This window comes from Grus americana, chromosome 8 (genome assembly GCF_028858705.1).
Source record: "Grus americana isolate bGruAme1 chromosome 8, bGruAme1.mat, whole genome shotgun sequence".
NCBI classification, from domain to species: Eukaryota; Metazoa; Chordata; class Aves; order Gruiformes; family Gruidae; genus Grus; species Grus americana.
In genome coordinates, this window is record NC_072859.1 from 26,436,541 (window position 1) to 26,506,895 (window position 70,355).

General features: G+C 45.0%; 3 protein-coding genes across 5 annotated transcripts; 1 reads left to right on the forward strand and 2 right to left on the reverse strand.

Annotated features, from left to right (window-relative positions):
- Positions 1-3,719: 3,719 nt before the first annotated feature.
- TAL1 (TAL bHLH transcription factor 1, erythroid differentiation factor) lies at positions 3,720-13,879 on the reverse strand. Of its 3 annotated transcripts, XR_008578092.1 has the most exons (6): positions 13,703-13,874; positions 12,188-12,337; positions 10,419-10,847; positions 9,563-9,654; positions 4,573-5,187; positions 3,720-4,417 (listed from the first exon to the last, which is right to left on the reverse strand). XR_008578092.1 is itself a non-coding variant. In XM_054833951.1 (5 exons), coding segments are annotated over exons 2-5 (942 nt in total). In that variant the 5' UTR covers positions 12,190-12,337; positions 13,703-13,879; the 3' UTR covers positions 3,720-4,768. The 3 variants fall into 3 exon arrangements, 2 of the variants coding, with proteins under 2 accessions (XP_054689926.1, XP_054689927.1); XM_054833951.1 differs by having other exon boundaries at positions 3,720-5,187; positions 13,703-13,879; XM_054833952.1 differs by lacking the exon at positions 12,188-12,337 and having other exon boundaries at positions 3,720-5,187; positions 13,703-13,878.
- A 3,949-nt stretch (positions 13,880-17,828) lies between these two features.
- On the reverse strand, positions 17,829-38,524 carry STIL (STIL centriolar assembly protein). The gene is made up of 16 exons (XM_054834218.1): positions 38,253-38,524; positions 37,025-37,132; positions 35,289-35,404; positions 34,990-35,174; positions 33,610-33,857; positions 32,753-32,836; positions 32,544-32,630; positions 30,775-30,922; positions 29,478-29,587; positions 28,534-28,648; positions 26,678-27,733; positions 25,166-25,322; positions 24,169-24,394; positions 22,064-22,256; positions 21,190-21,443; positions 17,829-19,320 (listed from the first exon to the last, which is right to left on the reverse strand). The coding sequence occupies exons 1-16, from the start codon at positions 38,282-38,284 to the stop codon at positions 18,492-18,494; spliced, it is 3,948 nt and encodes a 1,315-aa protein (XP_054690193.1). The 5' UTR covers positions 38,285-38,524; the 3' UTR covers positions 17,829-18,491.
- A 317-nt stretch (positions 38,525-38,841) lies between these two features.
- Positions 38,842-53,685, forward strand: CMPK1 (cytidine/uridine monophosphate kinase 1). Its single transcript, XM_054833820.1, has 6 exons — positions 38,842-39,526; positions 47,937-48,083; positions 48,951-49,103; positions 50,583-50,659; positions 50,740-50,836; positions 51,316-53,685. The coding sequence occupies exons 1-6, from the start codon at positions 39,452-39,454 to the stop codon at positions 51,355-51,357; spliced, it is 591 nt and encodes a 196-aa protein (XP_054689795.1). The 5' UTR covers positions 38,842-39,451; the 3' UTR covers positions 51,358-53,685.
- Positions 53,686-70,355: the final 16,670 nt, after the last annotated feature.

Below are 70,355 nucleotides of genomic sequence, written 5' to 3' on the forward strand. Positions count from 1 at the left end.
ATTTTCTGCCACCAGGAGCCCAAATGTCACCAGGTTCCTGCGACACGCTAGAAATGTGGGCAACAAAAATCCCTCTAAATGCACCTGCTTCAAATTTGTGAAGAAACCACTATTTGCCAGAAAATTTCCCACAGTAGGCGACAGACAAAAAGAACACAGGTTGGGCTGGGGATTTTGCCCCCATACATATGAATTCACAGAGCAATGCTCATCACCACTTGCAGTATGACTGTAAAAAAAAAAAAAATTTGTGGGAAATTAATTAAATTTACCATCAGAAGGCAAGGGTGGGAAGGGCTTTAAAAATAGTTTTAAAAAGAAAAAAACGGCAGAAGATGCCTGCTGCCTTCTGTGACATTTGCATCTTGGTGGCCGAGCAGCATCAAGGCCCAGAGGATGCTGGAAGGGGGATGCTCCTTCCATCACCACCAACACGGGGCCACCAGCCACCCAGCTGGGGACACTTCCCTGGAGCCTGTCGCAGCACAGCAGCTCCCAGGGTCTCCTCACCACCAGGGACCATCAGGAGTGACAGCCATTGGTCATTCCACCACGAAGTGGGTGGCATTGGCACCCTCCCGGCCCTTTCTATAGACTGTAGAGCTATATATTAAATATATATGTACAAGGAGTGGTTTGAAACCTTCACCTTGAGGATGTTCTTCCCTTTGCTGGTGGCAAAGGCTGCGTGGCCATGGACATTTTAACTGCAGAAAGAAAAACATCAGAAGGGGGAGGTGGAAGGAGAATCGTTCTGGTGATGGAAGGAGGGAGAGGGAGAGCTGGGAGGTGGGAGGAAGAGATAAATGGTGAGTGAGCTATCAGGTCTCCCCGGGCAGGCAGCAGGACGGGGGACGGGGGTTAAAGCAGCTGCGCAGCCGTGATCGCCCGACCCCAGATAAACACCCCGCAGCCACACGCTGCCCCACGCCCGCCCAACGCCTTGTCCCAGCAACGGGAATAGAAACCAGCCCGGCCCCGGCTGCGGGGGTTTGCTCAGCCTGGCGGGGTGCCCCCCTGGGTCCCCAGTGTGCGGCTGTGCCTGGACAGGGCTCCCCACACCCCCGCCTTGGAGCCTGGGAGGGGCCCCCCTCTTCCATGCAGGGGGGAAATATCACCCAGAAACTTTAAAAGCAAACGTTGGCTGCCGGGCTGCTGGGGTGGGGGGGGAGGTTAGCAGCTAGGCTTTTGGGGGATGCTTTAAAAAAGTGAGGGATGCTCTAAAAGACCCTGTTTAAGTAGGTAGTGACTCTGGAAATCATAGAAATTAAAGGCAAGAAAATATCCGCGGTGCCGTTCCTGTTCTACTGCTCTGTGCTACGCGTATGGTGTTGGCCATGGTCAGCAGCATGATGCTAGAGTTATATATAGATACACACACGCACGTATATATAAAAATATATATATATATACACGTTCAATGGACCACTTAGTCTGTAAACATTGCCTAACTAATGTTACCAGTTCAATTGGTTTTTACAGTATCTGTGCATATGGCTGGCATAATAACTTCTTTTTTTTTTTTTTTTTTTTTTTAAAAAGAGGAATTACTGTCTTTGCCTATAAGATCATGGCCAAATACTTGCCAGGGTGTGAAAGGAAGCAGCATTGCCCCCAGCAGCCCCCTCCCCGCACCAGCCCCCTCACCAAAAGAGGGGAAAAGGCTGTCAGAGCCTTTGGGGGACCTGCAAATAATATGGTGGGGGTAACGTGGTGGCGGCTGGTAACGCTCGCCTGCGGCGGGGGGATTGCTTCACCGCCCGTCTTCCTTCCTGCCGGCCCCGCGTGCTCTTCCTCCCGCTTGCTCTCTCTGCAAAAGCCCAGCCCAGGCTGGACGGCGTGAGCCAAGCAAGAAAAAAAAAAAAAAAAAAAAAAAAGCAGATCCTTTTGCAAGGTTTTTGCTGCCTGTTTATGACTTCTGATGGCTGGGGATGGACCATCCTGGCATCCTGGCCCCAAAATGCGATACCAAAGTAGTGATGGATGGGAGCAATGAGGTGGGAGAGAGGCAGACAGCAAGTGGAGGCTGCTTTGTAAAACTTTATTTAGAAATATTCTTGATATATTCATTATATATATATATTTATATATACACACACATTACAACAAATGTGTTTTCCAAATAGCACATCCACAGTGGGTTGAGACTCAGGGTACCAGGTCTGGTTACTTCGTTTCTGCAGAAAAAATGCAGAAATCCAAGGGGAGGGTGGCAGAGAAAGGGACGAGGCTGAAAGACCCAAAAATCGTAAGGTGGGAATTCACTCACACGGTACGACATTGCCCCAAAGCGCTGTTTCCAACAGAAACGGGGGGCGATGGTCCACACAGCGAGAGATGAAGCAGGCAGGAGGAGGTGGGCAGAGGAAATGTACCATTCAAATCACAATTAAAGTACAACTGTACATACCCCGGGAAACCTGTGGCGCACTCTGCTATGGGCTACGAGCAGGTGTACGTGTGCGTGGGGGCGTTGGGGGTGTGCCGCCACGGTTGTACCATTTTCCCAACTGTTCAGCTACCAAAAAGACTAAAAAAAGAAAAAAAAATATATTGTGGGGAATGAGGAATTTCTGAGTGTCGGTGATTTTTTGTTACAATAGTTTAATAAAAAGAGTGTAAGACCCCACCCACACCATCCCCCAGATTATTTTGAACGCTGAAAACCAAGAACAGCTTTACCTGTGTGACAGCATCCCTCTCCCGTCATGGAGGGCCCCCACCTGCCAGCCCCCGCCGCTCGCCTCTCCTACCCCTGGTGCCAGGAGCAGCCCAAACCTCTTCCTCAGCATCACTCCATCACCCGCTGGCGCCTCTCCCCTGGCCCAGCCCTGCAGGAAGCCCCCTTGAATAAAAACCCCCATGCTTGGGCAATCCACACCCAGGAAGGAATTTTCCTCCTTTTCCCCAATTTTAGATGGGGGAGTTTAATGGTTTCAGAGGATTTGGGGTCTACGCTGGAAACCCCTGCTAGTGCTGGCACCCCTTCCCAGGCAACTAATTCCACCTAACGTGCCAACCCACGCGCCAGCCTCCCACCTATCATTTACAAAAAGGCGGTAAAACCAAGCAGGGATGGAAATGATGGGACTCTGAATTAAGCCTGGAGGGGCTTGCAGACACCCACCCAAATCCTCTGTGTTTCCTTGTACCTCAGCATCCTTGAAAAGGAACGAGTGCAGTGGAAGGTGTCCCCACTTGAAGGACTTTTTCCCTTCCAAAGGATGTTTGTGGGTGTTTTGGGTTTTTTTACTGTAGCACGGTGGAGATTTCTGTGCCTTGACATCTCTGCAGAGGAAGAGGGTGGGCTTGGGGCAATCTCTCCGTCAGGCATCAGGTGGTGGGTGAGAGATGGGCCCGACGCAGCGGTGATGGCATGATATGGTCCTCAGCTCCCAGCCACCACAGCAGCAGGCTCCTGCTGCCCAGTCTGCTCCCAAATGCCTTCCCGAAGGGGGCAGCAGGGATCAGAGGATCAGCTCAGTCGTAGCCATCAATTTTGCAGCAATCCGAGCACTTGGGAATAGAGGCTAATCCCACTGCTGCTTTTAGTGCTTCCCCCTAAGATTTGGAGAGGCTGTGGCCTCCTACCAGCCCCAGGCAGGTGAGGATCCTCCTAATGTCAGACTGAATCCAGCACCTGGAATCCAGCCTGCGGGCATTGGCACAGCTGAACCACCACCATTTTCACACAATAAAACCAAAAAAAATTCAAAGCATACCATTAAAATCCCTTTATAACCCTATGTACACACGCACTGTTGATGCATCATCGACTCCTTTTGCCTTTTTGTTGCTTTTTGAATTTAAAAATCCCCCAATTCAAGGGGATGCTTCACTAGCAATTTTTTTTTTTTTCTCTTACCAATTCTGAAATTTATCTTCCTTGAGAGAAGCTCTGGCCCTACAGAAACCGCTGGGAAAACTCTAGAAGAACACAACAGGCTTGGAGCTCACTCGCTGAGCATTACCAGCAGAAAAACCAGGGCCCGGGAGGGTGGCAGAAAACATCTATGTACCTTTTCGTTCAGTGGATACTGCATGACAGCGTTAAACAGAAGTAATCCCACGTCATAAATACAACAACCCCAAACAATCCAGTTAGGTAGAAGGGAAAGGAAGAAGGGGAAAGGAAAAGAAAAGAAAAAAAAAAGAGAGAAAAAGAAAAAGTCTTAATCCTTTTAATAGTTCTTTTGCTGAGGGCATTTTTTCACCTCTTTAAAAAGATACAGTCATAAGCTCTTGGCCATCAGGAACACGTGGCCCCGCTCCTGCTCAGACCAGCTGTATATGCCACAGGCTGGAGAAATGCTGTAGCGCCGGCAGGTTTCAGCAGTCTCCAGCGCCACATGGAGCTAGAAAGTGTTGGTGGCCTCTGCCAGCAGTGAAAGAGGAGTTTCACGTCTCAACCAGGGGACTGTTTAAAAAACAACTGTCATCAAATGGTCTGAAAACCCTCTAAAAGCTGGAGAGGTGCTGGCCGCGCCTCCTGCCCCTCCGCAGAGTCACACCATGAGCAGTATGTACAATGAAGATGACTTCAATGCTTTTCTTCTTTGTACGATCACGTACCTAAATGCCGAACATCCATCTGGTTTGGTCTTGTCCTCGGCCAACGCGCCAGCCGCTCCATCCCGGGCTGGGGAGGACGGGGAGCCCGAGCCACCGGGGAAAGGCAGAGTTACAAATCCCACGGGCACAAGTTCCAGCATCTGCACGCTCGGGTCTCGCCCCCCCCTCGGTGCTTCGGGAGCGATGCGGAAGGTCATCACCGCTGCGCGTTGCCTTCTACGGGGAGAATGGCGTGGTGCAGGCTCCGCGTGTGCTTCGAATCTAGCGTTTCGTGCTCTTCCGTGAAGCTGTCTGGGCTTGCCGCTCCGTCTAAAGAGCTTCCACAGCTAGAGTTAGGAGACAACATGTCCTGCAGGAGGTCTTCCTGGACTATGCCAGAGTCTTTGTTCACTTTGCCCCTTTGGTTTCCTTCTTCCTCCTGGTCGTTGAGCAGCTTGGCCAGGAAGTTGATGTATTTCATAGCCAGGCGCAAAATCTCATTCTTGCTCAGTTTTTTGTCGGGTGGGTGGGTGGGGATGAGCTTGCGGAGCTCTGCAAAGGCTCCATTGACGTTCTGCTGTCTCCACCTCTCCCGGCTATTGGTAAAAATGCGACGAACCACTTTTGTATGAGGACCTGCAATTGCAACCGTGCAGAGTTAGAAGCAAGGAGTCATATAGTACTTTGCTAAACAGGTCATCATTTCCCAGATTAACCGATTTATTTTAGTGACATCAGCAAGGCAGTGAAATGGGAGTTTCCAGCTAACTGGAAGCTAACCTGAGGAGCTGAGGTAGCTGTAATTTCTGTTCAATCCAGTAGAAGGGAAAAATGGAGTTGCATCTTTTTAGCTGTCTCCTGAGATACCTATACTTACCTCTCCAAGGAGGAAGGCTTAGGCCATGACACATGTGCAGAATGCTTCTATATTTTTAGGGTATCTCAGCAACAAAGGTCCTATTAAAAAGTTCTCTCACTAGATGGTTTTATTTTCTATCCCAAAAGTGTCTTGACGACATACCATTGGGACAGAAGGAAACTAGCCTGAGCAGAGGCTTTGACAACTCTAAGATCCAGAGATCTTCCCTGATGTAGGCAGGATGCAGAGCTGATGAAGACTGTAGGACTGCCACCAGCCCTCTGGGTGGTTTCTATGAAATGGGGTGGCAGGATTCACCCCGCGGCAATAAGGACAGGTAGCAATGTGACACACAAGCAGTGTCCTCACTGGAAGGGTGATCACGGGTGGAAGACGAAGCAATTTCACAGCTGACCTGAGGACCGCCTGTTCTCTCTGCACATCAGTGCTGCAGGGCAAGGATACTAATTGGAGAAGGGACTCTAAATTGTTAGAGGTGTCCATTTGGCCCAATTACATGTGAACTCCCTGTAATTTTACAGCCATATTCCTGGTGGGACATGTTACACAGGATGGACACACAAAACACATCAATTCTCCTTTCAGATCATCAGGGTTACTCCTGTAAACACAAGCAAGACATTATCTCCATGCCAGGAGAGACCCAAAAGCATGTCTACCCAAAAGTACTGTGCTACAGGAGTAGCAACGCTGTAAATCAGGACTGCAGGTCCTTGGGTCTGTGGAAACCACTCACGTAAGAAGACACTACCATAAGATGCTTTTATTATTATGCCCTTTCCATCCTCACCTCCAGCAGACACAAACAGCAGAAGGACACATCAATCTCATGAAACTCTGGGAGAATGACCGTGGCAGAAACCCCCATATGATGGGAAGCATCACATACAATGAAAATCGTCGCAAAGTATGAAGCAAAGACTTGCAGATAACACGAGTGGACAGGCTGTGGCTATTCCCATCCACACCATCTCTTCCCTGTGGCCCCCACTCTGAGACACTTGCCTAACTACTCCCTCCTGGTGGGAGCAAGACCCTAGCCATGGTAAGCAGTTTAAGCCATAGCTCTGCCATCACCCAGTGACACCAGAATCCCAGGGGCATTTAAACATCTTTATTCTTATATAGCATAACTCATGGCTGCTTTGACTATGGCAGAGCAGCCAAACAGATGTGATTTTTGAGGCATCCTAGTCAGGTTGCACCTTGACAGGTCCCACCTGGCACAACCGGAGAAGAGGAATCCCACATTCCAGCTGATTAAACACCATCACACTTTCCTCCCTTCAGGGGAAACTGAGCGCCTTTGGTCCAGCGCATCACACACAATACCCCCCACCGCAGGGTTTGCATGGGAGCACACTCCCAAGCAGCCAGACTAAAGCTACCAGCTTCTCCAGCGTGCGAGCAGCCATACAACTCACTTCTCTTCCTAGCGTGCTCAGGAGGAGAGAGACCCCCAAAATCGCAAAGAGCCTCTGGGACAAGCTGGGGGATGTGAGAATGAGAAACTCATCTCCAACCTCCGAGATCCTGGTCTGATAGTTTAATTAAGCCAACTTTCCACTTTCAAACAGCAGGCAAATAATTAATGTGCAAGAGCTCATGGAAAGGGAAGGTTTCTTGTCCCTGATGTGCACAGCCCACTGTGCTGTGGGGTCACGGGGAAGGTGGTAGGGACTAAGGGGACCTCAACAACACTGGGCTGCCCAGCACTGTTAATAAGGCAGTGGAGAACATGCTGCAACCTGCTACAATAATACATCAGCTTCAACACTTATATGCTCTTTCCAGAAAAGACAAAGCAACCAGCCTTGAATCTAGAAGGAGATGTAGCTTAAAACCTTTTTACTCCCATAAGGGTATGAGAAAAAAAACCTTGGAGACTGTTTATTTTTAAAAAACAAAACCAAAAAACCCCAAACACTCAAGAGACTTCCAGTCCAGGCTTCAGACATGCATCCCTGTTCACTGAAAGTTGCTGACTAAAAGGCATCTATTCATAAATAGGTCAGAAATCAGAAAAAAAGACCTGTTCGTTTTCATTCAGGGGCACCCAAACCAAGCTCCAGTATATAACATGAATTCTGACACCACTCAGATTTTTCATTCCTGCATCAACCGAATTAAACATATCTTTTAGAAAGAGATCAGGTTTTGGACAAAACGTGTCAAGCAATGGAGAAATTTAAAATGCCCCATAGCTGTGTTATAATAGAAGAGATTTATTTCTCATAAAGAAACTTGCCTCATAATTAATTCAAGCAGTTGGCTGAGAATTTTTGCTTGGATTTTGTTCCAATTGATTGACTGATGCTTTTTTAATTGTAATTAGAGATCTGAGGAAAACTAATAAAAAGATGATCTTCCAAAGCTCCAGAATATCCTTGCAGATAATTTTTTTTAACATTTTTATCTCCATTTATATCTATTTTTAAGAAGATATTCAATGCACCAAACTCTCCAGAATAGATATATTTGCAAAAAAACACCACTTGTTTCCTTAAAGAGGAAACCAGACACCAAGTGCCCGGCAAGACTCTCCTGCCCTTCTGCACCTCCCCAGGGCTGAGGACCCGCAGGAGTGATGCTCCGGTGTGCTGCAGATGTCACCCGGCAGGTGAGCATCAGAGCGACAAGCAAAGCCCGGCAAACAGCACAGACGCCTCAGCACAGGACACACATCCCTACAAACTGCTCCTGTTTACACTCATCACCTGGTACCTATTTTTCCCTCAAAACTTCTGAGCCCAGTCTTGCAAGTTCACATGAGCCAGAACCTGGAGGATTGGGCCCAATCTATATACCTGCATTACCTGGCAAGCAAAAACTTGGTTATAACCAAGTATCTCTGTAATCCTTAATATCTAATTTAATAGCAAATCTAAAGCTTCAGTCAGACACCGTGATTTGATGGACTTTCACTGTAGCCGCTAAGCCTCTGCATCGAAACCCAGACAAAAAGACCTTCGTGTGCCAGGGGCTGGGACAACCTCTGCCCCACGGGGTGCCGGCTGAACAACCAGGAGGGCAGAAGGTGGGGAGACAGGGACTGGTGGACGCAGATAACGCCCTGAGCCCATCATTTCATACCGTATTATTTTAGAGTGATGTGGATTATGATTTGATCTGATTTTAGATTAGTCGGGTAGAAGGAAAGGGACAGCTAGCTAGAAAGAAGGAAAATTAATTGTCCAGTGATTGAAATACAGCATTCACAATTGCTAAAGAGAAAACACATTTCAATGGACCTCATTTGTACAGGCTGTTAACTCTGCAGATAAACGTGTCAGCCTTCCACGTGCAAAATGTTCTTGCAAATACCCCTTTGCGTGGGCAGCGCTGCTGCCTGCACGCAGCCTCCCACAACCCACGCCAGATGCCTGGGAGCAGGCAGCGGGCTCCTGCTCTGCCTTTTCCCTGCCTTCCTTTCTTTGAAATCATCCTGCCAGCCTGACAGGGATGCCCGCACCTGGGATTTCTGCTCGGACACCACACTGTCACCCTCCACATCTGCCCCCAGGCTCTGCCACAAGACCAGACACGGGATATTTCTCCACGGCAGACTGCAGCAGGGTGTGGATATATACTGAATCAAGGAGCAGAAGAACTGGCAAAGGGACCTGCCACAATCCCGTTGCGACCCTGCAGACCTTAGCACAGGTTTAGCTCTTTGCTTTTAGGCAGTTTAAAGGCGGGTTGGATCTTTCTGCCTAAGGCTGTGGTCTGCATTACGGACGTCTCCTGGCTGAAAGGGTTTGCAAACACAGCATGTCACTGCAATGGCCCTGATCCAGCCTCTGCACTTCAACAAAGACTTAAATTTAGTGGCTTCCTTCGGATTTAATCTCTAAGCAATTTGCAGAACAGGGATGTAATTAACCATACGCTGAACTGCTTTGCTGCGTGAAAGCAAATCCACCAAGCACGCTGCTGGTCGTTAGTCGGGACAGATCTGGGTTCTGCTGCACAGAGTCTTACCGGCGGGGAGCCACCCTGCCACCACAGGCATCCTCTTTGCCCTTTACAATTTGGGGTTTTAATCCCAGCATGTGGCACTGTGCAGCATCTTGCCGCCTTCATCAGATGGGGAACCCCGAAAAAGCCAGCGCAGGGGCGAAACGCTCTCACCGTCGGTGATCTCCATCTCGTAGGGAGAAGGTCTCCTCTTCACCCGGTTGCTGCCGTACATGGAGAAGGAGTCCGGTTCGCCGAAAAACCCGCTGCGAACGAAAGGCAGAGAGGCCGTGAGGACACACCGGCATCCCTCCCTCCCGGCACGGCACGGCCCGGCCCCGCTGGGGCGGCTCGGGGCCGGCGGGAACCCGATCAGCTCCGTGACGTCCGAGGGAGCTCACGGCTCACGAAGCCGAGCCCGGAGTCGTGCAGCGACACGACACGCGGCCTCTCGGGGACACGCACCGAGGGACGCCAGCCCTGCGTGGGCAGGGGGATGCGGGCGGCGTGGGGCACCCGAGCTAGGGGCTCCCGGATAAAACCCACCCCCCACCCCGCAGCTTTCTGCCCCCCAGCCGGCGGGCACGGGCGCCCACCCGGGCCGGGTCCGCACCGACAGCGTTCTCCGTCCCGTGCGCGTATGCGCGGCACTCCTCGGAGGACAGAGAGCCCGGGGAGCTCCGAGGGTCTAAACCAGCTCTCGACAAGCACCGCGTTTACTGCCGGACCTCTTTGCTGCACCTCAGTACGGGATCACCGCCTAATACCGGCTCTGCCCGGGTCATTTCTACCGTTATTTTTTTTTTCCCTAGGAATGACAGTTTTTCGTTTCGGGTTATTTTTTTTCGCCTTTCTTCCTTTGCAAAGTTGCATGCAAACCCGCGATGACTAAGCCCCGCGCAGAGGAAGGGATGCCGCTGCCGCCCCCCTCCCTCCCTTCCCGGCACCGAACCCCGGAGCCGAGCGGGGTACCCCTCGGGGATCCGCTCCGAGGGAGCCCCGCCGGGGGTGGGGTGAGGGAGACACGGACCTGTTGATGGTGGCCAGCGGCTGGCCCAGGTTGTAGAGCATGGCCCTGCCGGGGGGCTGCAGCGGGAGCGCGGGGGGGCTCAGCTGCACCATGCGGGCCTCGCAGGCGGCCTCGGCGGCGCGGCACGGCTCGGCGCCCGGCGCTCTCTGCATCGCCTCCCCCGCCGCCTCCCGGCTTTTTATGTCCAGGGAGCCCCCCCGGCGCACCAGCTCGATGACGGGCACGGGGGCGGCGGGGGGCCCGGGGGAGGGCCGGCCCGCCTCCTTGGACGCCCCGTTGAGCAGCAGCTGGGGGTCCGCCGGCGCCTCCATGCCCCCGCGGCTGCTCTCCGGCTCGCTCGTGGTCTCCGCTTCCGAGTCGTGCCGCCGGGGGGGGCGGGCATCGCGGGGGTCACTGGGGGGCGGCGGGGCGGGCGGCCTGTCCATCGTCCTGCGGAGAGAGGCAGCGGTGAGGGGCGGCCCCGGCTTGGAGGGGAAAAGGGGGGGTACCCTGCCCCGGGCACCGCCCCGACGGAGCGGGGGCGGGGGGAAGGTGTGGTTCGGGGGTCGGGCTTCGCCGGTGAGAAACTGGGGGGAAACGAGAGGAGAGCAGGGGAGGCACTAATTACCCCAAATCAATTGGAGTTTACCGGCGGGACGGGCCCCGTCACCCCTGCGAGAGGGGCCGGGGGTGCGTACGGCCACGCCGCCGAACCGTGTGGCGCTGTGACGTCACGGAGCGCCCCGGCCCTGCCATGACGTCACAGAGCCCCACAGAACAGTGCGGCGCTGTGACGTCGCGCAGCGCCCAGGCTTCGCACTACGCACCGCGGAGGGGTCGGCCAGGCCGGACCCCCCCACACACACACTCCGCCGGGCGCACCGCGGAGATTTACGCCGCTACACGCGGAGGGCTGACACCATCCAGGCGGCTGGGGTAGCGAGAGGGGCTGGGCAGCACCCGGCGCGCCGCGGTTGCTGGGTGTTAAATTATGCGGCCAAATTACGGCCGGGAGGAGGCTCGATATGTGTCGTCGTCGCCCCCGCCGCCCCGGGGATTCCTCCCCGTTTTGGGGGGCCCGGCGGTGTTTGCCGCCCCGCAGAGCCAGCCCTATCGCGGCCCGGTCTGCCGGCAGCGGCCTCAGCCTCACGGGCGATCGCTTCTGGTCCCGTTTTTATTTATTATTATCATTTTTAAATCAGCGAAATATACCTGGAGCCACTTTTTGGGGGAGAGGGGGTTAAAGCAGCCCATGACGGAGTCAATCCCCCCGCGCATTCGCTACCGCAGGAAGGAGGAAGGGGCCCGGCGCTCGGCGCGGAGCAGCCCTCCATCCGCGGCCGCACACGGTCATTGTCCCCCTTCTCCCATAGAACGAATACTGTCGCGACAGGGCACCTCGCGCCGAGGACAGGCAGCGATATCGCGACTATCGCCATACTCTTTCTCCCACAACACCCCTCGTTCAGTTTGGGGGTTTTTTCTCCCTATAAATAAGGGGCTTCGCAGACCAGAGAGCGAACACACACCGGCTCTCCTCCCCATCCTTCTTGCTCCTTTGCCTTGAGTAATTACTTTTTTTCCCCCGGTTTCTGCTGGGCTGAATTTCGAGAAAAAAACCCTCATTTTTTGGCTATATCTCACCATCTCTCTTGGAAAAAAACCAAAACAACCACCACCCAACCTAAAGCACAAGCTTTCTGTCTTCCCTCCAGCCCCCTCCCCACCAGCCCTCTAGAAAGAAAAATCTAATTGTCTATTCCGATATTGTATAGGAAGAGATTACTCACATGTGTCATATTTAAGTAGGGACACCGCAAGTCTCTCCTGTTTCAACAAAAGCGCTCTCAGTGTCAGGCTGAATTTACTCCTCCCACCTCAGGGTACTTACGACTTTACAGAGAGGAAGGACACCCGCATCGGGATAAAACTGCTAAATCCTGGGAGGAAGAGAAGGGGGGGAGAAAAAGAGGAGAGGGTGGATCTCGTGGGCCCGGATTGCCAGACATCAGTGGGGAGCGGGGTGCAAGGGGGGGGGGGGGGACGGGACGACACGGCACCCCGGGGCGGCCCCTGTTGCAGGGGACAACCGGCCACCCCCCGGTCCCCACCCCCCTCCTCGCGTCGCCGCCGCGCAGCCGGGAGCCGCCGCCTCGCACACGGGGCCACAACGCGCGGCGGCCACGGCCTGGCGTGGAAAAGAGAAATAGATAAAAAAATGAGTTAAAAAAAGGGAAAAAATCCTTAGATTTGGGGCAAATTGAGTGTTTTTTTGGACACATTGCAAGCCCGGTCCCCCCGGGAGGAAATCCCAGACGGGGCCAGAGTTGTTTTTCTCCCGATGGGCTCCCAAATAGCGGCGGCGGCGTTTCTCCCACGCCCGGCTGGAAAATGTAATTCCTACAGGGGCAAATTTAATTCCTACAGGGGCCGGTTACCGGCCGCGCTCCCGCCCCAGGTGCCGCGAGGGCCGGGGCCGGGCCGCCGGTGGGGTGAGCCCGCTCCCCGCCGCGGATCAACAGGAAGGCGAGGACGGTCGCGTCCCCCCCTGCCAACGAAATCATGAAAAAGAAGGTTTTCGCCTTCGTAAAAAATGAAGTAAATCCGATGGCGTCTCTTCCCGCTTTCGTTAAAAACGAAATACACGAACCCGCAAAAATACCCGCAGTATTTTGCCTTCGTTTGGGGGGGTGATTTCGTTTAGAAAAATGGGGGGGGATTAATTCCCCGCCCGCTGGTTTCTGCTCCGCAAAATCCTTTTGTTTTCCAGCTGCAGATCGGCAGGAAATTTCCAGCCCAGAAACGCAGCTCTCCTGTGGGCCCTTTGTAGGGAAATTGCCCCAAAGCGGAGGGGCGGGAGGGAGCGGTATATGAGGGACCCCCCCCCAGGAACAAACGAACAGGCCCTGGCCCTTGGCCGGGCCGAGTCGTCCTCCCCCATCACCCCGGGAGAGGCTGGGGGAAGCCGGGCCCGGTGGGTGCTTCGCCCCCGGCTCCCCCGCGGCCGGTACCACCCGGCTCTTCGTTGCCGCACCCCGGGGGTCCCGGGGAGGGGGGGGGAAGCGCACCCCACATTTGCAAAAGGGAAAGCGTCTTCTCCTCACCCACCCCGCATCAAAGAAGAAAAAGATTAAAACCCAACCGCGGAAAAGACTTTTTTTTTTCCCCTCCCCTCGCCTGTGTCTCACATGGGGCAGAAGCCCCTCAAGCACCCCTCGCTGCCCCCCCCAGAACCCCCCCCAAAACCCCAGCTTGCCGTACCCACCACCCCAGCCGGCTGCAGGGCCAGATCCCTCTCTACTCACCATTTGCTTTTCACTGGGAAAAGTGAGTGGAGCCATTTTGTGGCCTACGCATCGCGGCTATATTTGTAGTAAGTGTTGGGTGGCTTCAGCTGGGTAGGCTCTAATTCCACATCACGTCCAGTTTCCTATTTAGTATGGAGAGCGGAACACTACTGCAATGTGGCCGAGAGAGATAAAACCCCAGCAGTGGCCCGCCTGCCCTGATAAGCTTCTAAACCCATTATTTATGAAATGATTCATTATTATTTGGCAATTTTATCGAAGGAAAGCGGAAAATTATTGCAGGGATATGCATAGGAATAACTCCGGAATGCATGCCTTCTAGCTTTTTATGTGTGTGTGCTTAGATGCTCTTAAAAAGACACTGAAAAAAAAAAGAGTAATAAAAAATTGCACCGTGGCTGCCCGCATCTGAATAGCAATTCTTTATTTTAGTCCTCTTGGAGGTTATTATGCCCCTGCTTTTTTTTTTTTTTGCTTTTTTTTGCCTTTTTTGGCTTTTTTTTTGCTTTTTTTGCCCTTTTTTTTTTTTGATTAAATATGGAACACCTACTCCGTTCTTAATTAAATTTAATGAGCCAAAATAAATTGTTGGAGATGCTGAGAGAGAGGGAAGGGGTGTGGGCTGCTTTGGGACAAGAGGAGGTAAATAAGGCACACCAAGAGGAGATGTTTTGGAAAAAAGTGACCCCGTTCCCAGCCTTCCTCTCCCCGCACCGTGTGTTTTCGCTGAAGGGCTAAATTGGGGCGAGCTCCCTGTCTCATCTCCCGTGCTGGGGCGGGGGCAGGCTGAGCATCCCTGCCGGGCCGGGGGATGGGGAGCGGAGCGGGTACCCAGCCGGCACCCCTCGCCCTTGGGAAATTTGGAATGGGAGCGGAGGGGAGAGCTCGGCGCCGGGGTCATGGCCGAGCCTGGAGGGGAGAGGCCTGGGGAAGGGGAGAAAAGGCCCTTGGCCGCGCCGGAGCAGTGTGGGGCAGCCAGCGGGGCTCGGGGACGGGACCGGCTGAACGCCCCGTCGGGGCTGGGACTCAGCCCGGCCGCGGCGGGCTCCGGGCCCGGGGGGAACGGGGACACCCCTGGCCTTCGCCAGAGCCGCCGTGCGAACGGAGCGGCTGCTGGGGGACAGGGGGGGCGGGCGGGTGCGGGGATCGGGGTGCCCTACGCGGCGCTTGCGAGACGACAGGACGCTTCCGAAACCCTCCCCAAATTGCCAGAGGGTCCCTGCAGAGGAAGGATGGAGAGGTGGGAATGGCTGGGAGGGTCCTGGGTCCGTTCGCCCGGACACCCACAAGTGAAGCGGTCCTAAAGACAGCGGCGGGGAGCGGTTTTCGATAGCTCGGGTGATCGACCTGCACGGGCAGGCGAAAATCAACGAAATCGCTACCGGAGCGGGGCGGAGAGGAGGGGGCCGGGGCTGAGCACCTCTCGGGACGCCCCCCGGTCCCTGCTGCGGGGCTGGGGCGAGGCTGCGGCCCCCGGCCGTGCGTGGAGCCCGGGACGTGGGGGAGAAGCCGCGGACCCGTCCGCCGCCGGGGCGATGCGGACCCGCCGCACCTGCCGGGTCGTCCGTGTGGCGGGGGCGGCGGCGGGGCTGGGGGTGCGGGGGTCGCTATTGTCTCCCCGCCACCTGCACGGCCTCCCGCAGGGGGAAATGCCGGAGCTGTTATTCTTCCTTTCACTCCTTCCCCTCAACCTCCCGCTCTGGACGCGGCCGTGGGAGAGGTTTCCACAAACACTCCCCGCTCCCCCCGCGGCGCGGCTGGGGTCGGGTCCCGGTAGGCAGGCAGCCCGCACGATGCCGGCAACGTGCGTGGGGCGGCGGGGCAGGGACGGTCACGACGCGGTAGAGAGCCCGCCGTGCATCCCGCCAGGAAACACGACCATTTTCAAGCCGGCTCCTCTAACCAACAGGAAGCGTTAAAGATAGAACAGCCGGGGCTGGGCGGGGGAGATTAGGAAGCCGAGCATCTTCTGTGCACCGAGAGCCGCTGCAGGGCCATTCCCACCCGTGCCTGCCCCCGTTGGGGTGGGAGCCGTGGCCAACCCACCACTGCCCACACAGTGTGCCCCTCGCCGGGCAACCCCACCCCGAGCCTAAGGGGGACCCTGGTGTGGCAGGTAACTGGTCCCTTTCCTCACCACTGCCCTGCCACGGGTGGACTTCCCACTCACACTGAGCAACCCAGGGCTCATCCCCTCTCCCCACTTTCACAAGGCAAAGGGGCAGCAAGCCCTGCGGTAGGGGTAGGGAGCACCAAAATGATACAGAATGAAGAGGTCACTGATGCTCCAAGCAGGCCTGAGCCCTTTTGAGCAAGTGCTGTAAGTATCTTCCTTAAATTATAACAAAGGATAGCTAGAAATGACAGAAGCAAAAAAGAAAATCCAACAATAAAGCCTTAAACTGTGCTGCCCCTCCACGCACGTCATTGTCTGAACAGGCGATTGAGCCAGCACTTGAGTCTGGTCCCCATTGCTCAGGGTTATCAAAGCCAGACCTAGCTTTCCATGTATTTTTGACTCCAAGCTGCAGTAGATGCTTCAGGAAAAAAAGCCAGGCACCTTGAAATTACTCAGCACCACACTATGAAAGGAAAAGCTGCTTTAGGAAAGGGTGGGTTTTTTTGTTGTTTTCATCAAGTAAATTAATGTCTTACTCGCTCAGAGGTTGCTGTCCAGGATTGTATGATTTGTATAACTTAATATAACACCACACCCTTGTCCTGAGCTGCGTGCAAGTAGTTTGGCTTTTGTTTTCAAATTGTTTCTAGCCCTCAAGCATTTGAAGAAAGTCTTTAAAATATTAACCAATACAACTGTCATCTTCCTGTGTTTCCAGACATTTTACAATAGGAAACAAAGAACAAAACCCTACAACAATAGCTCAGAGGTATGAATTGCCTCATTCATCTCACTGGAATGTTCAAAAACATTAACTATTTTTTGACTGATTCAGCAGAAAACATGCTGCCAGATAATAATAAGCTTGTGCCTGATCCAAGGGAGATTCAGGGACTGAGAAAGGTTTTACTTTTCAGCACAGCAAAGTAGCATCTTTTCTGGAAAGAAAGCAAATATTCTTGTTGATGGAAGACACTGCAAGAAGAGAAATTCTGACACGGCTTGAGGGGAGCTGCTGCCATCCTCTCTCTGTGCTGGCTCTGAAAGAGCAAATGGCTTATCTCACCCCCAGACTCTTAATCCACAAAGGCCCACAAGGGTGGTAGATGCTGGAAAAGACTCTTGTGTCATTGTAGTAAGTTAATTAGCAATTAGTGCCCACTCAAACATACCATGAAGAGTGCAGTCCTTTGGATTTGAATGGGAAAGGCCTGGGACTTCGGTGTGGGGTGTTTTAATCTCTAGTTTAACACTCTTGGACAGGAAAGTCAAGGTCAGCACCGTAGGCTGAACTTCTATTGAGACAATGCCATCATTAAAACAAAGTTGTTCAAACTCCTGTTAAAGCATGTTGATGCGCTACAGCCAGTGAGAAAACAGATGGCCTGACCGTCATTCCGCACTGTCCTCCCATCGGGAACGGTGGGAATAGGAATGGATCGCTGCTTCCAGAGCCACTGTCTCATTTCCAGGACCATGAGGTCAGGACAGAGGTGCGTCACCTCACAGCCCCGCTCGCTGAGCCACGTCCTCAGACATACTCACCAAAGCCAGCACTGGGCACCTGGGGCTTCCAGCACCAGCAGGTTACTGTGTAGCGTAAGACAATACAACAGTAACCACAAATATATATATATCAGACCTAAAAATTGAACAAAAGTCAAAGTCTTAACACAAATGGAATCATTAAACAATAAGTAACTGACTTTCTCAACTTGTGGAATATTATTATTACAGGATGATGGAAAAGTGCTGTTTCATTAACAGACTGCAGTGCTTGATGACAGAATATTTGTATGTTAATACAGAATAAAATAAAAATAAATTATTTTTGCTTATCCCACCACCCAGTATCAGAATTCTTGAAGACTGACATCCTCACACTTCCAGTCACCCATTCTAAACAATGACTGGGAAGTGGCAAGTGTCTTAAATAAAGGCTACATCACACAACTGACGATTATTTTTTTTTTTTAATGGAACCTTTGACCTTTATGAGCAATATGTACTTCTTAAATAAATATAAAACATTCATTCAGAAAAAAAAAAAATCACAAGAGTTTTGAAAGTGCTAGTTTTTCCAATTTCCTTCCAAGATTTCATGATACAGAGAGTTACATGTGCCATTTTGGCTGAATTCAAAATAATTTTATGCAAAGTAAAGCCACGGTTATACTTCCCTTCCCACCCGATACAAAACCCCACACAGTAATCCAACCATTTCAGCAAATTTCTAGAAATTAGTGCTTTAAGCTCCATTACCCCTGCTCTGCCACACACAGTATCGATGGCTCACAGTTGGCATAAACAGGTTAAAGTCAGTGTTTTAAAAAAAAAGTCAAAAGAAGAACATTTAAATAAGCATCATTGTTAAAAGTATATAAAGACTGCATCCTGGGCTCAGGTCGATTCACCTTTTAGATACTTTAAGATCACGTCTAACTGTAAATGAAAGTGCACACATACTTCAATGCTGATAAGCACTGACTCAGCCACGCATTAGAGGTGGCTATCCCCGATCTGGGCTGAAAACTCAGTTCTGCAAGTTTTGCGTTGCTACAACAGAGTGACCTCTTCAAAGATAACTTAATCCTTGGTTTCCTGCAGTCCTTTAGAGAGGTCCCTCTCAAATTTGAAACAGTGGTTGCCAGCCATCTCAGGGGATGTTCAGAACAACTTTGGCAACTGCCTGAGTTGTTTCACATCAAGAATGGTGCCAACGGAATTCATGCTGTTTGACTGGTTTAACGTTTCAAGAGCTGGAGTGCGCAGATTTCCAGGGAAGACCTGAATATCTCCTTCGTCTTTCCTGCCAGGTTGTTCAGTGAATTCAACTCTCCCAGGAAACAATTTGGGTTTTGACTTTAAATCCTTTAAAATCTGAACTGAGTTTTCACCTGCTTGATCTGCTCTGGGAGGAAAAATTTCATTTGTAGTATTTCTTAATGCAGGGCTGTTTAATTCTGGTGGAGAAGCAAGAGTAGTCAGCTCTCTGCTGTGATTTTTTAAATGAATGGGAAGTCTTCCATCAGTTCTTTTGGATAATTCAGTCCAGTGGTTGAAGCCATCCAACACAGGGGTACAGTTTTTGTCAAGCATGCTTTCGCTTTTGACAGTGCCAGAACTGCCATCTTGAACCTGCAGTTCCTCTTCGTCTTCACTGCCGTCATTGCCCTGTATCAGCCCATATCGCTTCATGTACTTCTTGGTTGCAAAAGACATATTGTTTGGTGAAATTAAGCTAAGACCCACCATGCTCTTGTCCATATTTGTATGCAACAGGTCTTGGAAAGAGAAATCCACAGGAGGATTTTGGCCTGAACGACTGAAAGAAAGTCGAGATAACTGATTTTCACTGAGATACTTGAGTGCTATCGCGTTTGCTTCCATGCTCAGATCAACAACATTAGGAGTTAAGCCACACATGCTGATGTTGGCAAATGACATATAATTCAGTCCAGGAACCACTGCTTCAGGATTTATGCATGCTAAGATGCTGAAATAAAGCATCAAAAAGTTAGTTTAGCATTACAGGAAAAGTACACATTTCATAATATAATCTGATAGTTTCATTTTGCTTGCTGCACCATTTTCCCCTTCCTTCTGAACACCACAACTTGCTCAGGCTGCTCAGTGCTGAGATCATACACATTGCACATACGAAGAAGCAGCTCTCCAGCTACTCACACTGTCAGCATCCAAATACCATGTTAGGGAAATGATGATGTTCCCTTCTGATACAATACTAACTACAACCCTGGTATGAAGAGGAGCCTGCCTCTAGCAGGTTTCAGAGCTGGTTTTGTTTTTAAAGCAGGTTTGAGCTCTTGCTCTGTTCTCACCAGTGAATGTGACATTATGTGCCTCTGACCCAAAATTTGTACCTAGATAGAAGATATGAGCCCAGTGACAGAGACCAAGAACATTTCTTTCCCATTGTATGCCAATTCCAGGATTTTTACAGAAATTCTGACATAGTATCTTTTCCCAGAAGCCTGCAAGATTCTAGTTTTTGAAGGCATCCTTCAGTAAGGGAAACGTTCATTCATTCTGTTGCTTGGTACACTAATTTCTTGCATACATTAGGCATTTAAAGATTGAAAGGACAAGCTCTGGTACACTGGTAGTGATTATAAACCAGTGCATTTAGTATATGTATCATATACTGGTTCATAAATCCAAATGCCTGGTATTGAGAGTTAAGAGTCTTCCTATTTCACTGAGCACAGACTCTGAAGTTTGCTTAGGGAGAGTAAACTCCTGGCTCAGATGAACAACCACTAGTTATGCTATGGAGTTGCACTGTTGTTTCCTTCTCTATTGAGCTGTAAACCTTTTCTCAGAATTGTTTATCAGTCATGAAAGTAGCAGAAGGAAGATTCTCACCCCTCTCCCCAAGTCTGAAGAAAAAAAAACCCCAAACAAACCAAGAATTCCGGTTTGGTCTTATGGGTTCACTTATTAGCATATTATTGACATTAAAAGAACACTGACAGACTCTCCAGCCAGGAGACAAATTCCAGAAAAATACCTAATGAAATCCAAGTGAAAAGCAGAAAAAAGAACTTAGAAACTGAATGAATGGAAACAGCTTTTGATACACAGCTGAATAAAAGATTAATTAGGAGACAGTTAGATTTTTGGTTTACCTAACAGTTATATACTAGTATCAAGATGAAAATAAGGATGAAAATGAAGCTGTATGCACAGGCTCACTGCTTGGTAAGCTGCTACATAAGTAAATTCCTGTGCCTCAAACACCTTCTTCAGAAATTACTTCTGCTCCTTCTTCTGTTTCATCAAGGCTGTTTCCCCCTCCAGCCACTGCAGCCTTCCCTCTGTTTCAAGTCAGAGCACTCACAATAACAAGTGATTAGGACAGACCCTGGTTTGATTAGGTATCAAAGCCATGATAACAATTTCACTTACACTGGTGAAGTGCAAGACAAGGGTTAAGAAGTAGTGACAAAATATACAGCTGCTTAACGTTCAGCCTCCCAAGTCCAGTGTTCGTCTGGAATACTTTGACATAGCCCAAAGGATTGAAATTACTCAAGCAGCTTCGTTATCATTCTGTGGAATCGTGTGCCACTGCATGCACAATACTTTAAGAATCACCAGATGCTCGAACAGCTAGAGCTACTTGTGTTATATTTAAATAATCTGAGTTTTGCTAGCAGAGCTCTTAAACCTATCTGAAATACCCATAGCATAAGCCAGTGTTTCATCTTTGCAGGAAGTGTGGATCAAGTTGCTAAACAAATCCCCAGGGGCAGTGAACGCAGTCCCTTCTCCTTGCTCATTAAGCCAATCTTCATTTTTGGTTGGATCTACAAATTACTACTCAAAACAACCAGTATTTTACCTGGCATTCTCCACTTTGTGTGTATTTTTCTTCATTTTGCCAGGCGAGTCAATTGTCACTCCAAGACTCTTCAGTTGTTTGAGTGTAGCACTGATCACACTCTCTTTATCCACCACTCCCGTGTCAGCCTCTGAAGCCCTTTCTGTTGTATCATCAATATCCTGATACTTAGGATCGTCATCATTAACAAATCCTGCTTTTACAGACAAGTGATCGTGCTCTTCTGAGGACTTTAAGAGGTAATTTACTTGGCCCTACAGAAAAAGGGAGTAGGGGAGAGACCACGTGGACAAAAATATTGTGACATGCAGTGTCAAAAACCAAAATCCTGTTTTATTCTTATGCAACTTAAAATGCAGCTAAATGGGTTAGCAGCTTATTCTAACAAACAAGCCAAATTCAGATTCAGTTCAGATGCAATCACGTAACTTTACAGCAGTGTAGTCAAACACTAAAATATCTTACATTTCAAGCTTTCTCTAAGAGCTTGTTCTGAATCTGAACACATCACATACTGATACTCTTCAAGATTAAAGTATCTGCCCTTTAAGGGACTTGAAGGTAAAATGTTGTGCCATTTTAAAGGGCACTAATTGGGGAAGTTATCAACTGACTTTATCTTTTAACTACAGAATTATTATTTATTAGGCAGCAGACAGTACTCCATGTATGCATGGAAGAGCGAAGTACAGAATAACCACTTAAACCTTAAAAACCAAAGACCACAAACTTGGAACTTTTCTGTAGAGCATAACATGTGAACTTAAAAACCACACATACCATTTTCACTCAGGCCAATACCACATCATAACTTCAGCAGTGTGCTGTTGTGACTGCTGCATTTAGTGCAGAATATCAAATTTACATGAATTACCAGTAAGTCCTGGTAAAGCTTCTGATCCTCTGAAGGATGCCGAGGCAGCAAGGAGGCAGGTGGCTCCGAGTTTGGCTCACTTGTTACCTCCACATGGTTGCTGGCTCCCTCTGTTGGTTCTTGCTCTAAAGACACGTTAATACTTTCTTCCAAGGATGAACTGTGAACAAGCGCTTGGGAAATGTTTCCATTTCTGAAAGAGAACACCGAGATAGTTAGATATTTCCTCGAAACAGAAAAAGCACAAGTATCACTACATGTATTTTCACAAAGACCAGATGAGGAGAAAAATCTAGTACTGGAAATAGATCCTAACATTTCTTGGTTTGTCTACTGCTTGAGACTTTGTTCCTTTCTGCAGTCATTTTCTTTCAAAAGTCATTTGAGGACTGAGGAAATACACCCTGCAGTATGAAACTACAACAGCCTGGCTAGTTTTTCAAAAGATGACTTGAAAACGGCAATGGCTTCTCTGGACTAGTCAAAACTCAATGACATTCTATGACGTAATCTTAAAGCAGATTAAATTAAACTTATTAACAGTTTGAAGTTTGTCTTATGTTTTCAGCATTTTTATGGACACTTAAAAGCCTTTAGGAGTAAGTATCTTCCATATGTTCTGAAACATGACTTATTCAAAAAGCCGTTTTTACCAAGGTGAGTAATTGATAACAAGATTCCTGTGGTAGTTTAAAAACACTTTAAAAATTCCTCAAAAGACACTGTTACAAGTACACACGTACACCATGCATGCTGAGTATCATGAACAAACACCTAGTTGAAATATTTCTCAATAGCAGAGGTGAAAGAGGAACCATAATCTATCCTGAATTTTCCAGATAAAAAAGGGTAAATATTCTAGAACGAGTTAGAATGTGATGCTCTGCATCCCCTTCATCACATAAACCTTTTGAGATCAGACATATCAATAGTGCTATCATCCTGAGGAGATCCTTAAGCAACCCTCCTCCCTCTTCCTCCTCAGGAGACAAGTGTAAGATAAGGGAATTTCAGAACTCAACTGATCAATTGCCTGTGTTGAAAGCGATAAGATTTAAATCATGTGACATACTAGACAGTCGATGTAGGTTATCAGCTACTGTTACACTGGCAATTATTCAGCATTCCCCAAAAATGTTCCCCTCCTCAAAGGAATCTGGGTGGTGTTCTACATTCTTACTATAAGATACTTACACAGCTATTTTACAGGTTTATGAATCCAAGTTGAAAAAAACCTTAAGATGGCATCTCTAAAACACTGTGTTCAGAAGACTGATTTGAATCAGTAACATTTATGGCAGCAGTATATGTTTGCAGATAATACTTTAATCAAGGACTATGAATATTTAAGTTATAGCTTAATTATCATCATCTTTCCCAATATGATTATTTTGAAAGCCTAACTTAACTGGAGGGGTATTCCCCCTCCTTTGGCTTTTTATACTTAGAGAATATTAGATCATTAAAAGTGCTAAATTGTTGAGCTATACCCTGTGTAAAAATAACACCCATGTAGATAACTAAAAACATTCCTTAAAATGCTTCCCAAATTAGTCTGAGATTAGTCATTGCACTATAAAGAATCTGAACTTAAAAATATTTAAATTAACAGCAGTGAAGTTGGTACCTGCATTCACTAATTGGGTGTAAAATGTAGAGAATTTCAGGAACAGTCATATAATCATAAACCCCTCATCCTAAGCCCCTCAGAACTGAAAGGGTTCTGAATGCGGACAGGGAAAAGCCACTGTAGGAAAAACAACTGACTACAGCAGCATCCCCTTTCCCCCCTCAGGATTTAAGGTAAGAAAGGGAATGCTGCCAGCACTGTACATGCTTTTCCAAGTTAAAGGCTTTTGCCATCAGCTCCTGCTGATAGGTAGGCTAGCTAAATGTGCATGACTGATAAATGCAGACTCTAAAGGCAACTGTGTATTGGTGAGCTGTACAATTCAAAGCATAATTAAAAAAGAAAGAAGGGAAAGAACACAACAACTGAAGTCAGGTGACTATTTATAATTCCTTAAAAAATAATTATGAGAGTAGTAACTTATGAAAGGCAGTTCAGCTTATTACATGAACACAAGATATTTCTGGTTACTTACTGGAAAGTGTTCTTATTAGTTCCTTCTTCCACAAGTTGAATACTGTCTACAAAGCTGGGCATGTCAACTACCTTTAAGGAAGAAGCAATACTTGTATTACTTGCATCTTGTTCAGCATTAATTGAAATGTTTATGTCTTCCTTAGAAATCTCTTCATCCTCTTTTTTTCCTTGTGGTATGGAGTCATCTTGTTTTTCTGAGGCTGTATTCCAAAATAAGCTAGCACCTAAAAAAGAATTAGGGATTTACCCATTTAAGGGGAGTCATTACTATCTTCTGAAACCCTTCGGCTTTGTAAAGCTGGAGGAATCATTTCCTCACATTCAGGTTTTTCCACCATTTTAAAGGTGATTTAGAGTTTAGAACATCTAAGAGTTGCCAAAACATCACTCGAGTCCTAGTTTCTTCCAAAGCACTACTTGATGAAAATAAATGGTTGTATTAAAGTGTTTTAATGCATTGACCTTGAGCCAATTTGAAAATTTCCTCCAGACTAGCCACAATATTGCCATGAATTTAACAGGAACCAATACATTAATATGTAAGTTTACAGACACAGCTGCCTAACTCACTAAAATTAAAGCAAATACAGTCTCTTCTCCATGCATGTAAATGCATTACTTACAAAACCCATCAATAATATATTTAACAGAACACCAGATCGTATAGAAGCTATTACTTTTCGAAACAGTGTATTAATTAAAGAAAAAAAATGTAGTTTTTCCCTTTAATACGGCACAATTTGAAATAGAAGACCTTGCTAAAGCTATTGGAAAAATAATTCTTCCAGTGATGGCAATTATTGCCACTGCAGCCCAAAAGACAAAACTAGCTCCAGCCTAAACTTGCAAACAACACCTAGAGAACTTTTTTTTTTATCTAGGTGCATGTTTGCATATGTCAGCATTTCTGCAAAACATTCCCTCCGTGCTCAAACAGATCACAGAAACATCCAGAAAAAGTGACAGCAGTCTATTTTTAAAGAATAAAGCGTTACCTGTGCTCACAGCAATGCTCACACTTTTCCTCATGTGCAAACCTGGTGAGGACTGTGTTTCCATAGAAACAAGGTCCCCTCGCTTCTCAGGCTGCAAAGCGTGGCTAGCTGCTGCTGGTTCAGAGGAACAAGCCTGTGCTTCCAATAAGCGTTGGATCTGTAGCGGTTATCAGAAAGTTATAATTTGTACCATAAAATATAAAGTACAATAGGCAAAACTGAATTACTAAATTAGGCTCCTCTAAGATCTGGATTCAAATCCAGGCTGCATTGCCACACAAGTCTGATAACCTTCCAGTTCTCGGCAGCGCATGCAGCATAAATCAAAACATCAATTTTGATGCTGGCAGAGCTAGCAAAGAAGAGGTTTTAAACATGTTGGCAGAACTACACCAAGACAACTTGAGTAAAGCTTATTTGCACTACACTTGTTGGAAGTATTCTCTGTCCCTTTCATTCATATACAAAGCCTATTATCAACTCACCAGCCAAGCATTTATATACCAACTGTCCCTATGCCATGCTAAACCAATTTTGTATTAATTATAAAACTAAGCACTTAAATGATAAAATTAAGGTTGCCCAGGCAATATTCACTCTAGTATTTGCACCTACCCTGTTCACTGACTAGTTCATAACTCCATAGAGAAATATCCTAACAGTGAAGGCTGCATTTACACAGCAGGGAGGGGTTTCCCTCCCTCATGCACAACCCATGCTTTGAGAGCTTGATTTTACATACAGCAACTATATACAAAGCACATTTAAGTTGCTATTTGTTGGTTTAAGCAGGAAAAATATGTATTGTGAGCAATTGTACCAACTTTCCTATTCCTATCATTCATCACCAGCAGCAAAATTTAAACTCTGGCTCTTATCCTGCAAAATACAGGGCCAGCAGTGTAATTCAAGAGGTCAATATTTTGAAGAAACGTAATCTGGTATCAAAACAGAATTTAGGGAGACCAGCAAAGCCCAACTTTCCAGCCCAGCAACAAACACCTGATGAATCCTGCCAGTCCGCTGCAGACAACTGAAGTTTTCTAAGCAACAGCCTCTATCTCAGGAAACTGCATGCTTCTAGGTGGGCAAAGCAACACACGAGAACATTCTATGCTTCACCTGTATGCTTACAATAATTCCAAAGTCTATAGCTTATGCAGTAAATTTTTCTTACTTAGACAAGCACATATATATAGGAAAGCATTTATACAGAGAGCATACTGGTGTGCATTATAAAACAGCCTGCTAAAAGGGAAACCTTCACATTATAGAAATAGGATCAAAATAAATGCAATATTTAAATTAGGAAATAGTAAAATAGTTTTCATTTAAGGGACACCAATTAGCAGAGCTCATTAGGACCCCCTTCCAACCCCAAACTGCAGCTGGTATGACAGGCTCTCTTGTTCCAACAAGGACAGACAACAGCTAAATTAATTCCTTTGGCAGGGGAACTATCAAAGCAGAATCACTAAGGAGGCAGAGGAGAAAGCTGCCACTTCCACAAACCTGAGCTTGAAGTAATTTGAGTTGTCTATCTTGTTCTGTAAGAACCCGGTATGCATCTGGAGATAGTCCCATCATTCCATTATCTGATCCTGCTTTAGAAGCGGGCATGTGCAGGCACGGCGAGTGGGTTGCACAAAACTGCAGACTAGAGGGGCTTGCACTTGAAAGGAGTCTTACTCCAGGTGATAAGCTATTGTCTAGAGAGCAGTTCCCCATTTTCCCATGATATCCCATGCTTATAGGGCTGCTTGTGGTATATCCTAGATTGCAGCAAATATTTGGACAAATGATATTTTGATGGAGCACTGTACATGGATTCTGTTGAGTCATCTCTGATTGGATTTCTGCTGCATGTTTGGGGTTCATTTTACCAATTCCTTGCCATGAGTTTATTGGATTATATTGGACAGAACCAGGAAACTGACAGCTGCATGCAGTGGCTGGACAGCAAGGTGGCACCTGAACTGGCATCTGCAGGTCTGGTGGTCTTCTGCAGCTCTGTGGTGAAAAAGCAGAGGTGTAGAGAACTGGCTGTGCAACAGCAGGAAGCTGCTTGGAAGTAGATATCGATGATGTTCTAACTGGAGGCTCTCCCTGCTGTGCAACTCCATCAGGATTTAATACGAGTCTTTCTGACAGCTTTCTGGGGTGATGCACAGATGTATCTGGGGAAGGCCCACTACAAGGGGTTGAAGGGGAAGAAGATCCGGAACTTTTTCGTGATTGAGGGCAAGCTTTCTTACAGTGCAACTGTTGCTGTAGAACTTGTTTTCCTCTGGAAGGCCTTGAAATTGGCATTTTCTGGTTTAAATGGTTTGGTAATTGCCTCAAAGAGGGATCTCCCAGATTAGCAGAAGAGTTTTGCTTGTCTTCAGAGTGCTGGGTGAGGTAATGTGTAGATCCCAAGCAGCATTTCTTTTTAATAGGCTGGTTTAGCGCTGAGGGTAGACTTTTAGCATTTGAAGTCCCCATAGGCTTAGACGATTGTCCTGATTCTGTGAAACTCCCATCCAAAACAAGTGACAGTTCAGGAACTGAAGGAAAGATCCTGGTAACCTGAAGGCACAATTATACAAGCAAGTTCAAGAGCATTTTAAAATATTGTCTTTCAGCTCTTCACATGCAGAATTTAAAAGAAAAATCTTTAAAAATCAATACATGACCATTACCAGCTCCAAAAGAACTATATATTGAATAGTTTTCTAAAGCGTGAAGAACCCAGATACAGAAAACACAGCAAGATCTCTAGTATCATTCTTAGAGGACAAAATTGCTTTCATATGGCATAATAGCCATGTCTACCAAATGAATGCTCCATGTCATTCTGGAGCGCATGTCAGAGTATTTCCCCTTCAAGAAGTGGACTACGTGTTCCCTCTTACTATTCTTAGAGCCAGTGCAACAGAACGTACTTTATAAGCCACAACTGTCACATCATTCTAGACCTATGCTGTATGAGAGCTGCTATTTAATTATATTTGTATATGCTTCAATAAAAAAAAGGACAGACCAGCAGATCTTTACTTCATTTACCCAGAAATACTCAAGAAAGCTTGCTGCCTCTGTCTTTGCCTCAGACACCACGGCTCTTCCATTTCATTGGTAGCAAGATTCCCAAAGTAAAACCTACTATCTCTGTTCCTAAATCCTAGCACATGTAGGAAATTAGTTTCTATAATCCTGGAAAAAAGGCAGGTTAACTAGAGCAGGAGTTGGGACTCTCCATCCATTTCTTCAGTTCTGTTTTCCCTGCTAGCACTTTGAGACAGAAGCTTTATACTCTCCAGTCCCACTACAGAGCAGCAAAACGCATTAAGTGTCACACCTGAGATGCTTGGAACAATTTACTTAGTTACCTGTTGACTCACTGGGTGAGGACTTGGAATTGGTCTGGGGGATAAATCCTCATCTTCTACACCAGAGTCATGATCGCTTGCTGACAACTTGCTGGGTGAACAACCTTGGGGAGAACTAAAACCAACATACATCAAACTAAAAACATTTGCTTGTCAGATTTGGCAGCAGTAACATGAGTCTTCATGTTTTTCACTGTGCCATCTGCAGTGCAATATCAGCATCATTTTTTCCAAGAAGCAGTTGCTATACGTCTCCCTGGTCGGCTAGGGAGTTCACACAGCAAACAATTCTAAGATCAAAGAGAAATGCAAATGCTGCTTTTGGGCAAAAAGATACTAACCCTCCCTCCCCACACCCTCAGACATACACACCTTTTAAGTGACATTCTAACTGCAAAGCAGGGATTTATATTAGAAAGACAGGGAATACTACAGTAAAGGTTGCAACATTGTTTAAAGGAAAATAAAGGCCATCTTAGTCATATATAAAAATTTGACAGATAAGTCAGGTTCTTACAAATTGCTAAGTTTCAACCTATCCAGGTCTCACAGGTCTGAAAAGTCAAAAAGCAAAAGGAATTTTTACCAACTTAAGTAGATTTCAATTAGAGATTTGCTTCAAAGGACAGATCTCACAGAGGCTTAATACAGTGAACTAAGCTCCATCACTAAGGAAGTCTTCTGAGAAACATTCACTGTATAAATTACAACCACCAGCATCAAGAGTAGACCTGCAAGTAGTTTCTCTTAGAATATAGTCAGATTGACAGTCTTACTTGAAGAATATTAACTTTAGGATTAAACAAAAGCACATACACAGATTTTAATGCAAGAAGATCACTGTATGCCCAGCTAAACTGACGCCTGGCACAGCAGAGGTCAAAATAAGCCCTCATCCAATAAATATTTAATTTTTGCATATAAATGATATCTGAAAGATTTACCTTCTGATAGGAAGTTTCTTGCAAACTCTGCTGAAGAACTCAGTTTCTGCATTTTGGTTTTCTGCACTCAACTCAAACTGGAAAGGGCTCTTGTCTGAAGGTTCAACATCCTGGAATGACATTTTCTGTATTTGTGAAGCATGAAACTTTCAATTTTTAATCACTGAGGTAGTACTCCCAAATAAATAGTTTTAAGGACTTTTAGATCTGATTATTTGCTGCTTGTCCTCTACTTTCAATTCTCAATTCTTTCACCACTACAAGGAGGCAGGCAACTTCCCTTCCTGTTTAACAGTTCCCTCTGCTGCTCTGAAGTAGTTGGCCTAATTATAGCCATGAGCAGATGCTTCCTTGCTGTAACTGCTTAGATACTCTTCCACAAGCCTTCACCACTATAGGAAACAGCAACTGTCCTATACTGTTTCACACACCTCAGCTGAGCAAGTCCTGGAGACAATAGAAGTGAGCCTCTGTTAAGAGGCTTGTCATCTTCAAAAAGCTAAGCTGTACCTAGGCTAAAGGTAAAAGGCAGCCCTGAACAGGGAAGTATAACTGGAAAGAGAAGAGCACAGGACACACATTACACTAGCTGCTTCTCTACCACAGCATAGGAGCATACATTGAGCAGATTAACAACTCAACTTCAGGTTCTGCACAAGCCTAGGAAAAACACGTAAGGAAGATTTCCTAGAATTTCCTCAAACCTTATTAGTTATCTCCCAGACACAGTATCATCAAATTCTTTCAGAGAGTTATTTTGCACAAAGATAAAAGTGTTCCTGCTTTGTTACTGTAGCGCAGCAAGAGATCTGCAGATTAGTAACCCCTGAATTCCCTTTTGCCTTCAACTTCAAGCAGAGCACAAGTTACCTAGCTTTGCTCTCCAGAAAGCACCGATACACATGACCCACAGCAGTTGTTAGATGTGTCCAGCATGCACATAGCATACCAGATTAACAAGTGCTACAGGAAATCAGAATCTCTGCTCGTAAAGCCAAAAGGTCACTAGTAAGAAGGAGCACTAACCAAGTCCAACACAGCACACTACATTTTAAAAGACAGATTCTTAATGCTATTAGAAAAGTGAGCAGTTGCTGACTTTGAAGGTCATCTCTCAATTTGAGACACAAACTCTGAATTTACAGTAATCACTGTAAAAAGGTAGCTTTATAGAGCTACATAATTTTCAAATACTGCAGTTCCATTTGGGTCACATTATAGGACTCCTCCTTTAAGTACTTACACCAAAAGTCAAATTTTAAAGTACCATGATGCAGTAGGAAACCAAGCCACTTACTTTGAAGAGGTGTACTGTTTCATTGCAAGTTAAGATCTGAAACCCTAGTTCAGTCTGTCCACTGCATGGAACGCACTCATAAAACTCCGGTTCCTTGTGCGTCAATGAATAAAGCACAATAAGAAAACTCCCAGATTCTGAAAAAACCCTAAAAGAGAAAAAACCCACATCTTAAAACTTAAGAAACAGGAAGAAGGCCCTTAGTTTCTCAATACACTAAGCAAACTATCACACAGTTTAGCAAACTGGTGAATTACTGCATTTTGAGTGGTACTGAGAAATGGACTTATGACTGATCCCACATGCAAGAATTAAAGCAGAGAAATGGGAATAATTCATCTACTTTCTAGTTCAAACCTTTAGGATCACTTAAGTACTTTAAATGAATTCCAGGAAGACTTCAATCATAACATAGAAAAAATATTTGTAAAAATGATAATGTGATTTTTTGATAATTCAATTGAAGATGTATAATAAAGACACATAGTATTTCAGTTACCCCTAAATATTCCAAAAATGCTCATTAGCAAACAGATTTTTTTTCTTGGAAGAAAAATTACATTGGAGTTTTTTTCTACAGGTTAAGAACAGTGGATAACAACAGTCACCATTTAACACAAGATCAAGGATCATGAAAATAATGTGCATTTCCAGGAAAAGGTAGTACTATTTTTCAGAAGAATTTTCCTTTTTATAGCATTTGTAATGCACTTGTTCGGGCTAGGGGGGTGTTGGGGTTTTCTGTTTTTTTTAAGTAATATATGTGATAAAGAAAGTAGTAGGAACAAGATGCTTGAAAAAACAAATTCACACACAACTTTAAAATTTTACTTACAACTTAAGAGTTAAAAATGTATGATGCACAGATTAAGCGGTTGGTCTGCAGAGGTTAATTCTGTTTGCATGGTTCATCAAATCTGCCTAATCCACTTCCAAGATGGAATCAGTGAAAGTTAATGAGTCAAGCATCTAACTTGCCTATCTAATAATCTAATTGGGCTCTTATCTGTATTTGGGCATATTTACATTAAGGGAAGAAGTCTATTCTGCAATTATAGACATATCTGTTCACTAAATATGGTTTTATTTCATAATTTAAAAGCAAGTGTGGTCCAGCAGAAGAAATTCTTATACATATAGAATATTTTAAAGTTTCATTTACCTGAAGAGCAGTTTTAAACTATAAACACCTGAACTCCCTCCCAGCTTCCATATAAATAAAACTTAGCAAATGTTACAAGTGAAGAAATGTTGAGAATGAAGAATTATTATCTACTAACATCACAATGAAAAAAATAATCAGAATGCAAAAACTATAAAACCAGAATATTTAGCAGGAAGTCATAACAAGACAGTGTTAGCTGCAAATCAATATGCTTCAATACGTTGTCAGATACAACCAGGGAGAAAGCCTATGTCAAAGGAAACACTCATAAGAACAGTTCAAAACCAAAACCCCACCATTGTTTAAAGTAGTGTTTCCTGCTTGCTGGTCCTTAATTTAAATTAAATGACCTTAATGATATTAATGTTTACCCTCTTCTGTCTTTGAGGTATCAACCCACCTTTCTAACACTTCTGTCATATGAAATTTGTGAGGTAGAAGTCAAAACCAGAAAGAACAATTAAAACAGATAGCTTCACCTCCTATATAAATCACAGAATTCCCTCAAATATCTTTGAGTAGAGACCATGTTGCCATGCATTTCTGTGGAATACATTTTTAGGCAGCCAATAGTTTCTATGTTTTGTAGATAAAAGTGACTTGCCTTTCTTGAATTGAAGAACTGAATAAATATCGCAAGCAACAGGCCCAGACTTGAGGACTACAGATATGAGTAACTCCACTCAGCCAACTAAAAGTAAGAAGAAATATCCAATTAGAGATAGTTCCATTACAGGTTTCCAGCACGTAATCTCTCAAATACATTTCAAATCAGTAAGTGTATTATCTGTACAAATGGAGCCAAACACTTACACTCCAACTAATGGCAGAGCATAAGCCTTGGGGTCAGACTCGAGCAGCAAAAGCAATTTTCGTGTCTGGTCCATAGTAAGGTAGCTGAAACAAAGCAGAATTTGGGTGGGGGTTTTTTTTAGTATTTTGGAAGTCAGTCTTTCAGAAAAATTATGAACAGACAAATACAAGTTTAGAAAAATACTGTAAGAAAAAAAGTTCAGAAAAAGAAAAATCAAAACTCTTCTTCCTCCGTACTTACAGTAATTCCTCAGCTTTTCATCCACTCCTTGTGTATCAAAGAATTATCAAAGACCATATTTCCTTAATATTACGGTAGTCATAACAAATCCAGAATTGCAATTCATGTTAAATTTGAAGAGGCATTCACAAGGTCCAAATAAAATGACATTCAGTTGCTTCAAATTATTTCTCTGATTTACTCTTAGTTCATTCTACTAAATTAGTTATCAGTCAGAATGACGATTCTCCAATACCATCTTACAAGCATGATTAACAGAAAGACCTTTGATTTGCATTCATCTGATTTTCATTCTAGAGCCAGCACTGATACTGTTTAAAAAAGCTGGATGCTGTTTATAGTCAATTTTGTCAACCAGAGGTGTGTGTCCCTGCCCCAGTAGGAAGATCCTTCTACTGAAGTCAAAAGCAAGAACTCCTACTGAACCAGTTAAGATTTTTGCCCCACCCCATTTCCTGTTTAAAATTTTTCCAATCCAAGAAGTTTTGTTATTTTTATGCCAGATATTTTACTAAAAAGCAAGGCACTGGTTGAGATCTCACCTATCTACCTGCTTTAGGAAATGAAACAAAGTGCCAGGCAACTTTGATAAGTTTTAGCATCACCCTTTACTCACCCACATTTGTAAGTTCCTTGAACTTGCGCAATATTCATAGGACTGTTCAAATTTCTTGCTAGGGCTGTGGGAATAATTGGGACAGACTTCACAGGCGTGTATTCCAAGATATTTGCTACGGTAATAGAAGCCCAGTGAAAATTAAAATGTAGATTATCCAGATTTTCTGTGAAAACAATGTGAGCTCTAACAGTGAGCAGTTTAGAAAGGTCCAGTGATTCTTTACTGCATAGACTGTGCTGCAGACCCTAGAAGTAGGGAAAAGAGAAAAAAGTTAAATACACTAAATTGTCTTCATATGACTACCATGATTCAAGTTGTATTACACTGGGAACTCAAATCATTTATCACAGCTACTATTGTAGTAGGCACTGTATAAAAAGCAGTTAACCCAGGTCTCCAAAGCTCATGCCTATATTGAATATAACGAATAATGTAAAATACACTTGAAATTAAACTACGTATATCTCAGCATTGTTTTATGATGTATTTAAAAACCTGGGGTTACTTGAACTGTATAAAAATTAGTAAAATAACAAGCACCGAGAAGGCTCAAGGTGATCTGTCAAAGTTTTCTTACTTGCATTCAAGAAATTTGTATTTTAACATCTGGATGTATTGTCATGAGAAAGTTTAGATCAGTAAAGCATCATTTGTATTATAAAATACACACAAGAACTACAGGCAAACATTTACAGGAGTGAAGAGTATATTTACTAGATGATATGTCTACAGCAGGGCATGGAAGCAACAGGTACACATTTCAGTCATAACTACTAACCTACAGAGACTTTACGTGCTTTCTTGCAAGCCACCTGCCTAGCAAAACTTTTTATCAACAATTGCACAAACACTGCAACTCATTCATGATAGATTTGAAAGAAAAAGCTGTTTTTTCTTGTTTAAATAAGTTTGCTGCAATCACTGTTGTCTTGCTGGTTTTGGTGGTCAGACCAGCTAAAAAACCTTTGGTCAGACAGTAAGATTTCAGTCCAAGATTTGTTATGGAAATTACACACGCCAGCCAGAGGCAGCCAGCTTGAGCTGTAGCGCTATTAATAAAAAAGACTTTATAGAAAAATCTCGTTTTGGTGTATTGATTCAGTGGAAACCTAGAGTTATGGTGGCTGGCATGCGTAATTTCCGTAACAGTTTAAAGATACTGTGATCCTTAAAGACCCATGAAGACTAACTGATTTTAATAACTTCTGATACACTTTTCAAGGACACTCAACCAACTAAATAGTCTTGCATCAGCCACAATTTTGACATGTTTGAAATCAACGGTGGTTAAAAATCAAGCCCTGTGTATAGTCCAGTCTCCTGCCTAGAAGACAGTTAATTGTTTAAGAAACCCAAAAGTTGTCAAGAGCTGCCTACCTTGAAAGCCAAGCTGATATCTTCAGCACTCTGCACTATAATATTATCTGAAGATCCCCAGGCATTAACTGTACATGGAATCAAAAAGTCTCCAGGAAGAGACGCAGTTGGAACTTTGCCTGATCCACCAGCAACTTCTCGACCAGGATCAAAGCGGTCTATTGTTAGCGTTATGCCTTCCCCATCTTTAAAATAAATAAATAAAGTTAAGTGTCCAACAGCAACAACTCAGGCTTTCCTCGATAATGGCTTACTCAACCAAGCAATACTGCTTGTTTATCTGATGTTTAAAAAGTTACCTTCATCTACTGCAAGAGTCCCAAGCAGAAAACAGGAAAATAATTTCTTTTCATTCTGCTTAGCATGGCGATAGGCAAGTCGCAAGGTTTTCTCCATCAGAGATAAAATTGGGTTTCTAAAAAGAGACAATAAACAAGTTTAAGACCCTAATTATTTTAATGCTTTTTTAAATAATGCAATAGCTTCCACATTTTTTATCCTTTAAAAAGGAAATATACAGAAACAGCCCAAAGCCCTAAACAACAAAAGGTAAGAAATAACAACACTGTATAAAACGTCAATGGAATTTTAGCTCATGTTCTGTGCATCACCTCAACTGTTCGTATTCAAGAAAGCCATATTTAAACTGGAGCAGCTCCACAGAATGCTCTGTGTGATCGTCTTAAGAATATTTTGACTTGACTAGTACAGCAAATCAGTATCAGAGGGGAAACAGTTTTTCCTACAGAGAATAAATAGCAAGGAGAGAGAAAAGCTTTTCCATCTGAAGGGCAACAATGTCACAAGAACTAGAGACGAACACAAGTGAATTACTTTAATAGAAAATGCGAAAAGTTAGAAACACTACGACCAAAACACAGAACCCCTAAAAAGTCCCTAAGTTTAAAGAACAGAATAGGCCAAAACCCTTAACTAATTTTGACATGGTGCGCTCCCATTTTAGCACAATATTTAATGTTGATGCTTAATGCAGCAACAGACTGGGCTCAATGACACAGGAACGCAAGTATGGAGAAAGATTAGGTAATTATAAAAATTACTATCTAGTTAAAAAAAGGGGGGGGAAGGGTAGTAAGTTTGGAATCTAGGGCAGTAAATACATCAACATTATTTTAGCTTGCGATAGCTTATCTGATTTTGACTTGGAAAGAGGTCAAAGTCGAAAGTGAAGCTACTGATTTATGTGGCTACTGTGATGATGGCTCATATCCTACCTGCTCAAGATTAACTAAGCAAAGTGCCTCCACAAAAATAAAAGTCATTTATTTTAAACTTTGTTAAAACCTTGAAGTTTTAATTTTAAGTCAAAGAACATTACGTGGCAAGGACAAGCGAAAGCCCTTCTGACCTGTATGTAAGAGCTGTCCACCCTTGTATGCACATATATGTAGATACTTGCTCGTATACTTGCTTTAATAACTACAGTAAGATTTTTTTTATGAAATCTGTAAAAAAATAAGGATCAATTTTTACCCTCCATTTGTTTTACTAGTCAGGGTTAGAACATCCTGCCCTAGAAATTCACAAGAGCTTCAGATTTGCCTCCAGACTCATTCTAAACAAAAACCATCACAACTTCGGCATTTTAATCCGTATTCCTGAAGCAAGCAAAATACTTAGTGTTAAGTTTTACTTGAAGTATACTATCTGTCTCCAAGTTTGTCAAAAGTATTTTCTTCTCTGTAAATATTTAGAGAAAAGGAAAATCATGTTAAAGAAAACTACAAGCCCATAGCTACTTTTACACCTTTCCGTATGGGAAGGAAACGGAAAGAAACTGTAAGTTACTTTAGACTGAGGCACCTCCAACCCACCTGACTGCGTATCACCACAGAAAGGTAAACTCTCAAATCTTACCAATGAAAATCCCTATATACTTATAATGAATACACTGGTTGTTTCTTTTTCCTTTGTGCCTTGTCATACACTAGACTCAAAAGATAAAACAAGGCTCTGAATCATATAAATCTTAGTTTACTTTAAGTGCTAGCCGCTTAAAAAAGGTTATTCATACCTGTAATAGGTGATATGTGACACAATGACATCACCCATTGGGACTGGGTCCCAAAGTGCACACTTTGATAGAGGAAAACTGAAAGGGACCATCCTTTCGGGAACAAATCTGGGAAGAAGATCACAGAGATGGGAAAGGAAAATGGATTAAGTTTAGTACTTTCAAACAGCATTTATAAGAAGGAACAAAGGAACGACACTGTAAGAAAAACAACAAATAGGATACATAAGCTGTTGGTACTTTTTTTGTTTCAAGTCCAGGCCAATGAAGCAGAAACTTTGTCCTATGAAGTTGTCAAGGGTATGAACTACAAAGTCAACACAAAAAACTTATTTCCCACCTGACAGTTCCTTCATGTAAACTTGGAAGATGTGTAGGCCCAAATACAAGTTTGCAGACAGAGCTCAAGAAAAAGGTGCTCTAGACATATTGTAGGAAAGGAAAAGGTTCTTAGTCATTAGAATATCCCATGGTACACAGAAAATCTTGACTTAGCAAACTTAATATTTGATCAGCTTCCAAAAGCCCTGCTTTAGTCACTTTTTAAAAGTCAATATTCAATCCACTTAAGCTTTGAAGACTGCTAGAATAAAGCCTTGGTTTAACTTAAATAATACAGTGCAAAATTTGCAATCACACTTCAAAGAGGCCTGAAGAAATTAGCATGCAATCACATAAACTTAATTTACACAAGTAGGATTACACTGCTTAAGAGTTACCTAAACCAAGTATAGTAAATAAAATACAAAACATTTGACAGTCCACACCATTTGGTAATTAACTCAACACTTTTTAACCAATAAACGGGAACTTCCTTTGTAGGTATCTGAAGCATCAAACTTTGCCAAGGTGCTTTCTTCGCATTTCCTTAAGCTCCCAGGAAAGAACTTACTCTATTTTTAAGGCGGCCCTCTGAGACCTCTCATGTTTCCAGCGACAGTTAATTGATTTCCATTAAAAGGTAAACGCCCATCAAAATAACTCCTAATCAAGGCTTGTAAAAGGGAAAACTTTTTTAAAGCCCCACCATTTTCAACAGTTTTTGGCAAGCACAAATCAAACACACCCCCATAACCAGAGCCACACTCGCAGAGCGGCATCTGGCCCGGCGTGTGCCCCGACGGGCTGGGGGCGATGCACCACCTCCTCGCCCCTCGCTAGGAACAGTACGGCAGAGCTTCCCCCCCTCCCCGCCCCCGCGAGCGCTTTCCCCAACGCGGAGGGGTACCTCAGATCCGAGCCGGGCAGTACAGGGTCCATATGAGGCGGCCGCAGCTCTGCCCCCTTCTCTCCCCGCCGCGGGGCACTGGCGTGGGGCAGCGCCCAGGTGCGGGGCCTGCCCGCAACAGCCCCTCCCTCAGCCGGGCACCAGAAGGGGCCTGCCAGCGTTCCCTGAGGGAGAAGGGGAGCGGCCAGTGACACCCCCTCCCCAGGGCCTAACTACCGCCGTGCTCCCCGCAGGAAGGCGCCAGGAACCGCCTCGCCTCCCGCCGCTGCAGAACCCGCCCCGCCCCGGCGCCTTCCTCAGCCCACGGCCGACCCTTCGTCCCCCGCCGCCAACGGCTGCCAGCCAATCAGAACACACAACCGGCCGCGCTCCCACCCCCACTGCCTGCTTCGACCCAATCGGCGCGCGGTAGGGAAAACGGTTCGCTCGACCAATCAAAGCGCACCCCGGGGAACCAACCGCCCAGCGCGCGCGCGCAGGGGATTTAAAACCACCACCCGTCTAATAAACGGTCAGCGGGAGGGCGGGGAGCGCGCAGGCGCAGTGCGGCCGGGTTGCTATGGCAGCGTAGGGCGCCGCATTTCGCCGGGCCGGGAGAGGTCCGTGGCGGCTGCCCGGGGTTTCAAAGTAAACGGGCACGGCCCTCCCGCCTGCTCGAGCGTCGCTCCGGCCCTGGCCGTTCCTCGCCGGGTGTCCCGGGGCGTGAGCCACCCACAGCGCCCGCGGCTCGGTCAGGGCCCACACCCGCGTGACACCCGCCGGGGCTGGGTGGCCGGTTGGGGGTGCGGTACGTCCCTCACGGGGCAGCCCCCGCGGCAGCGGTACGGTCCGGCTGCTTCGCCCCGGTCCCGGTCCCCGGTCACGCGCTGCTCGGGGCGAGCGTTCGCCGCAGGACGGCGCATTGCGCGGGCTGAGAGGAGAGCGCATTGCAGGCACCGGATGGCAGAGCGGCAGCCGCCGGCCCCGCGCGCACGTGCCCGCCCCGCCCATCCCGGTCAGCGCGCGCCGCCGGGGACCCGGAAGCACTTTCCCTCGGCGGGGACAGCTCAGCAGCGGGTGCGCGGTGGCGGCTCTGCCTCAGCTCCATCCCCAGACCTGGCCTCGGTGCCCGCCGCTCCCCGCCCGCTCCACGGCCGCCCCCTGGCCGCCGCTCCGCCGCCGCTGTCCTGCTGCTGCTCCGCCGCCGCCTCCTTCTCCTCATGAAGCCCCTCGTCGTCTTCGTCCTCGGCGGGCCCGGGGCGGGCAAGGGGACGCAGTGCGCTCGCATCGTGGAGGTGAGGGCAGCGGACCCGCCGCCGGAGGGGGGCGGGGGGGGTTACGTGACTACGCGTCCCGGCGTGCCGCGGGGCTCCGCTTGCGGGGGGCTCTGCGGGTGCGGCCGCGGGGTAGGCTGGGAGTTGTAGGCCCCCCGCGGGGTCCGCGCCTCTCCTTGGGGTCGGCGCTTGGGGGAGCGTCTTCCCCTTCGCCCGGCGGCGGACCTCGCGTCTCCCCTGCGGTCCTGGCTCTTGTCTAGCCTTGCTGTACCCCCGCCCCATGGAGGCGATAAAGTAAAAATAACTGACCCACATCTGCCCGCCAGCTGGTGAAGCGGTGGGGGCAGCCCCCACTCCGGCCCCTCCGCTCCCCTTCCAGCCCCTGTCAGGCGGCCTAGCCAGGGGCTGGCCTTTTTCCTTCTGCTTCCCCCCCCCCCCCCCCCCCCCCACCTCAGCCCACCCCCAGATCCCACTCCACCGGTGGGTCTGCCTGCGCTGCCATCCACCCTGGGCAGCGGGACACCCGCTCGGGGCTTGGAGGCCCGCCCCAGCGCGGCATTAACGGCAGCGGTTCGGGCGGGAGCACCGGTCGCTCTCTGCGCCTTGGTGGAGGAGCAGGATGGTGACCCCGGAGAAGTTCCGGACCGCCTGGGCGGTGGTGCCTTGTCAGGCCGGTCCTGCAGCCCAGCTGGCGTGGGTGGCTCTGTGCATTCTGCGTGGCCACGTAGGTGACTGCGGGGCCGCCACCCGCATGCCTCGGGCTGCCGGTTTTGTGGCCTGGGAGTGGAGATGAGGTGGTTTACAGTGTTTGGGAATGTATTGACTTTAAATGTGAGGGATCAAGGTCCATGGCTTCTGAAGCCTGTCCCATAAACGTAAGAGCTTGGTACAGTAGACATTGCAAGGTGTTGGCTTTCTTGAGTCGGTGCCAACTCTGTAAGTTGTGAAAGTAAAAAGTTAAAAATAGAACTAAAATTTTGTTCTGTGATGGAATACGATAAGAGGTCAAAGGATGGCTTGACCCCATAGGTGATTAATCTTGTTCTCGCTTTTCAAAGAGCCTAAAACTGACAGTATAGCTTGAGAAGACTGTCTGCTGTTATTTTTCATGCTTTCAGTTTTCTAAATACATTTGTACAGCCCTTTGAGATAGAACAAGCATCTAAGAAAGTACTGAGAATGCTACATGGTGTAGCACTGCCCTTTGAAAGACCAAAAATGCAGGAATAATTACATTGTATTCAGGTAGATAATTACAGAAGTAGTTACATATTTGGAAGCATTCAGCCTTATGTTGGATTTGAAGCAGTTTTGTTGTGGTTTTTTTTCTGAGCAGTCGTATATATTTTTCTTATTGAAAGCTGTGTAGAATCAAAGTTTATCCACACCCGCACTGAAAGAAATGACAGAACTGTAGCAATGCCCATGTTTCTGAAACTATATTGGTGGAAAAAACCCTCCAACTCCTGGCACAAGCACATTTTGTGTGTCGTCTATTCTGGTGATGCCCTGGCAGTGCTGTTACAGTTTATCCACACTGCCATTATATCCCAGTCCTCAGTGTTGTATAACTAAGTTACACGAATTTGGTCCAGACTGAAAAATACCATTATGACTTTAGTGCTGAAGGATTTTAACCTCAAATTACAGACTCTCGTTCAAACTGGCTTATTCATTAAATTAAATTGTGGAATGAAAAGTTCGTAGTGCTCATAAAGCCTCTTTGGTAAGGTCAAATTCTGTCCCTGGCACGTAGCAAACAAATGAGCTGAAAATGTAGGCGAATCTTGTAGTCTGTCATTACTGGCTTTCACTGAACCATTAATGTAGCCTCAGGGTGTACCTTGTGTGGCTGCTGGCCTATGTTTGGAGGTACAAATGCCTTTGGTTTGATAGGCTAATATAATGGGATAAAGACCACTTTATTAGGAGGAGTTCAAGGGACTCCTTTCTGCTCAAATTATATTTGCAGCTAAAAATGAAAGAAGAAAGTCATCTTTGCTTGTACTGTATTTATTTTCTTTTCTAAGCCTGGAAAGTCCAAATACTAATAAATGTAAATTTGCTTTAATTCTGCTAATCCTGTTCACTGCATGGAAAGAAGTTAATTGAAGTCAGTGGGCTCACAGTTGAAAGTGCTCGGACCTGCTGACTGCAACGGACTCTCTTCGTGCTTGCTTGGACACCTCTACAGGAGCCGCTGGCTAAACTTTGAGGGAGAGAGGGTCTGAGGTAGTTGAAGGGAGAGTTGGACTGATACAAGCCTGCTGGAAAACTTTAGAAAAAAGGGACGTGAACCGGAAAGTGTGGGTGAAACGCAGCAGAGGTACTGGAGAGCAGCACCTTTTTTAAGCACACATTGTGGGCCTGGCCCCTGGCAGCCCCCCCAGAGTGCCCTGGTGTAGGCGGTTGAATAGCCTGGATGCAGTCAATGCTGCCTTTAGGTTCAAGGTGTATTTTTGTTCAGATTTTAAACCCTGTGGGCAGCTTGCCACAGAGAAGAGGGGCTGTAGCTGAGTAATAATAAACCTCATTCATCCTTGTTGTAAATGGACTGAATAATATTAGTTTACATTTGGAATGAATCTGACCCAGTATCTTGCTGTAAATCTGAAGTTTGTGCTCAACAAAAAGTCAGTATGAGCTATAAATACTTCTCGATTGCTATTCATACTAGAGATTTAGGACAGAGCACATCATAAGTAGAAGAAGCCTCGCTTTGCTGAGGTGACATCTTGTATGATTTTAGTATTAAATTATTTTATTAAAAAAGCGAGGGTAACCATAAGTGTTTTGTAGAGTAAAGGGAATATTACGTACTAACTGGGAATGATTTCTCAAAGAAGTGTTGTAATTGTTTTGCTGACTATGCAGAGAAGGGAGATGGCTATCACATGTTGTAGGCGTAATATGTATTTGTCAAGTACTAGCCTAAATCATAACTGCTCAATATGTATATGCTGGAGTCCCTCACTCCGGAGAAGGCAGGTATTCATGCCAAATTTGGACCAAAATGAAGAAATTATTTGAGGGAAGAAGATGCAATAACAACCGGAAACGGGTATTGACACAGGGTACGAAAGGGAACAGCAGGTAAGTGATTAGGTTTCTTTATCTTCACAGATAAGGTTGGAGGGGACAGCAGAACCAGGCTGGTTTTCTCTGACACGAAGGGAAGACTTGTGTATACGTTCCACAAACTCACAGAATTGTCACTGAAATGCAAATGCAGCAAGGCAGAATGCTGCTCTGGACCAGTTCCTCCTATTTAGGAGGGGATGAAGCAGAATTCCCTCTTAAGTTCTTATCCTCCCTTCCAGCTCTGCAGATTAACTTCTGAAACCTTCCACAGCTCTGTGAGGTGGAGTCTTCCATCACCTGGGACTCTTGCGTAGCTTGTCCTGTGAGGCAGAATATTTGAGCAGGTAGTTGAATGATGTTATTTGACTGCAGGTTCTTGTAGGAGGAAATGAATGTATTTTATTGCTGACTTCTGAACTTTGCTTATAAAATGGTTATGGTAAAATCAAGGGGGAAAAAAACCCCCGTTCTTCAAATCTGCACAAACTGTGCTTTCATCTACTTAAATTTTAAATCTTTACACCCTTGGCTGAAATGCAAAGCTCTTTGGTTGGGGGGAAGAATAATAACTAAATCATTTGTCTTTATTCCAAGCAGGATTTGAATCGTGCTTGCTTGTTTTGACAAGGTGATTCTGTAGGGATTTTGGGTGTGCAAGACATCCCTCTCTGTGTAACTGAAATATAATTCACCTCCACCACAGCCCTATCCTGTATGTTTGTGGTTAAATCTAAAATTAATCCCACAAGGTGGGACGCTGAGCCTTCTCTTTTTAGAAGAGCATAAGTTAATATCCAAATGGAAAAAGCTGTTTAGTTGCTTTGGGATATATGATAAGGAGATTTCTTAGGGTGAAGAAAACAATGCAAAGAACAACTCATTGTGTCAGAAATACTCTTCTGAAAGTAGCGGTGGATTTAGGTTTGCTGTCATGTCTTCTGGAAGTCTGCTGAGACCATTAACTTCCTTGGAATAAAAAAGTTTTTAAAATTGTTTTCTTTAAACTCAATTTCTGAAATCTCTTTCAAGACCGCCAAGTATTAGTAGTCCACTTAGCCTTAAGTTCTCATAGTTGTTTTTTGGAATATAAGTTTATGTTTCTGAACTATGGAGTGCTTTTAAAACCTGGTGAGTGATCGTATAAATCGTATAAATCCGCCCCCCCTGAAAATTTATTCCTAAACGCTTCCATTTTGCAGAACGCGGACTCACTGGGCTTGAATTTTGGACTTTCCGAAACATACTGGGTGCCTTTTTATTGAGCTGAGTGTTCCTGAAGCACTGGGACGCTCTGTTTGCTCCCCCCCTTCCCTGGGGGCACTGTCAGTGGGATCTCCTTTGTGCATTTAGTTTAGTTAATGTGTTTTTTATTTGTTTCCCCCTCCTCAGGCAAGAACATCTTTCAAACTAAGAAAATGTCTTCAATTTTCTTTTTTCTTATTGGAATAAGCAGACTGAAGGTCTATTACTGCATTATAGTGTATACGTCAAAGTTGTAATTCCATGTGCTAATTGCTAATAGGATGGTCAAAAGCTTTTTATGTTTAAAAAAAATGTATCTGAAGGCTGCAGGCTTTACACAATTCTGGTTTTATTTTAACTAGTTTTTGAGTGGTGTATCTGAGAACATGTAGCAAATTTCAGTAGTTTATTAAGGTTGCCCAAGATACAACAGGTTAGAACTAGAGCAATAAAACTTTGTATTTTGTTTAGATCTTAAGCCCTGTGACTTTCATTTTTAGAGTAACAATGATAAGCCAAGATAGGAGTCAAGGTCAAAGTAGTAATTTGTGTTTCTCTTGCTTTTTCTTGGCTTCTACTCAGTTAAGGAAGTCTCAAGCTGTGTGTTTACTGGAGAGATGTATTTCTGGACCACACAGGACTCAATCAGAAGTAAACCTTGTCCCCCTCCAAAAGCTGGCTGCGTAAGGAGTGCCAGCAGCAGCCGCTGCACTCCGCTGATCCTTCCTTACTGCCTCGAGAGGATTGCTGGGGCGGACTCCACCTTATTGAAGTGTGATGTGCAGATCACTCGTATTTTCAGTTGTATTAATCTATTTATTGCATTTACTGAAAATAAAACATGTTCTGTCTGGGGAGCAGAAGTTGCAAATCCTGGCTGACAGAAGAAAGCTAGAAGTGGCTACAGGACAGGGGAGAGAAGGGCAGCTCTCAGGGAGGCTGCAGTCTTGGGTTGTAATTTGGAGATGTGGAGCATACGGCTGGCATGTACCAGTTTGTCCTGCAGAATGGGGACTGATTTACCAGACCACTGTAAGACAAACAAGCAAGAAACATTTTGCTGTGCTCTATGCAGTACTGCTAAGTGCTGTGCTGAGTAACACCTCTGTGGTGGGATTGATGGAAACTTGAGCTTGCCTTTCCACGGCACACTGATTTTTTTTATTTTTTTAATTTTTTTTTTTTTGGAAAGCAAAGGAGGAAGATGTCTACAGTGGGGCTGAAGACAGCTGATTTTTATCTTTTTCATTCACAGTTACTTTTTGTAAGAGAGTTGGATTATGGTTCTCCAAATATAAAAATAGTTTTGAAAATAATGAGAACTTGTGTAACAGCAATTTATTGATTTAATCTTTTTTCTTTTTATAGCCAGTCTGCTAGCATAGCAGAAAACATTTTCTCTGAAATAAGTTTTAGAATAGTTAATTATATATGTTCTTTTTTCATCTCTGTAATCTAAAATTCTGTCCAGATTCTAGGTGCTTGGCATCCAAGTATTTTGAAATTTTTTTTTAACCTGGTTTCTATTTCAAGTCTCCTTTTCAGTCTGACATTATGAATCTAGTATATATGCATCCTTCAAGAACTGGAGAAACTGCTTTTTTGTTGTTTGGCAGCCACAGTCCTGCTCCTTTTCTGATTTCGGAGGAGAAGAATTAGGCAGTAGTTGAAATAAGTCACGTTCTGGGGATTGCATCAAGATGTACTTGGCGCTGCTGGAAAAACATGCTGGCACAAAGCAAACTTCAGCAAGATGCTACTTTGCCCTGGTTTTTGTGCAGTTACATCCCAGTCTCTTTTGCGAGCTCTTGGGGATGTGACAGTTTTCTCCAATTCAGGACGCTTGCTGAGGGTTTATCTCGCCTAAGACGAAAGAAAACTTTGTGCCCTGTATGCATTGATTAAAACTGGCAAGAGCAGCGTGAGCACTGCATCTCTGAAGCCTTCTGTACACGGAGCAGAGCAGCAGCCAAGCCTTTCTCCGTGCTTGTTTGCATTGTTTAAACTGACGTGTTGTCTTTGGCTCTTGGCTCAGTACAGTTAACAAATAGATGTTTTGCCCCTGAAGGATAGGTTTGTTTTTCTTATTGCTTGGTTAATCCATTCTGAAGGTTATTCTAAAATACAACTTACTATTATCTAAAACAATTCTGTTTATGCAACAGCACTTTAAAACACTTCTATCTTTTATTTTCCTGTTCAGCCATTAAAAACTATTTTAGTTTGCTGTTGCAAAAGACAGCAAATTCCAAAAATTGTCTGACTCAATTTAATTTTCATGCATGAAAAGGGAAATGCCAAGGAAAATTAAATGGTTTGGTAGTCCTCTAAAATCGAAGGGATTCAATTTTCTTCCCATTTTCTTCTTTGTAGAAACTTAATGTTAAAAAAATCATCATTCTTAAACTTTAGCAGGAAGAACTACATGTTAATTTAGGGTTCAGCAGAGTAAGATTTCTTGCTTATAAGGAAAGATTTATTCTGGTTTATGGCTTCTGTAGTTCATAGTTAATATTTAGATTTGCAATTAAATAGGCATATCCAAATGCAGTGCACATTAAAGCAGGAGTACAGTGAGCTTATAGAGGATGTCTGTGGAGTTTTTTCTTCACAGTTATTTAGAGCAAAATCTTGCTTCCTTTTTTTCACCAGCTGTGTAGAGTTTTGGAGATTAAATTCTGACTATGGCAGAACTAACTTTCCACGCTTTTGTGGGTGAAATTGGAAAGCAACTGAAATGTTTTTAAAGTCACTTAGTGGATTGTGTAACATTTCTGTTGTACTTAGTCCAGTAGCCAAGTTTTTAAATCCCAAGTTCACAGCCTTAAAAAGTGTGTAGTCACATTATTATGCTGCTCAAACACCTTTTCTGAAATTTGCTTTGGGTGTTGCTGCAGCCAAGCTGATAACCCTGAATTTTTTTCCGCTGCTTTTGTTTTGTGTAAAAACTTTAGGATGAGTATATATAGGTATACTCTATTTTGGATGTATAACTAGCTTAGGTAGACACCAAGGAGATGTCTTTATTGTTTGTTTTTATGGACTATATTTGGTCAATGAGCATAGTACACTTGGTTAGTTTTCTTGTGGTATATAAACAAGCTGAGAAAATGATTGTTTTGTGCTCTGAAACATCCTTTATAACAGTGCATTTCTCTTAGGTAAAAGTATATTTGCATTTTTGCACCAGGTGTCAATTTATGATGGTAAATACTTGAGAAATTTGAGTGCAATAAATAACTTTCATTGGTATTTTGCATTAGCAACTTTTTTTAGATGTAGTTTGAGGTGAAAGAAAAGAGCGGTGGCGTTTGCGGTTTTCCTGCATACTAGTATCAAACTGATAGATTTGGACCTGATCTCTAAGCTCTGTTTACTGTACGTGGTGTGACATAGGGTGGCACCAGTGTAGCTGTTTACCTTCATCCGCCACATCATCGTTAGGAGAAGGCACCAGCCTCCCCTTGGGCTGCCTTCTGGGTTTGTCACCTTCGTCCCAGGGAAGGAGGGAGCAGGGGCAGGCAGGGCTGGCTTTGGAAGGGTGCGTGGGTAGGACTGTTTGTGTAGCTGCAGTGTTAGATGCAGAGTTGTAAGTGATTTGAGCAAGGCAGAGGAGGAAGTTGATTCCAGAACCACAACAGGAACGGAAGGATTTCTGACTCAAGACTTGACCCAGCGACTGATAACCACTTACAATTTTTAAGTGGTTGAACCGTTAGGATGGGGTATAGCTTGTATCTAGTCTGGTGATTGTTAAATGTCTCACTGCACAGTGTAACATTTCAGGAAGTGCTTTCGGGACTTTGAGACAGTCTCATTTCCAAATGAGACAAAATTACCTATGAAAACAGGACACAAATGCCTGACCAAAGCCCTGTTGAACATTTGGCCCAAGAATCTCTCTACTGCTGTGCTTTCTCTGCATACCAAGTAAACTGTATTTTCAGATTACATGCTGAAGGTGGAATAGGTCTGTCACTGGCAAGATGTTATTCCCTGTATTTTTCTGTTGTAATGCAAAGATAAATGTGGTTGACACTGACTGATGTTAACTTTGCATGTGTACTAATTCAAGGGAGTCTATGCCTGTTTGTTTTGCACGTTTCAGAAATACGGCTACACGCACCTTTCTGCTGGTGACCTCCTTCGAGATGAACGAAAAAGGCCAGGCTCACAGTATGGAGAACTCATTGAGAACTACATTAAAGAGGGGGAAATTGTACCAGTTGAAATAACAATCAGCTTGCTGAAGAGGGTAAGGAAAGGGGTGTTTCCTTGCTGGTTTACTCTTGCAGATTAAGCAACAAAGCAGTGGCCGTAATCTTGAAGAATTGCCTCTCCTCCGGTGTGAATAGTATGAGATGGCAGACACGTAGGTGCACATCGTGTACTGGGTTTCTCTTAGCAATTACTCGTGTTTCTGGCTGGTTGGAGGGCAGTAGGTGATGGCATCTGTGAGAATGGATTATTTTTATTATTTTTTTTTTTTAGTAGCTCTAGGGAAATTAGTGAAACTCTGTATTTCTTTTTTTCCTTAACTAGCTTTTGGACCTCTTGGTCAGCTCAGTCATATTTGGAGGGTAGAGGTATTAAAGTTACTAAGTTTCTCTAAGTTTTATCAAAATAGATAGCCAGGTGAAGGAGAAGAGCACCTGCTAATATTCCTGTGGAAGGAAAGCTCCAGTCTTTATCCTCATTAGATGTCCAGGAAAACCACCAGAGTATCTCCTTTAAGACAGAAAAGACTTCTGTTGCTCATGGCATTACATTTATCTGGAGGTTTCAGTTAGAATTAACTCTAGATCAGGGATGTTTTGGCATCTTACTGTGTAACAACACTTTCCAGTATCTTGTAGAAAATTAACTTTTAAAGCTGGGATTCTGTGTTCTGAGATTTTGAGCTTTATGAAATAGTGAATTCAGTTTGAAAGAAGGCTATATTGGTGCATCAGTGAATTAATTAGCATGCATTGAAGGTGAAACAAAAAAAAAATTTGTAAATCTGCAATAATCCTAAAATAAATGCTTCTCAATTTACCATGTCACCATTTTGGGGGTAGTTTAATAACTAGATAAATGGTTGTATGTGCAGGAGATCATTAATTGAATTCCCTTTTATCAGGCTATGGATCAAACAATGGCTGCCAATTCCCAGAAGAACAAGTTCTTGATTGATGGATTTCCCAGGAATGAAGATAATCTTCAAGGCTGGAATAAGACCATGGATGGAAAGGCGGATGTTTCTTTTGTTCTCTTTTTTGATTGTGACAATGAGGTAATGAAGTGTCTTGTTCTGTAACTTCCTTTCTTGCTATATTGTGAGAATCATTCAAGAACAATAAAACTGTCAGGTAGCGAATGGGCTAGTATAAGAGTAGAAGGAAAACTTGGTCTGTCAGTTTCAAGGATTTTTTTTTTGGCAACTTGTTTTTGCAGATGAAAAAACTGCCTGTTTTTGAAATAGCAGGCGGCTAATTACACTTGGTATAGTCTCGTGCAAATAAATCGTATTGAAGTACTTCCAGCAACTGCATTCTCAAGGAAAATTTATAAAAACTTTAAATACATCAAAGAAAATTATTTGGTTAATTTTCAGAAAACATTACTCTGTTTACCCTTAGTATTAAAGCAAACAAGTTACTAAAGTCTTTATTTTCATAGTTATGAGCTGTGCTATAGAATAGCCAGTAACCAACATTTTATTCAGCAAGCCATTAGATGCAAGGGCATTTTGACAGTGATACATTATATTCATTTAACAAATGCCACGATATGTTAGTGCCCTTGAGGGATATGAGAATCCCAGCACCTTAAGCTGGCTTTCTTCCTTTTATTCTTTTCCCCAATTTCCTGAGAAATTTTATTACCTTTTTTTTACTTAATTGCAATTTTTTTTAATTGCAAAGAACAAGTGAGGGGTTATTTTTTTTCTATTTAAAAACTTAAATAAGGTTAATTTTTTATTTATTTTTTTACTTGGTGGTGTGTTAATTTTGGGGTTCTAATTTTTTTTTACTAGATCTGAAAATAGACAACAATGCCTATGTGATCGGTTTGTGGGTTTTTTTTCTTTTTACTATGGGTGTACTTTGTAGGAAAAAAAATAATTTCTAACCATTGTCCTCTTTCATGAGTAAGATAAATGTGTACATAAGGTGTACATGTGTGAGTATTGCTTGCTTTGTGCTTCAAAACTTAGTTCATTTGGCAGCTTTTAACTATGGTTAGTTCTTCAGTTTTTACTTAGCTTTTGCTTTTTATTTGCTTCATTATAGCACTGTAAAGTAAGGACATTTTAAATTCTAATAGTTTAGTATGTAGCCATACAGAACTCTTGGGAGAAAATACAGTGATTTTCTTTCAGTGCAGGCATATATTAGTAGTCTAATTTGACATGCTGCTTTTCAGAAAGTCTGAACATATGCTTTAAAATCAGATAGTTTTCTGCTTTAAATGTCTCAAGTTAGAGACCCAGTCAAACGGCACAGCTTGATGTTTCTTTTACTTCCACTGACCCCAATCCTGTTTTAAGAGCCCCTATTTTAATGAACTGCTGAAGTGTAAAGCTATCATCCTTTTTCTCTGGAAGAATCTAGCTTTCCCTGTGAATTCTGGTTACATCCACCAGATCTGGACAGTATTTTGTGTGTCAGGCCTATTTAGATTTTTCAGAATTTTTGTTTTGTTCCTACTTTCAAGATAGCACCTTCTGTTCTTGGTTGTGATTATCTTTTTGATTATGTCTTTTTTGTAGATATGTATTGGCCGTTGTCTCGAAAGAGGCAAGAGCAGTGGTAGGAGTGATGACAATCGGGAGAGTCTGGAAAAGAGGTACTATCTGAAAAACTTTTCAGTTCCTTTCTGTTTATATTTTACTATGTAATGCATTTTCCCCCTGTGCTTTCTCCTAGAATTCATACATATCTGCAGTCCACTAAGCCTATAATAGACTTGTATGAGAGAATGGGAAAAGTCAGAAAAGTGGATGCCTCTAAATCTGTTGATGAAGTAAGTGTATAAATCAAAAAACCATGGGGATGACAGTGGCAGGGTACATATTTTTGGCATTCTTCAGAGATGTGTGTATGTGTGGTTAGTGTGCTAATCGAACACTGATGTGTATTACTGATGGAGGTTGTGGAACTCTCGTTTCGACTCTTGAAGAGCTGATTAAGATGTGAATAACTTTAAGAAATCAATTAGTTCTGCTTGAACACGAGCTGGACTAAACACATTTTCAGTGGTTCAGTCTTTAACAGTGTCTTGTCCTTTTCACTTTCATGAGCTTTTGCTTTTCTGAAGAAGTATTACTCTTCTGTCTCAGTTTCCCTGAATTGATGCCAATTTCACTATTAAAGAATTACTGTGACTGTTCTAAGAAAAAACTATATATTTATTAAAATACTGTCAATTATTGTGTGTGCTGGTTTAACTTGAAGTAACTGACAAATACTTCATAGAATTAATCTTCTTCTCTCTCTTTTTAGGTTTTTGAAAAAGTTGTACAAATTTTTGACAAAGAAGGCTAATTCCCAGCTTGAAAGTTCATTTAAACTTGTGCTTGAATCTTGCTTGAATAGCTGCTACTGCAGTCCACTCTTTGTAATTGTTTTAAAAGATTTTTTTATTGTTTTTCACATATCTAATGATGATTGGAAAAGCAGTTAATTGCAAATGGATCCATTTTTTAAATAGGAAGTAATTTCTTGTGGCTATAGTATGCAAATTTCAGGGTTCTGCATTAGTACAGTTCAGTTACGTGGCAAAACCACAGTTAAAACATCTCTCTGAAGAGACTATTTATTCTGTCACAGTTCTGTGCCTGTCATGGGCAGCCCTTATTCCTTGTTGTCGTACACTTTTTTTTTTTAAGGAGCAACTAAACAGCAGCATTAAGCAATGAGGGACCCGCGTGCCCTTGTTTGTTTTTTTGGATGCTTGGACCAAATTTAGCAGATATTTTTTCAGAGTATAATTTTGTCACCAAGGTCCCTGTTATCCCCAAACCTGCATTCTGTAAGTCAAGCTACAGTTAGTATGAGAATCTGTTTTAGCAGTTCTCACAGAACTATTCAATATGCTGTTCAGCAATAGACATACAAAGTACTTTATGAAAGTGGTGCTTTCTTACAACTCTGGGTGTAAACTGTCTTGTAAGTTCTTGAGTACCTGGATGACATGACCCTGGGCTTTGCCTTGTCTTCATTTGCAGAATGTTAAGAATATAATTTCAAAGTCAGGTCAGTATTTCCATCTGCATTTATTTTAAATGATAGTTATATTCTTAATTACAGCATGGTCTTCACAAGGTGGAAAAACTCTTAAATAGTGCACAATAAGCAAAATCTTCTGACAGTTCTGTCTTTTGTAGCAAGTGGAAGGGATTTTCTGTATTATTATTATTATTGAAATACCGTGTTATGGAATCCTTTAAGGTTTGTTACCTGGGGAAATATTTTTATGGTTAAACTAGTGAATTTATTCCCCTAAAATTGTATCATTTTAATAGCTATTTGTTTGAAAAGATTGTAAATTATTGCACTTTTGTTATGGTGTGGTCAGCTGAGGGGAAGATACCTGCAGAAAAAAGTTTCATTCCCTTAAATCGGGTCTTGCTTCATCACGTTTTCTTGAATTAGCCAAGTACAGTCAGCAGGAGTAGTTGGGATAAGCAGATAACTAGTTGAAACAAACTGTTTTAAATGTTTGCACAGGTGTAATTCTGCCTTTTGTTTAAAGTAACCTTTTCTCTCCCCTATAAAACTAGTATGCATAGGTCTGGGGGGGGCCAAGCATGCATTTCTTGCATGCCCTAAACATTTAGTGAGGAAGCCCCAGAAGGCTTGGAGATGAGTGTTTTAACTGATTTTAGCAATAGAGTGGTTCTTCCTACATTAACTGACACTAATTGGTTTGTGATACGCTAATAGATGTTGTAAATTACAGGGAATTGCAGTTTGGAAATCTTTGGAGTTCACCTTTTCTTTATTGATGACTTTCTCTATTTAGGAAAAGCTTTAAATTAAGCCTAGCTTCTAATTAGAATCATATGTGTTGGTCCTCATCCTGCAACCTGATCTGCACTGGCAGATTCGTGTTTGCATGAATCCTCATCTCTCTGAGGTTCTTGAGGCTGCTGGACTGGGGAGGAGATGGGTACAGAAACAAAGGGTAAACTGGAGTATCTTTTCCAGTATGGTAGGAGCTCAAACAGCGGACTGAGCACAAATAGCTGTTTACTACTGCAGAATATATGGACCATGACTACTTTTGTGAGTGTGGGAGGCTAATGCTTTTGCTTTATGAATTTCCCCTTAAAAAAAAAAAAAAAAGAAATCATGGAATTTAGTTCTTATTGCATAAGTATGCTGACATAGGATAGGATCCAGCAAAACTATGTGTTTTGATATGAAGGTTAGAATCAGGATTTTTCCAAAGAGACTTCAAACAGGATTCTTTAATTAGAGGCATTTAATTATCTTTTGTTCCTAAGTTACTGGGTTTTACAAGTTCTGTTCAGAATAGAGTATCTGTTTTCTCTTATTGTATACTTTTCTGTGTATTTAAGTGCTGAAACAAAAAAAAACCACCTTTGGAGCAAGTTTTTAGAAAAAAACCCAGTGTTTTGGCAATATTGAATTTGGAGTGGATTGTAATGTGTCTGTGCAAAGACTAGATTTTTTTTTGTCATTTTATTTATTGAAGATGCCATTAAATGTGTTACCAATTCTTTCAAGTTGGACTTATGATTGAAATAAAGACTAAAGGCAATATGCCAATGTGTTGTGTCCGTTTAGCAGCAAAACTGTACAAAGAATTTGAGAAGATCCAATAAACTTTGTTCTGTGGCTTAATAAGAGTGTTTGGCTTACAGTTATCTGTCACAAGGGACATTTTTCATATCTATCTATATGAAGTGTGTATTTATTAGTGTTATATATTTTGCGAGCCTGCATACACACAGATATGTATATAAAAGTTCAGCTTTCGCCATCAAAACTGAAGTCCTGAAGACCCTGTTAGGCACAGGGTAAGATCAAGCAAATGCCTGTGGAATAGGTACCTTTTCTTGATTATATAGGTTTGTCCAATTATTTGTATAGTTGTGCAGTAATAATTCATTTGGCACATCTGTGAAAGAAAGGGCGTTTCGGAGGTGGGCTAGGAAACACAAACGTATTGCGCAGCTGCTGTTGGAGATGCTTTCTTCCTTGATTTCTCATGCTTCCTTGCTCAATTACCAGCTGATTTCTTGGATGCCATTCTGCCACTCTCCAGCACATGTCGACATGCTGTACTGGGGCCGGCGTTCTTAAAAGAGATGGGCACAGCATAATATTCGTTATAAAAGAAACTGAGAGGTTGCCAGGCTTATTTTAAAATGTCTTCACAGTTTGCATAAAGGTTTGTCACAAAATAGGTTGTTAATTCACATGTAGGTTTCCAGTAAACAACATGTTGAACTTGAAACCTTACTCTGGAAGGATTTGCAGAGCTGGCCTGAAAGCGATAAGAAAAGCAGGGGATTTTCCAGCAGTGGTAGGTATCTTTCTGCTACATAGACCAAACTGTTTTGCTGAAACCTCACCCTCAAGTTGTAGCGTCTTCTCGGGGTCTGACTGATGGGCAAGGCTTGTTAGCTTTGCCCCAAAGCAAGCTTCCCGTTCCCACAAGTGGGAGACCTGAACAGAAAATCTCAGCCCAAAAGGTGCCGATTTGATGGAGCGGAGGCAGGCGGAGGAGACATTAGCATGGAGAAGACCATAAGCACGCAGTTGAGGGTTGCCTCAGTGGAAGATGCTCCCCACTCACAACATTTGTCTTAATAAGAAGAGATGGTTCATGAAGGAATTCCAAGGTCTTGTGCAAAATGCTGTGTCTTACAACAGTGGGGACATCTGTGTGCCGCTGCCCAGCCTGAACTGGGGAGAATGGGAGAGTTAAATGGAAAAACCTCTGAGTTCAGACTGGAGCTGCCAACTGTCGTTACCGGTTGGCAGTTTCTAGCTGCCAGCATTTAGGAAAGTTGCAGCTTAAGGGATTACTTTTCTGCTTAGTTTGAAGTTCGATAGCGATTCAGTCCCTGTTGTGATACAGATGTCTCTGAAAGCTACGATCTGCGACTACTCAGCTGGCTGCCTGCTCTGGGGCTGGGCGGGGGGGCAACCCTTTGGCCCCTTGGCAAGATCGGGTTATTTCTTCAAGACGCAGTGCAGCAGGACTTGGACACTGGGCACCCGGGGCTCTGCGCTTGCCGTAGTCCAAAAATCCCGGGTTAACAGCTAGTAATGAAAACTGCAAGAGGATGCAAAGAGGATTCAGCTAATCAGGTAACAAAGGAGACAGTAACAAAAATATTAAGTCTCATGGTCTCATGGTTTCCTACAGCAGCAGTTCTCACACTCTTTTGATCTGCAGACCTTTATAAATCTTTCAGTGGAGATAGGGGACATAGATGAATTTAATCTTGCTGCTCTCTGCTGTTTTCCATGGATTGCTTAGTTTAAGACGGTGGTTTTCAGCCTGTGGTCTGTAAAGTATTTCTGTTGGTAACAATAAGCGGTTTTACAGAGTCTTCTAATCTGCTCAGCTTTTAATGTCTTTTCCATACCTTTCTGAACTGCAGATGCTCTTTGGGTTGAGGAAGGGGATGCTCTTACCAGTCTCTTACCAGTCTCTATGTGCCTTACAAAAGAAACAAAATCTTTCTGTACCTTCAGCTGGAACAATCGGAACCTACTACTGTTTCTGCCAATAAGCTTGGTCCATAATCTGTTACAAAACTGACAAAAAGTTTTTCTTCTTCCAACTACAGAAAATATCTGTGTAGTACCTGTGCTCTTTTCTCCTATATGAGATCAGATGTGTCTGTCCTGCTTCAGCACAGTGCCTAGCAGCAGTTGCATGAAAAAAACCCTTCTCAATCACTAGATGTTAAAATAGAAATGATCTGGTTTGCTTTGATGGCAGCAAGTGAGATGACTGAGGAGGGGAGGAAAGATGCTTAAAGAAGCTCGATCAATTCTGCTTCACCAGACTTCAGCTTTAGATATGTATCTGTTCTGCACAGCAGCGACACTTGTATTTAGTCTAGCTATTTCATGATTATGCTGGATAGAAATTCATACAAAAGCACTCCCTGCCTAGAAACTGCCCATCTCCTCTCATCGTCTCTGCCACCTTGAATTCCAGGGGTTATGGAGGCAGGAATTTGTCTTCAGGGTAAAGCTGTAAAAGCTAAACTGGGCAGGATGAAGGCGAATTGAGCCATGCTCATGAAGAACTAGATGCAGAGCTTATTTCACTGTGGGCAGCAATGCCAGGCTATTTTGTCATCCTGGTTTATAGCTGTATTCAGACAGCAAAGCAGAAATTTTCTCTTTCCCCTCAAATGTTTGGCAGAAAGCTTGCTTTTGTCTAAAATGCTTCTTAAGCACTGCACGAACCATTCAGTCCTAAACCAAATACCAGTTTGAGTTGGGCTTTTTCTTTCTAATTTACAAATAGGAGGGTTTGGTTTAGTTTCTTGTAATAGCTGCTGCAGCGAGACAACTCTTGGAAAATACATGGCGCCATCCCAAAAGATATTATCTGCTTTATTCTGGAGGGCTTTTTAGCACAATGAAGTTTCTTTGTGGTAAGAAATGGCAAAGGTTGCTGGATTGCTGTGCGACTACCGAAGTGTAACGATATGGATGGTACGTGGAAATGGTAACTTGTACAGCAGCTGTGCTTGCACAAAGATAAACTTTTACGCTCAGTGTGCACTTTTATTTGGTGCCGTGAGATGTGATAAGAGATTTTTGGATAGCTTCTCAATTGTATCAAGTTTTAGGAGTGAAGTTTAATCTATTGTGAAGATCTTCAGGAACTACTGGGATCTATCAAGGTATTTGGAGGGTGTAATATGTGGTGGTCCCCTTTCCTGACTGAGCAGAATGCTATCTCTGTTACCACTGTTGTCTTCTAAACCAGAACCAGCTGAAGTCCCCAGCTGTGGTCACCAAGTATCCTGAGGTCCATGTTACGTTCTAACCCAAATACCTCTGTCCTTGTCTGAATACCTCCCATGGTTTCGGTTGGATACGATGGAAATCACCAGTGCCTTTATTTCAGGGGGAGGACTGGCACGGTCCACAGTTAAACTGCTGCCCCACCTTATACTCTGCACACACGAGCTTCTGTGGGAGGGAGATGCTCTCTAGTGGCTTCCTTACTTCCACTTTCCTTCCCAGGCCACACATCCTGCATGGGCAAGGTTTCCCAAGGTATAGCAGTATCTTCCTACCCCAAGAGGGGAGATGGTAGCCAGACCAAGGGAGAAGCCCTTGGGCATAGGAGACAACAATGGCATGAAACACGCTGGATGCATTTTTCAAACGAAAGTATAATGAGCAGCCACGTTTTTGCTGGGTAATCAAAATGTCAATGGAAAATAGAGAGAGGGATAATTTTACCATGTTCTTTCTAATTTAAAATTTTCTGCGGAAAGAAAGTGCATTTGACCGCTTCCTTGTGACAGAGAGCTCAGGATTTTAAGTGCTGTTCCTGAAGCAAGCATTGCGTTTGGCTTACCATGTGTGACTTCTTGTGAAGCTTCCCTGGGCTCTTGGATGCTGTTCTTGCCAGCGAGAGCAGATTGCTTCCAGCAATAAACATCCCACAAAATTATGTATGTTCTTTAAGAAAAGTACCGAGATTTTCTGCTAATTGCAAAAATACATAATGGATGCCTTCAGCATCTGTTATTTATTCTCTAACCAGCTTTCATCCAAAAGTAACCTTTAAACCAACGTTAAGATTGGGTAGTTTAACTGTTCCAATGTGTCACACGCATCTACACCCTCCAGTTTAATTATGTTTGAAACACATACTTATAGTTGACATCTAGTGAGAGGGAGAAGTTGTTTATATCTCTAGGTCGGAGACGTTTGCAACCTGGAGAAGTCGATGCTCGGTGCCAGAGCTGAAAGCATGTCTCGGGCGTTTGGCTGCGCTCTTTTTGGAAGGCAAAGCCCAGCAGAGAGAGGATTTTGCTCACACGACAATTGCTTCAACCTACCACAAGGAGGGGTGCAAGGCTCGCAGAGGAGAGGATGCAGCTTGAAAGTGTCGTTCATAGGCTGTACGGTACTTCCCGTATAATGAAAGACCTAACTTTTCCCAAAAAATCATGTTTGTTTTGGTTTTTTAATGGTGTAACTTTAAAAAAAAAAAAAAAGAACATAAACAGATATTTTTGGATGGATTTTTTTTGTTGCACTGAGATCTGTCATATTGGTAACTTGGCAACAGCGAACGTTGTGCTTTTTTTGTCATTTAATTGCATCTAATGAGAATAGATGGGGCCAATTTAATTATTGTGCCTGTTCTGTGCCACTACATTTGTGATAGGTTTGTCATTCCCATCCTGAACCAACTAGTCAACTTTCCGTGATTGGCTTGGGTGAGAGCTTTCCATTAGCGAAGGAGTCGCAAACCTTGTACCATGGCAGAGAAGTATTCCTGGTGTGTCTCCATCCCAGAGTGCCTCAGAAGTGAGAACCCTCCTAGGCTGGCAGATGGAGCACTAAAAGTGAAGCTGCTGGGAAAAGCTGAGTGGTAAGCACCCGATTCCCTTTCACAGGGGAGTTTTAGAGGGGAAACGACTGTAACTACACAGTTAAACCCCTAAATTGTTTTGTCTGCTGATTGAGGTTTTTGGGAAAAATCTCCTAGTTGTCCTTCCATCTTATTATCCTTTCCAAAGGACCCTGGTGGAAAAGCATGGACTAGTTTAGTCCTTCAGCCACGGTTGGGCAGGTACTACCTGGGCACCCTTCAGCAATAACAGCCCCATGCTTCCCTAAAAGACTCAGAGTTGGGGAATGGGAAGAGGCAGGCTGGAGTTGGCATCTTGGCTGGTGGAGGGCAGAGAAGAGGGGCCTGGAGATGCTGTCAGGGTTGTGCTGGGGCATGACCAGTCACCCTGAGCATGGAGCAGGACCAGTACTGGCAGCAGTCCTCCACGTAGGCTCAGCAGTGGCGACTTGCAGGGCCAAGTCTGAGCAGAAGGGGAAGGTGTCTCGCAGGCAGTGAAGACATTGGAAGAAGGGGCAAGAGTTGACTTGGCTTGTGGTTTAACAGCTTGTTTTGCTTCCTGCAAAGCCTTGGTGCTGGACAGGCTCTGAGGAGGAGCAGCATTAGACCCCTTAGGAAGGACAGGCATACTGTGGTTTAGGAGAACTTCACTGCATCAGTTCACTGAGTTGAGAGTCATTTACCTGCAAAGTTATTCCAAGTATTTAGGTCAGGATGTTAAACAAGTTCTGCTGTGTTCCAAAGTATTTAGAGGAGGTATTTTTTCAGGGAAATTCATCAGTGCAATCTTTTTGGGGCACCTGCTCGTGCTGGGACAGAAGTGTCTCAAGAACAATTTAACACAGTTGTGGGTAGAGTCTGAGAACAAAAACCAGTTCTGAATCCAGTCGCCCTTGAGGGATATGACATCTTTCAGCAGTAACATCTAACCTGCGGAATAAAAGTCCATCTCTGCTGCAGAATAAAAGACTAGATAATTATGCTTCAGGTAACATGTGCTTTTAAAAGTTAAGAAGAACATCAGTTAATTAAAATGATAAGGCACAAGTGACAATAATAATAGCAGATAATCTTCATTTTGAAAATTAGTGAAAAAATGAGTCATCCATTAACTGACACTGTGTTAGGGATTACTCTGGAGAAGGGAGATTTTAGGTCAGTTTGGGAGATCAGGTAGGTTTCTGCTATGTGAGTAGGCACAGGGTCACCACAGCAGCTAACGACAGTAGACAGGAGGCATATGAAGAGCCTTAATTAGCTTGGTTGTTATTCTTCCATCATGAGCAATTAATTAACTCCTGCCTTATCTACCCTGCTGTCTCCTCTCTGAACTGCACAGTCCCATAAAAATATGAGCTCTGAGGGAAAAGGATAAAAGTGGGGAGACAAGAGCCCCCCCAAACAGCCAGGGAGGTGCTGAAGGGTGCAGAAATGGGTAAGGTCATTGGCAAAACCCCACATGTGACAGTCCTTGGTACAAATGCAGAGTAACCCTGATGTGCTACTAATTGGTCTAATTGGTTCCAGCTGGGAACCCAGCCCGGGTGGGTGAGGACAGGTACCTGCTAACTGGGCTCCTGCTGATCCCCAGAAGTTACTTCAGTATCACAAACTGGAGCTCAGGGTGGGATGTGCTGGTCCTGCAGCCCTTGCTTTGGGATCCAGGGAAGGAGCAGAGGTGAGAGCTCTGGGTTTAGTTATTAATTATTGGGGCAAAGCTGCCGGCTCCTCTGGATTGTGTGAGCGGTGCTGGGCTGTGTGAGGGGAAGGTGCTGGGGGTGGCTTTGGGCAATGCCAAGGATGGGGGACTGAGCAGCTTCCTTGGTTTTCATCGGGTGTCGCTGAAGCCAGAGCGGGGATTGGAGCACAAAGCCTTGGGATTCCTTGGGCAGAGGTCTCTGTCAGCTGTGGGGCTTTGCTGTGCTGCCTGTCCCTTTCCCCACCAGTAAAAGCCCCAAAGCTCCTAAATTACTGGGGAGTTTGATGTTGCTTGAGGGGACTTTGGTGCCCCAAAGGCTGCGTGACTGGAAAGCCTGCCAGGCACTCAGAGAGCATGAAATTTGGTTAGAAATCATCCAAAGCTTGTATTTTTTTCCTCGCTTTCTGATTTCCCTTTTTTTTTGGTTTGTTTGTTTCTGTCCCATAACCACAAGGCATAGGAAAGTTGTTTTTCCTTTTTAAAGCAGACTCAGATTTCTGTATCATCTCTTGGAGCTTCATTTAAAGGAAACAAAAAAATCCTTCCCAAGTCCCTCTAACTCCTGTATTGCAAGCCTTAAGGAAGCATTGCTAACTAAACTTAAACTGAGAAAAGGAGCAAAGGATGAGAGGTGAAAGAGAAATACTAAAGGTTAAATGAGCTGCCAGACACCTGCAGCAAGTCAGTGAACCTCGCTTGCCGGAGGAGCTGCCCTGGATTCTCAGGCTGGTGCCAGGCTCTGCCTGCCAGGGCTCAGCCCTGCCTGCGTATCGGCACGTGTCCTGCTGAGAGGCCACAATACTTGGTCTTCTTTTGGCTCGCTTTTAAGTCAGAGCAAGCTCTAAGTAACAGGCGAGTGAGTTGCAGGAGTAAACCCTGTCCTCTCCTCTGCAGGGCTGTGGCACACATGATGGAGGTGAGACAGAAAGACCATGAACCAATATTGTCCCCTGCCCGCAGCAGCACCAGTCTTGCTCTCTGTCTCATGTCCACGTGGTGCCATTATGTCCTTTCTGCCTCAAAAAGGTGTTTTTAACACCTGAGAGGCATGACAAAAATGAGAACTGTTTGCCACAGTGCTGAGCTGCTGCTGTGGACCTGCTGGCTTCCTGCTCTGCTGCTGCTGCGCCCAGCCATGGGGACAGACCCTCCGTTCCCTGGCAAACTCACAATCCCAGGCTTCATCCTTGGTGCTTTTAAACCCGTGATGGTGTGAGCAGAGGAAACGAGCTGTTCATGTGTTTAAAATTGGGTGTCCACAGGTACATGGAGGTGGGAAGGAGGGGTTGTGCTGCTGCAGGCAGCTGTGGGAGGAGGGGCTGACCCCCTTGTAGGACATGCACGTGGGGGACAGGACACCGGTGGGGTGGTGGTACTGGGCTGCATGTTGTAGGGATGAGAGCCTGTCTGGGGGATGGGTTCATCAGGTAGGTATCCATGGGGATGTGGGACCCCTGTCTGGGCTCTGTGCACCTGGATTTCCCCCCCTCCCTGCACATCTAGACACTGGTGGTCCCCAAAACCTGCTCCTTTAGGGGTGACAGTACCATAAGGTCTACAGGGGTGAAGCCACTGCCAGCGGAGTGAAAAAACCTTTCTGAAGGTAAACAAAGCCCTAAGCTGTCCTATTATTTTAAAAGGAGCTGCCTCCCACGCGTGACCTTGGGGTGCGTGTTGATGGGTACCTGCCGCAAGGGTTTAGTCTGAATCCAAATCCCCTCTCTTTCTGTCTTTCTCCTCTGAAATGGGAGCTGTCATCATGCTGCTCAATCTTTTAAGTCAGCCTGAATGCCGGTTGCCTCTCTTCTTTAATAAAAAGAAAAAGTGTCTGGGATGCTGTGTGAGGTGGTTGCTCTGTTTTAAGGTGTGCTCTCACTCGCTCTTTAGTAGTTGCCTGGTCTCCTCTGCCTTGTGACTTGGATGAAGGTGTGTTCCCAATGAAAGGTTTATTTTGATGAAGGTAGGAGAGATGGCAGGACCTGCAGGTCTGTGAATAGACCTGTTGTTGAGGCCATTGTGGCCTCTTAAAATGGGCACCCACTGGTTGGGAGGGGAGGAACGATGGGTACCCAGGATGGCTGTGGGTCCACCTTGCTCTGCAAGCAAGAGGAGCCCCTGACGTCACCCCTTGCCTCCTGGTTGAGAGCATGGCTGTGGGCTGGATGAGGTTGAGGCAGGTGGAAATCGGGCTCTGCTGCTCTCTGATAGAAAACACAACCATGAAACTGCTTTAAATACCCATCATAAGTAACACCCACCAGCAGCTGCCAGCAAGATATTAAGGATAGATCAGCAGTGGGATCTTCACTGTTGAGCCCTGGCTGGAGAGTATTGGGCTGATCTGATGGGGAGACTGTATCTCGGGTGAGACGTTACCCCTCTGCCAGGGATGAAATAAGCTCTTACAGCCGGTACTTTCCCCCTGCTGACCTGTGGTCTTTTCCCTTTTTTGGTCCCAGACCACGGCCTATTTGATGGGAACATCTTTAAGCAAGTCAATCAAAGGGTGGTGGTGGAGAAGGCAAGCAGGAAGGGTACAGTGGAAGAGCAAGTTTCAGGGTAACCTGATGTTGGGATGGGGACATGAATCACTGGAGTGTGCATAAAATTAATGGCTCCAGCAATGACATGGTCAGTCTTTCAGTGAACATAAGGAGGGAGAAACCGTCTGGCTCCAGGACAATACCTGGTGACTTGTGTAGAGGAAGAGCCCTGGCACCAACTGGTGCGTGAGGCTGATGAGAGGTGATCTGGGCAGGTCATTCAGAAAATCTGGTTTGCTGGCCCTGGGGGGACATAATTGCCTTGGCCTGATGTTATCTAGGAAGCTGTGTGTCAAGGAGGAAGCAGGCAAGCAGGAGCCTCTGGCTCAGAGTCAAGCCCTGGGGTGCCGAGGAGGAGCGGTGTCTGGTGGGAGAGGGGATGTGCTTCACCGGTGCTGGAGAGGGATGTGAGGGGTCAGAGGAGAGCTGCATGAGGCTGAGTGCTGCCTTGGCTGAGTCTGGTTTAAGCCAACTCAACTTATCTGTGTCCTCTCTGACACTGGGTGCAATAGTTTTCAGACCTGTTTCTAAGCATGTTGTTTTAATGTGGTTGGTACTTGAGTCTCCCTCTCCAAGAATGAAATTTGAGCAAAATCTCTCATTTTTAAGAAAAGTTTCAGGTTTTATCCATATGCACACCTCTGAAACTAGAGATTAACACAGCATGGATCCTGGCTGGGTGAAAGTGAGGGCTCCGGGCATCACTGTACGGTGAGGAGGTCTCAAATCCCCAAAGAACCCAAAATGTGTGTCTCTGGGAGTTAAGGTTGAGCTGAAGTGACTTTCCCAAGGGTTCTGGGGCATGAAAGATAGAGGACCCCAAATCTCTCAGCCAACGCTAAACTACCAAAGCATCTTGTTTCCCTCTTAACAGGCAACAAACTCACGGTACCTGTTAGGGAGAAACCTTGTTCGTATTGATTGGTTTAACAATGAAATGGGTGTGTTTCTAAGGTAACGACAAAAATGCGTTGGTTTATTATTTTTTTCAGTGACATTCTTATTTTCAGATGGCAACATCATGAATAGAAGGGACCTGCTGAATAAACAGGCATTGCCTTTCTTTGTGAAGAGATTATGTTTTGTTGTGCTTGCAGAAATGACTTCTGCTGCCATGTGTTTCCCTTTAAAAGCAAAAGAATAATAAATAAGCAACAAAAAGCATCTCACTTAGATACAGTGCCTATTTTGAAAGGAAAAATCAGGTTTTGTATTGTGTGCGTTATTCAATTTATTTTATATTTATTTGATTTTTTTTTTTCAGTGCAGCCTGATTAATTCCACATGTTTTCCCCCAAGGTTTGGACAGTAAAACTGCTTGTCTGAGTCATCAACTAGATAAATAATTGGCAACTTTGAGGGCCCATCTCCTAAATCATTCCACAGTTGCTTGTGGGCCTAACAGAGCCTGGTTGCTTGTGCGTTCGAGTCAGCTGTAAAGTCTAATCTGGGCTTTCACTGGTCCCAGGAGACCAACAAACTGCCGATTACGGAGCCTCACGTCGGCTTGTCTTGGCACATCTCCTGGAAGAATGCAGTGAGCCGCTGGGGAACGTGTGGTCGGGGCCGGTATTTATAGCCGAGGTGGAGAAGCCTTCCCGAAATAGACACCCCAGGGTGCACACCTGGCACCCACACCACCCCTCCTGCAAGGAGCTGGTGTGATTCACCGTGTGAAGGCGGTGGGACTTGTCCTTCCCAATGGGTCTCCTGAACCCACGGCTTGGGAGGTGCTGACCTGCTGTGAAGGGATGCCTGGGGATGCCATGCTGGCCTCTGCGATTTAACAGGCTGAACCTGAAATGGGCCATCCTAGCATCTTTATGTTCTCCAGATGCCAGGTGTCAGTCCCAGGTCCAGCTGGTGTAAGTATAACCCCCACTGATGGGTCTTGCAGAATAGCCCAAGTAGTGGGAAATGAGGAGGACAGCCACACGGGCTGCATGAATACAGCCCTGTACAGTCCCCTCCTTGCCGGGATCCAGCCACATGTGAGTATTGGGAGATTTAAGATGGACATGTACCTGCTTCTTCATACCTGGTGGTTGTCTGGATTCTGAGAGACAGGAGTCCCTCTACTTGAATAAGGGACGTGTCAGGTCGTCTGTCCCAGTGGGTTAGTTCTGGCTTGGCTTGTTTTTTAGGGGTGTCACTTGGGTCTTGTGGAAATCAGATCCAAAGTGTAACCCCACCATGGTTGGAGAAGTCCTACTGCTATCCTGGGAATGTAAGAGGAGCTGAACTGGACGCTCTCTTGCCTGGATATGGGTTTTTTGGGGGGAGTATGATTGCAGTTTAAAACGCAAGAAGGTGCCAAAAGCAGGATGAGAGACAGCTCAGCAGCGATCTCTGAGCTTAAGGAAAAATAGTGTAAATCTGGAACAGACCCTTTGCCTTCAGAGCCGGCTCCAGGCTTCTCAGCAGGAGAGGCACGGCTTCTGCTGGATTGGAAAAATAAAGCAGTCCAAATGCCTCTCGTGAGAGGTGCTGGCCCCTTGGCTTGTATCAGGTGTGTTTGGAGCAAGCCTGGTGCCTTGGGAGGGATGCTGCTGAGCCCCAAGGAGGACACTGGGGGCGGTGGGCATAGTGGGAGCAGAGCCCTCCTCTCCTTTGGATGGTGTCAAGGAGTTAAGGGTAAGTGAAGTTGAAGGAGAATGAATGGATTATGCTTTGCTGGAAAAAAAGGTCACATTATTAACACGCTGCAATGTGTCACAGTGACACCTGTGAATGTTAAATCAGCTCATTGAGTTAAAGCTGAGCAAATCAGTGTGCTTTTGTGTACATGTCCCCATCACGATTTGAGCCACCTTGGCTTTTGTGGTGGCGATTTTGGACACAGGCATCCAAAGCCCACTCAAGTCCTTGTTTAACTGGTGCCTGGTTTGGATGCTGGGTGCAGACACTGCCAACAGCATGGACACCAGCTGGGCTGGGGAGGTGAGAGATCTTGTGGTGGTGCTAAGCAGGAGCCATAGCGCAATCCTCCTGTTTAATGCCTACGTTATCCCAATACAATGATGAGAAACTCAATGGGCACCTTCCTGCAGGGACTAACCCCTGGTCTGCGATGGTCTGCCTTTGGTGCTCTCCGTGCTTCCCGTGTTTTTCCAGGGAGAGAAATGTTTGTGCAGCTGAGTGCTTTATTTTGGTAGGCCTTGCTCTTTTTTTTTTTTTTTAAACAAGATTTTTCTGCTTGAGGAATGGTTTCCAAAGAGAGCACACTGTGTGTCCGTGTACAGTGTGTACTGTGGGGTGTCAGCACAGGACTGGGCGGGCTGTTTATGTGCTTCACCCTAATCCTGGGGACATCTGGGGGGCTCCCAAGAGTTCATCGGCCTTTCTGTGTGAGGGGAAAGGAGCTGAGCTAGCCCCTTTGCTGATGGATATTTCCCATGCAAATGGTTAACTCAGCTGTCCAGCCAAATTAGAGGCAGCCACCAGGTCTCATTCTCTTCACTAACCATCCTCTTGTACTTAGCAGAGGCTTTCTTTCCTCTCCCCACCCTCTTAACTTTTGGATTTGGGTCTAGGTCTAGCTTTTGCAGAGAACAGCTCTCTCCTCCATGGCAGCTCAGCCCCTTCTCCTCCTCCTTCTCTCTGAGCCTGGGAGGGACTGGGCTGGTTCCTGATCTCCTTGCAGGCCTAGAGGGTCCGTCCATGTACAGTGGAGGTAGCTGAGAAGGGTAAAAAGCAGCAGAGGACTGAAGAAGCATTTTGGCAGTCAATGCAACTGGCCAAGTTGAATTATGTGTTAAGGTTTGCCAGTTGTCGATGTGTTGAGTATTTTGTACCATTATAAGATTTTAGGAGTCCTGATGCAGATTTTCTATATTTTGTTTGTTGAGATTTGTGTGTTTTTCTTGTAGAAAGAAAACTTGCCTGGCAATTTGCTGCATATGTTAATGTCTTTTTTTAATGTAAAGTGGAAACAAGCATCTGAAATCATTCTTCTCCTTCTGACAGCAACATCTGTAAAGCCTTAACGCTGGAAGGAGGCAGGAACCAAGAGATTTATAACCCCCCGCTGAAATATTGGAACGACCTTATTTCCCGGCAATTAGCTTTGCTCAAAACATTTTTGTTTCCTATTAGAAGCAATCTACTAACATTTACATTGATGTGTTTAATAGTTATTGGCCATCGCTGAATTCAAGCAGGCAAGGCAGGAGGAGAGGGGAGGAACATGCTTTGTAAACTGTGAGAACATTTGTGTTGCGTCGTGTGTTGTGTGTGTTGATAGTGGTGAAAACATCCATCATGCTACGCTCCAGAATGGGGAATGACATCTTTTGGGAAAGGGAAGAGAACTGGTATTTGGCCAAAGCTTCTCCACCACTGCAGTGGATCAGGACTAGCTCTAGTGTCTTTGCTGGAGAGCAGATCTTGATTCAGCTGAAACTCATGAAGAATGGAGAGGTGAGGAGAGAAGACGATGGAGCGGCACCTACATGTAAGCTGCTTAGGAATGAGTAAGGGCTCTGACGGTCAAGTGGTGATGACTTAGGCGATGAAATAGGTAGCTGGGTGGATCATTCCCCTTCTTCAGTGGATGCAATGATCTCCAGCAGGGCAAGAATCTGCTGTCACCAGCTCCTGAGACCTCTCTGGGGCAGCTTGGGAGAGAGAGTTTCTCAGCCCTTAGCAAGAAGTGGATTTTTGATTAGGTGGCTGAGTTATTTGGTGTTGGGGTTTTTTTTCTTTTTTAGGATGTTGAAAGCGTAATGGAATGAAACTGAGAATCAGATATTTTAGGCTGAGTTGCAACATGACGAAAGCCTAATGTCTGAACGCATTGATAGCCTCAGTTGGAAGTGGCAGCAAATGTTGCGACAGTATTGTCTTGTAGGAGCAGAAGAAAGAAACGCCTTTTTTTTTCCTTGGCTTTGAGATCAGGAAGATAAATGTTGTATCTAGATAAGGTTCTGAATGGATCTGAAAAAGATTAATGATTTAATTGTTGAAAAAAAACACAGTTCTAGGGATGTTGAAACAAAATTGAACTTGAAATATTGGGGATGTTTAAGGACAGTGTCTTGTTTCTTTGTTTTGAAATTACTAATGGGCATGAAAAACTGAAAGAACAAAAATATGACAATTTTGGATGTTGTTAATGGACTGTGGGATGTCCCTGTGATGGACAGCATGGAGAAGCTTTCTGGGGAAATACTGTATCCCTGCAGGTGATGGCTGCTCACCTTTGGCATACTGCAGGGTTTTGTTGTCTATTTGCTTTCTGGAGGTTTCTTTCACCACGAGATATCACTTTGGAAGTTTATTCCAGGATGGGCAGCAGATGGTGTCAACTCAATTTTGTTTAAGTCATGGATGATTCACTTACTTTGGCTGAAAACAAGCTTCTCCTGGCCCAACTGCTCTTCCAGCTATGCCACAGTTCCCCAGCCCCTGTGCTGTTTTATAAGGCTGAGCAGTTAGCTGGATAACCAAATGGTCCGGGTTAACAACCAATTCCTTTTGGAGGTGCGGCAGTGAACTCTAACATGGAGCTGCAGGCATCAAGGATGGCAATTTCTTCACCTGCTTTTGCCTTGGTAGCCAAGGCTTTGTATAGTTATACCTGAATATTCAGCCATTCAGATGATCTCTCCCCATAAATTATCCCAGTGGCTGAGATGCTTTCCTCAGTCATGTACGCGCTGAAATAGCCGCTCACTAGCAAAACCTAGAGATGCACTGCAGGTGAAGAGGGTCTTTTGACAACCTTGGAGATCAAAGATGTGTGCCCCAAAGAGGCAATGGTTGCCTGCTCTCTCTACTGCCCTGGGGACACTGGCTGGGTTCTCTGTGGGAATCTGCTTAGGGGCAGAGGTGGATATATTTCTTTGAGGTATCACAGCAAAGTCAACCTGGTCCATTAGTCTCCATAGATGGCTGGAGCATGACGACACAAGCTGAAGACTGGGACAAGAAGCCTCCACTGGTGTGTGGAGACACCAGGGGCTGAGATGAACATACCTCTCTGCTCTCTGCCACAAGCTCACTGCAACGCTTGCCGTGGAGGGAGGGTGCTGCTGTCAGTCATCCGGCTGTCTCACTCGAGGGGTTCCTGGCACAAGACTCTTCAGGTTCACCTCTTTGTGCATGATCTGATAATTCCTCCTCTGAGGAGCTTATTTGTCTTTTCCTTTCTGAGGGGCCAGGGCAGCTCCCTGTTCCCCATCCTTCCTTCCTGAGACACAGGCTGAAAAATTCCGCTCCTCTTCAGCTGCAGGCAGGGTCCCTGCCCCACCAGCAGAAACACAGGAGCAACGCTGTGGCCGAGCACCAAGGGAGAGGAGGAGGAGGGCTGTTTAGAGATGATGTTGGTTCCCCCAGAAAGGGATAAACTGACCATGGGTTCACTTGCGCTGCTTTTAGCTGCAGAAGGTGAAATGCTGAAGACAGTTAATGTAGGAGCTGGTGGGAGGCAAAAGCTCAAGTGAGTTTTATGGTGGAGGTTGGTGCATTTCCAAGAGGGATGGGCTGCTCTAAGAGGCCCTTTAATATATCTCTCCCTGTGGACTTATTTACACAGTATTCACCCCAGATAGACTCACTCCCCGCTTAAACAGTGTTGCGTTTAGAGGAGCACCACAGAGGTCTCTTTCCTGAGGACCACATCTGTACTTTCCCTTTCATCCCCTAGACTGTGAATTTTGTCACTGTGATGTGCTGCTGGTATCGCAAGGGCGGTGGGAGGACCAAGCCAAGGCTGGGCTGGACTCTGGTGGGTTGTTTGGTTTGGTCCTTGTTCCCAGAGCATCATCTGGTCACAAAGTGATGTGTAGCAGGGAGAAAGGATGCAGAGAGGCAAATTGATCCCTGCACTTAAATAGCTGGTGGGATTTGGGGAAGGTGATGAATTCATTTCACATGTGGCACCAAGGATTCATCCCATGCAAAGCTGTTTTACTCACAGCTGGCCTGGGACAGCTTTCACACGTCCCCCTTGAGATGGAGGGTGACCTGCCTTGGTCCCCCTCCGCTGGACAAAGAAGCTTTTCAGCAGTGGATTATTCTGGTGAACATATAATTCAAGTGTATATTTTAACTGAAGGATGTTGCTTTGTGCTTTTGTGCCAGAAACTGTCACACGATGTGTGGAAATGTCCCTTTTCTCTTTTCTTGAAGGGCAGGTTTCTTTTCATCTCCCAGCTGCAGGCAGGCTCAGCACACAGATTCATTTGGGGCCCGGGATATATGTGTGCACATGTTTATTTTTTTTTTTTTTTTTTGAAAGAACAATGTTGTGGCGGCCGACAGCTAATCCTAAATTTGGGATACCTGACATCGTAATGAGAAAACAAACCTTCCTGCACTTAAAATGAGTGACAGGCCAGGTTTGGCCCCAGCAACCTTCAGAACTGGTTTGACCTTGCAACCAGACGTCCTGGGCTGACTGACAGCTTTTTACAGCCGCATTAGAGCTGAGCTGACCTTGTTTATCTGGGGATTCACCTGGGAGACAGCAGACATGTCCAGGGATATTAAGTCTCAAGCTGAAAGTGTTTGCTCAGGTATTAGGGGGAGAGTTAATTTAGACTGAATACCTCCTATGTGGCACCAGCCACTGCTCCCAGGGACAATGCGCCTCTCAGCCGATGACAGTTGGTTTAGACTTTCTTTAGAAATTGGAGTCTCCTTTGAGTGGAGCGGCACAGTCCTTCAATTCACTCTGAATTTCCCTTCACATTTAATATTTTTG

Bases quoted from the DNA above. Each gene is read 5' to 3' on its own strand.
- TAL1 (XM_054833951.1), bottom strand. The intron at 9,655-10,418 runs GTCCGTGTCTCC...TTTCGTTCGCAG, and splicing joins CCGCTGGCCACCATCAACAG to CGGGTTTTTCGGCGAACCGG. The intron at 5,188-9,562 runs GTGAGAGCGTTT...TTGCAATTGCAG, and splicing joins CGAGATGGAGATCACCGACG to GTCCTCATACAAAAGTGGTT.
- STIL (XM_054834218.1), bottom strand. From the start codon at position 38,284: ATGGACCCTGTACTGCCCGGCTCGGATCTGAG. The intron at 35,175-35,288 runs GTAACTTTTTAA...TTTATTTTAAAG, and splicing joins GACTCTTGCAGTAGATGAAG to ATGGGGAAGGCATAACGCTA. The intron at 27,734-28,533 runs GTAACTAAGTAA...TTGTGCCTTCAG, and splicing joins CTCACCCAGTGAGTCAACAG to GTTACCAGGATCTTTCCTTC.
- CMPK1 (XM_054833820.1), top strand. From the start codon at position 39,452: ATGAAGCCCCTCGTCGTCTTCGTCCTCGGCGGGCCCGGGGCGGGCAAG. The intron at 48,084-48,950 runs GTAAGGAAAGGG...CCCTTTTATCAG, and splicing joins CAATCAGCTTGCTGAAGAGG to GCTATGGATCAAACAATGGC. The intron at 50,660-50,739 runs GTACTATCTGAA...GCTTTCTCCTAG, and splicing joins CGGGAGAGTCTGGAAAAGAG to AATTCATACATATCTGCAGT.